The sequence below is a fragment of the Rhipicephalus microplus genome, chromosome 3 (assembly GCF_043290135.1).
Source record: "Rhipicephalus microplus isolate Deutch F79 chromosome 3, USDA_Rmic, whole genome shotgun sequence".
Classification (NCBI taxonomy): Eukaryota; Metazoa; Arthropoda; class Arachnida; order Ixodida; family Ixodidae; genus Rhipicephalus; species Rhipicephalus microplus.
In genome coordinates this window covers 129233714-129305802 of record NC_134702.1, presented here as the reverse complement: position 1 = coordinate 129305802, position 72089 = coordinate 129233714, and the positions used below count along the sequence as shown (strand labels likewise).

Here is a 72089-nt window from a genome sequence, read left to right as displayed (position 1 = left end):
TCTCAGAAACCTTGACGACATCCAAGAGCTCTTACACGAACACTCACCAAAAGTGCTGTGTGTACAAGAAACACACCTTAATTCAAAACACACAAACTTTCTTCGTAAATACGGTATTTTCTGAAAGGACCGTGTTGATGCTATGACATCATCCGGAGGTGTTGCCATCATAGTGAATCAAGGAATTGCATGCACACACTTACAACTCCAAACATCCCTTGAGGCAGTGGCTGTTCGAGCAGTTCTTTTTGATAAACTGATCACAATCTGCACTATCTACATTCCTCCTAGCTATCAGCTGCAAAAACGTGATTTACACTCTTTAATTGATGAACTTCCAGAGCCCTATGTTCTCCTTGGAGACTTTAATGCGCATAGCAGGCTATGGGGTGACTCTCGGTATGACGCGCGAGGTCGACTGATTGAACAGTTCCTTCTCTCCTTGAGCGCGTCTCCTAAATCGAAAAGAACCAACCTATTATAATCTCGCCAATAACACCTACTCCTCCATAGACCTAAGCATAGTATCTCCATCTCTTGTGCCTCTACTCTAGTGGAAAGTCGTCAGTAATCTGTACGGAAGTGACCACTTCCCCATAGTTTTGAGCACAAATACAGTAACTGAGTGTCCATCACGTGTTCCCAAGTGGCTCATAAACAGAGCCGACTGGGAACACTTTTATACCATCGCTCGTCTAGGTTGGAATGACATAAGTACTTTGAACATTGATGTTGCTGTCAACTACTTCACAGCATTTTTGATTGATGCTGCAACAAAATGCATCCCACAAACAAATGGACACCCTGGAAAACGGCGTGTGCCATGGTGGAACTCTGAATGCCGAAATGCGCGCAAACAGCAAAACAGAGCTTGGAGGCTGCTTCGGAACTCACCGACAGCCGAAAATCTTGACACATTCAAGAAAATAAAGTCTCAAGGCAGGAGAACGCGTCGGCAGGCCAGAAGAGAAAGCCGGCAGAAGTTTTTGTCAGGGATAAATTCATACACACAGGAAGCTAAAGTCTGGAACATGGTCGGTAGGATAGCAGGAAAACAAGTACTCACACTTCCACTCGTAAACACTCAGGGTGACACCTTGGAAGATCAGGCAAACATCCTCGGTGCACACTTCGAACAGGTGTCCAGCTCATCCCACTATACTGACACTTTCCAAAAATACAGAACAAGAATAGAAAAGCAGAAACTCGAACACAAATGCACTAGATACGAGGCATATAATCAAGCGTTCAGTCTAGCTGAGCTGCGAATGTCTCTAAACTCCTGCAGTACTTCTGCCCCAGGTTCTGACCGTGTCGTATATGAAATGTTAAAAAACCTACCGATTGAAACACGAAAAACCTTACTTTGTTTGTACAATGCTATCTGGTTTTCTGGCACTATCCCTAACTCCTGGAAAGAGGCTATTATAATTCCCATTTTGAAAGAGGGCAAGGACCCTTCTTTACCTTCGAGTTATAGGCCTATTGCACTCACATGCTGCTTGTGCAAAATCTTCGAAAAAATGATAAACTGCAGACTTGTACATTTCCTTGAAACAAACAATTTGCTCGACCCTTTTCAGTGCGGGTTTCGAGAAAGTAGATCCACCACAGACCACCTTGTTCGTATTGAGGCACAGATCAGGGACGCCTTCGTCCATAAACAATATTTTCTCTCTGTATTCCTCGATATCGAAAAGGCTTATGATACTACATGGCGTTTCGGAATTCTAAGAGACCTGTCCCACCTTGGCGTGCGCGGAGGAATGTTTCAGATAATCGAAAGTTACCTGTCAAACCGGACATTCCGTGTCCGAGTGGGCACGGTTCTTTCCCAAACATTCGTCCAGGAAACAGGCGTGCCACAAGGTGGTGTACTTAGCTGCACACTTTTTCTCATCAAGATGAATTCCTTGCACTTGTCCATCCCTCGCAATATGTTTTATTGTACATATGTCGACGACGTCCAGCTTGGCTTTAGATCTTGCAACCTAGTAATGTGTGAGCGACAGGTTCAGTTAGGTTTAAACAAGGTCTCCAAATGGGCAGAGGAAAACGGATTCCGACTGAACCCACAAAAGAGCACGTGTGTCTTGCTCTCCCGAAAGAGAGGCATGCACTCAGAACTTGACATTGAATTGAACGGTCAACGTCTGTCTGTCAATGCGGAGCATAAATTCTCAGGATTAATCTTGGACAACAAGTTGACCTTCGTACCGCACATCAAGTATCTAAAAACAAAATGTTTAAAAGCCACGAATGTTTTAAAAGTGTTGTCATGTACTACGTGGGGTAGTGACAGGCAATGTCTCATGAATCTGTATCGAAGCCTCATTCGCACCCGCTTAGATTATGGGGCCATTGTTTATCAGTCTGCAACACAAAGTGCTTTGAAGATGCTGGACCCCGTGCACCATTTGGGCATCCGCCTTTCTACGGGTGCTTTTCGCACCAGCCCCGTAGAAAGCCTTTATGTTGAGTCAAATGAGTGGTCGCTTCATCTGCAGAGAACTTACATGTCCTTTGTTTATTTCCTTAAGGTGAAAGCAGATAAGAAGCACCCCTCATACTCTACTAATAATGATTTGTCGAGCTCCATTCTGTTTCAAAACAGGCCTTCTCAGTTCGCCTGAAAAGTCTAGCTGAGGAAACTGGAGTCTCACTTGAACATAGTTTAATGGCTCCTGTAGCATATCTGCCACCGTGGCAATGGCAGACTATAGACTGTGATGTGTCCTTTCTTGAAGTTACGAAACATGCGCCTATTGCCCATATCCGAACATACTTCCTGGAACTTCAACACAAATACACACGTCCTGAGTTCTTTACAGATGCCTCCAAGTCCAACTCCTCTGTGTCCTACACTGTTGTCGGCCCATCCTTCTCGGATGCTGGCCCTCTACATCCAGGCACAAGGATCTTTACAGCGGAAGCTTACGCGATACTTGTGGCAGCTAAACACATCAAACAATTACACATACAAAAAGCAGTAATTTATACAGACTCCCTCAGTGTGGTAACGGCTCTGCACAGTCTTAAAAAACAAAAAAACCCGGTCCTCATCTCACTTTACTCCATTTTGTGCACACTCTACACACTCAAACAACATGTTGTAGTGTGCTGGGTGCCAGGGCACAGTGAGATTCAAGGCAACGTGAGGGCGGATCAGCTCGCTGCATCCGCCCACAAAAGCACTGCCCCTACGACCATATCAATCCTGGCCCTCGATCTTAAGCCGACTCTCAAACGAAACCTCAGGGACTACTGGCAGAGCAAGTGGAATACACACACACAAAACAAACTACACATTATTAAGCCACACCTTGGTCATTGGCTGCCCGTATCGAAATCGCGTCATACAGAGGTAACACTAACGAGACTCAGGATAGGACACACATACACGACACACACACATCTGTTGTCTGGTGGCGATCCACCATTATGTGACAGATGTGGTGAACCCTTAACCGTCCTTCACATGTTAATTCAGTGTAAACACTTAAAAACTCTGAGAAAACAACATTTTCTTTTACTCTACCGACAACATATACCTTTACACCCTGCAATGTTTGTCGGTAGGGAACCGCTTTTTAGTCATAAATCATTGTTAGCGTTTTTAAAAGAAATTTATAGCTTTCATGTCATATACCCGGGCATACCGTAGCACGACCTCTCCAGAGAGGTTTTTGCTGCGGTGGCTACACAAGAAAGCACTTGCCTCACGGCCCTTGGACGCAAGGGTATGAACGAGTGAGGCACTTGTGCTAATGCCATACATATCCATCATCGTTCTTATTATCACCAACTTTTGTTATCTACTCACACCACACACACCTTTCACGGCATGGTCATGATTTTAATACTTGTATGTTCTTACCCGCCTTACGGCGAGGAATTTTATGGCCCTTATACAGCCGCTTATCACAATCATTGTCTATATTTTTAGTAAGATGAACTGGCGCTCTTTGGCCGTGAAATGGCCCTTGCGCCACAAAAAATCAAACATCATCATCATTGCTGCGAATCCGTGAAGATGTGAATAGCTTTTGGCGATGATTCTGTTTGATTGTAATGGGCTAGAGCTTCAAAAATACCATACCCTTCAGCTGCTTCGGGCAGTAAGCAGGGTTGAGTCATAAAGAATGAGAATGCTTTCCCTGTTCTCAGGTTGAGAAATTCCCCTGTGTTGGAGCCTTCTAGAGTGCATGATGCATCTGTGTAGATTATAACTTGTTCGTTAAGTATATTTTTAAGGTGTTCATTATGCCCCAGAGCGTAGTATGCCCTTCACTGATTGTCCGAGGCTTGGCTCATATGTTTTGGAAGCGGCCGATTTATCTTCCCATGGCGGAATGGTGGGTATAATTAGAGGCAGGTCTTGGTTGCTTAGACCTAGCTCATTTCGGATTCCTCTTCCAGGACAGATTAGCTGGACGCGCTCATTTTGAGCTCGCAGTGCAGGCTCTACATAGTCACGTAATTGAAGAAGTAGACCTGTTTCGTACAGGTCTTCGACTTTGGGTATTTCGGTAGCCTTGTGGCGATGCGAATGCATGTTTTGTTGATGCATTCAAGTTTTCAAGCTGGGTCGGCATCATTGGCAGGAAGGGTAGTCCATATAGCAGCCGTGAGTGGACGAGCGTTTGTGCAAGCCTTTTCATTTGACCTTCGGATAGGCTCCAGGCGCAATTTGTCAACTTTCGCAGCACTCTTGTTGTCTGTTTCGTAGTGCAAAGCGCTTTTTCTACCTATTGAATGGACTTTGCGTTTTGTTGATATATTATGCCTAGTACCTTAATGTGCTCTGTGCTCTGTATGCTTGTGTTGCATACAGTAAGTTGGATTTTAGCTCAAATAAATTGCTTCTTGCTGTGGTTTGTAGGTTTCAGAACAACGATAAATTCTGTCTTTTCCGGTGAAATCTGGAGAATTTGCCTGTCCAAAAAAGTGGTGATGACATCAATTGCCTTCTGCAGTTGCTGCTGTTGCGTAGAGATGTTTCGCGCGTTACACCAAATTGTAACGTCATCGGCATAGATTCCCGCCGAGATGGACTGCACTTCACTTAAAAGAAAGGCAAGTGGGCGCATTGTTATGTTAAACAGTGTTGGAGAGATAACGGCTCCCTGCAGAACTCTGATTTTGTTGGAGTATGATTGACTGGTGAAAGAGCCTATTTTTATAGAAAAAGTCCTGTCCACGACAAAATTCCAGACATAATTATACAGCCTTCTATCAACAGGCCGTTCTGACAGCTCCCGTAGTATAGTATCATGAGGCATCGAATTGAAAGCGTTCTTTACGTCAATACCTACAATACTGCTCGGCCAATAAGGTGAGGGGTTCTTTAGTACGTCCTCGTATAGGCGCCGGAGTGTGTCTTGATTAAGCAGGTGGGGTCTAAAGCTAGTTTCTGTCCAGTGATAGTGCTCCCCATTTCCTAGCATCTATGTGAGGCGCTTGTTTACTATTCACTCCATCACTTTTCCGATTACTGAAGGTAACGAAATTGGTTGAAGGTTACTTGCAGTCGTCGGAGGTTTGTTTGGATTAGGCATTGGTATAACATTTGAATGTTTCCACTCTTTAGGGAGATTGCCATCTTCCCATACTTGATTGATGATGCAAAGAAGAGAGGTTAGTTGGTTCTCTGTCAGTTGCTGCAATTGTTTGTAGGTAATCATATCAGGGCCCGAAGCTGTTTTACAATTTTACTCCTTTAGTGCTAATATAAGTTTTTTAATTGTGAAGGGAGCGTCCATTATGTCGTTGTTTTGTTTTTCCTCTGGCCACTTTGGATACTCTGGATGCCTTGCCGGTTGTAGAAAAAACATGTTGGCGCATGCATCAGCGGTTGCTGGTGCTGATGAATGGGAAGCCAAACAGTTTCTCAGCAGCTGTTCAGGTTTCGCCCAGGCCTTCCAACAATTTGACAATGTTCCATATAGCCTTTGATTATTTATCCGACCATGTAGCTGGTTGCAGCAATCCTGCCACTGTTGCCTACGTAGCTTGCGTGTATACTTTGATGCTTGCCTCGTAAGAAGCTTAAGCTTCAGACGATTGCGAGCAGATTTTTTGGTTTTGTATGCATGTAAAGCAGCTATGCGTGCCTCCCACAAGTTAAAGAGGTGCCCATCGAGCGCAGGCTTTTGAGGAATCTTTTTGTAGGTTTTGCTTGCCTTCCTTGTCGCTTCTCATATATGTTTTGTAAATTCGTCATGGATGACTGTTTCAGGGCATTCATTCATATAAGACCGATACTTGTCCCAGTAAATTAAGGAACACTTTTTTGACATAGTAAGAATTTTGCCCCAGGTGATCACAGTTGGTAAGTGGTCGCTGCCAATATTTTCGGGCCATAAGTCCCAGTGCGTACCTTTTGGTAGGTGCCTAACCCACGTGAGGTCTGGCGATGTATTATCCTGATTCACGCCACCAATCCTTGGGAACTGGCCTAGCGTGTTGAGGAGGGTAAAACTGGCGTCTTCCAAAGCTTTTTTAAGTTGCTTCTCTCTGGGAGAATCTTGTGAGTATCCCCAGAAGTCGCGTTGTGCGTTAAGTACTCCCAGAATTGAGGTTGGACCTTTAGGGTCAATTTTACTGAGGGGTAGCACCACATTACTTGATTTGGGAGGGCTGTAGCAGTTCAATATATCGTATGTCTTGCCCTCTATTTCTGTACGAGTCTGAATGCTTGAGAAGGAAATTGAAGAAAGGAGGTCGTGGACCGCCGGAAGGTTCTTCTTTGTTCACGTAACACATCGACCAGATGAAACACCAGCATAGCCTGGAATGGGGCTGTGCAAACGTCAGCTCTGTGTCCTATGCCTAAGCAGTTGAAGCATGACGTTATCTTGGGTCTGTATTTCTGCACAGGGAAACGTACAGATTCAAAAGCCACGTATTCTGGCAGGTATGAACCATTGAACATGATTAGTGCTGTGTTAGACGACCCGAAAGGCCGTACTGACACGATTTCGTGAGTTGAACTTGTCAGGCCTTTCATTAACTGCTCTTTAGTTAATCCCTTCATTCTGTGAATAACACCTCTTATGCACCCTTCACGGAGTGCAACATATGTACTAAACGGCACGATTTGATTGTCAATGATCAGGTGCTCCAGGTTTAGCAGTAGATGCGCTGCTTGCTCGGTGTAGCAATCAACTACTACTAGGTTATACTTGGTGAGGAGTCTGCAGTGAATGTCTGACCCCTTTATTTGAGGAAGATTTAGACGGAGTCTATACGCAAACTGGAACGGCGGAATCTGGTTGATGTTAAATGCTTTAGGCCTCAGCATTATGGTCTCAGATAGGGTCTGTGGCTGTGGGGAGGTTGGTGGCTTGGGTCGCGAAGTTTATGGTTCTGTACTACAGTCCAGCTTCTCTGGTCGTCCATAGCTGTATGCTCGAATGCCGCATAATGCTCAGCAAAATGATGCGGGCTTACTTGGTTTCCTGTAGTGGTGGGGCTGTTTGGTGGTATGTCGCTCGGAAGCCCTGACCGGGATGATCCTTGGATGGTGGGGTCCACAGACTGGCTGTTCGAAGCATCAGCCAGTTGGCTGAGGGGCTGGAACCTTGACGGTGCGCTCATCTCCTCTCTTAGGTGGGCTCCCCTACAAGGGGAGCCGCCTCGGTGATGAGCGGAACAAGACAACCATTGACAGATGCCAGAAGCGTTCGTTGCAGCAGCGCGCCGCGACAACCTTCCCGTTCTTCGGTCGAGAAGCGTCTCTTTTCCACGAGTGCTGTGATGTTTGTGTTGGCGGCTGGTTCTTTTGTCGTCCGCTGCAATCGCACCGTTTTATAGCTTGAACAAGCTCCTGGTACTCTCCGATAAGCTTTCAGAGCTACTTTTGCTGAACAATGAGCAATATTTTGTACCCTTAAATGGGTTGAACGATCAGTTTGGCTTGTCATGACTGGCAATGCGTTGCTTCAGCCTGCAAGAGACTCTCATTGGTATGCCCTCTCGACGCGCTCCATGTCCTGCAAGAACGCAAGAGGTGTCTGTGTGCGCTGCAAGAAACGCGCATCAGCGTCGCTTGAATATGCAGCCTGCATCGTCTGCTTCGGTGCCTTCACAATTGCGGCAGACTGTAATTCGCGTCCGCGGCGCTAAGGGTGCTCTTTTTAGGGGCGTAGCTCCTTATAGCGGCACCCGTTCATCTCTCGTAGCCGTTGTAGTATGTAACAAGTATAACATTTTGACCTCTAAGGTGGTGCCAGTGAGAGATTTCTTCTGTAAATAGTTGAACAATAAAAAATAGTGCTCAATGTACATGTCAATGGCTGCTAATGGGGAATGAAAGACAGGAGCATTTGGCTTTTAGTTAATGCTCACGCTGCGATCCCCGTAGATATGCTGCCATTTTTTCTTTATTTTCTCCGTTCAAGAATCCCTATGAGATGAAAACCTTATGGCCCATCGATAGATACGTCGGGCCCTGGGAGTTACCATGGATGGCAGTGTGCATGAACGTGTAAGTGAAAAAGCTTTTTCCAGGTGTGGGCGCTTATGCAGAGGCATTGAATGCCGCATCGTTTGCAGCAAGCTTACGCATGTTTGGCACATGTGATCGGGTAAGAAATACAGCCCCATCGTGGGACAGAGCCATTAGAGAGGTTTCCATCGAACCGGGGCATGTATCCTATTGGAAAAAAAACGAATGGTGGGCATGGTGTAAACCGCCACCCACCATTATAGCGGATTATTGTAGTGGGTGAATGCTGGATAACGTCCACCATGGCGCATGGTGGGATATGGTGGGTGTGCAGTGCCGACAACGCTTGAGCGCGAAATGGCATCAGAATCACCGTCACGAGCTGCCACAAAAAAATGTATAAAAAAGGATGTAAAAAACACCGTTCCATAAAAAAAAAAGCTACCGTGGAGGATCGAACGTGCAACTTGTGGGTTCCCATTCTGAAACTCTAACTACTGCGCCGTACCAACTCTTTTCTTTATTACAGCATGTAACATTCAAACAATAGCCAACACACTCGGACTGAGCTTCTAGCTCAATTCTATGGCTTCAAAGCAGATGAGCCTTTTGCCACACATATTTAAAATGGTTTCAAATGACATAGTTCATCCATAACATTTAGCGGCTCATCTTTGTAGCAAAGTTTTGCAAAAACTTCTCGCAACTTGAAGATATGTTCAATGAAAGAAATACGTACTGGCCGCGTGTCTAAATCACAATGTCTGACTGCCATGCGGCTTAGTCATATGCTGTGTAAGCCAAGGAGAAAGAACATAACATAATTTAGTAGGCCAGGTTCTATTGCTAAAAATCGAATCCCATGTGAAGTGAGCGGTAAATATTTCTTGAGTGTTCTCTGTAGAACATCCCAAAACAAAAATGCGTCCCAGCAATCTATAAAAACATGCTCTACTGACTCAGGCTTTCGCACAATAAGCAGTCAGATCCCCACGGTAAAAAAATCGCCTTTTTGTTCTAGCCACGTGTTATCAGCCTATAACCAGACACATATTTCTGTTTTACAGGGTCTTTACTTTTCGGGATCAGAACAGTGTGTGCTTTCTTGAATGAAGGTGGTAGGCCACCCTAGTTAAAGGATTCAGCAAAAACCCTCTTTAAAACAGTGGCTAACTCTGCCTTCAAAGGCTCGTAGAATACTGACGTTATCTTGTCTTGCCCAGGAGATTTCCCGCTATGCAATTGGTCTATAACTATTTCTGTCTGTCCCACAAGTATATCAACCGATATACCTTCTGTATCTTGGCAATCTAGCGTTGGCAAAAAGCTTAGAAAATCTTTTTCAAAAGTGGCTTCTTTAGTTATACGGTTGGAAAATAATTCACGATAATAATCTGTAATTGCATTCTTTATATCTTTGGGTTTAGTCATTAACTTACCATTATATTCAATTTCTGTGATGTCTTTAGCACGCGCATACTTTTTTTTCAATTGTGAGAAATCGCTGATAAGGCCTTTCATCTGCAAGTAACCTGTCTGCTCGAGCCCTTACAACCACACCTTGGAATTTAGCGACATCGCGATGGCCTCAAGTTTGTTTTTAATATCTCTAATAACTTCGTCATAAAATCCAGGGTTTTCTGTTTCTGCCTTGCTGTTTTCCACAAGTAACTTCTTTAAACTATTCTCTTCCACTCGTTCCTTGTACCGTATTTCTGGAGCCCTTTCCCTGGCGCACATTTTCACAGTAGATTTAAAGGATTCTCAATTTTCCGACCAGTTCCTAATTGCCAGGGTTTTAAGTTGGGTGATTCTTTTTTTGATACAATTGAAAAACTTATCATCACTAAGTAGTTTGGCATTTCACTTCAATAGTTCCCATATAAATGCACGTTTAGGCGCTTCTTTTTGACCAAAGAAAACATAACAAGTGAGGGACCGCTGAATGAGACTTGTTCAACACCATAACCATCACAAACTTTTGTCAGCTCTAATACCACTAAGCTCGGTCCAATCTTGCGTGGCTAGATCCCTGAATGTGGGTATAATGACGCTGCAATCCGCCTTTAGCAAAGAAAGCAATATCCTGAAGGGCATACTTTTCAATACTCTCTTCTAGGTAATAAGCACTGTCATCTTTTCTATCAAAGCTTATAGATCGATCATCTGCACTGAACACCCAGTTAAAATCGCCAAGAATAACAAGTAGCCTATTCACTTCAAAATAAGGACACAGTTCTTGAAAAAAAGATAAGCGATTACGATGGTCTGTTGGTGCGTACACGCAAATTATTCTGAATTTGCCCTCTTCGTAGGTAAAATAGCACAAAACAAACCTTCCAAACAAAGATGTAACCACTGTTTCTTCAACGATGCCTAAGCATTTCTTAAGAAATATTGCACACCCTGCAAAAGTACCTATTGCATGGCTAACACACTCGTTATAACGCCTGCTGAATGGAGCAAATATATGTTCGGTTCCACTCTTGCTTTCGTCCTTTGTTTCGTGGGCAGCAAGTATGTCCAAGTCTTTTTCTTCAGTGAGACGCCCAACCTAACACTGTTTACGCCTTGCAGACAATCTACGCACGTTAAGTGTATCTATGCGAATCGGTGCAGTCAGACGCATCATTTTCAACAAGTGTGAACAGACTTACATGGTTAGCTCAATGCTACCAGCGCGCGTCCAGGCTCAAGGCCAGAACGCTCACTGTCTGCGCCGTTAGCCGCGCGCAGATGAGGAGGACGCCGATCGAGACATTGCAGATGTATTGCCCTTTAGACTACCTGCCTTGGTCGACGGACGCTCGCCGCGTTGCTGCTGGCAGTCAAACGCCTTCTCGCTTGGCAAGGTAGCGTCCATCTTCTGGCGCTCTGTCAGCGCTGCGCTATCCTTCGACAGGTCACAGCCGCAACGGTCTCCGCATGTCTGTTGCTCCACTGTGTTCTGGTCTTCAGTCGTCTCCTCGTCGATGATCTCAAGCTCTGTCAGCGAACTTTCAGAGCACTCAGGTTGTCCGCTTGGTCCGCGTTGCAGAGAACAGTCTTCCGTCATTGGTGCCGCAGTCTCTGCCTCTTCGGCGTGCATAATGTTCTCGTGGCTGTCGTCAACAGTAGGAGACGCGCCAATAACGCTGGCATACATTCTAGCACAGTCCTCCCTGACATGCCCAAAAGCACGACACCCCGTGCAGCGTGGCGTCTGACAATCACGTCTGATATGCCCACGCCTTCGGCACCTCAGGCAAACTGGTGCTCGTCCAGGCACAACGACAAGTACAGAACCGTTGTAGAACTTGAACAGATGTGGTAGTTCCTCGACTGACACGCCTTCATTGAGGACCATCCGTACAGCTCGCGTTGTCGATTCTGCGCACTCAAATGCAGGAACACGCCACTCGTCAAGACGCACGTCCTTGACTTCACCAAACTCACTCAGAGCCTTTCGCAGAACCTCTTTTGGAATGTAGAAAGGCGTTCAGTGAATTTTTAGCGTAATTTCCTGCTTACAGGGATCAATAATTGCAGAATGTCCACCTTACACACGTAAGCCACCTTTGCCAACCGCAGTGTCCTTTTCCTGTTGGGTGCGAAACTTGACAAGCCAGACATGGCTAATCTGGAACGCACCTATACCACTGGTAGTCTTGAGCACGCCGGCTTCTTCAAGGGGTTCCCGGAAATCTTCGATTCGATTGGGCCTCTTGGAAGGGTCTTCGTGGAGAAAAACACAAAGTTCCATTCCTTCACCAGTCGGCAAAGTCGGCAGTAAAAAGCAGTAGCCCGGTGAAGGGCACTAAAGACCTTCATCCTGGCCAAGGTTGGCCGTTTGTTCACCTCACAAGGAGCGAGCCATCCTGCGTCTGGTCTAGTCGAGCGCAAGATGTGGAAATGACTGCACCATAGCAACACGACGTATGTCGCACGTTAAATAGCTAGTTGACATACAAGCTTACGGTTCAAGTTCAGTTCTGTTTGTCGTGTACTCGACATAGACGAGATCTGCACCTGCTACTTAAATTTGCACATTTATTAAACACAAGCAACTGCTGCCTGTAACGGTTGCCACGACGATAATGGCACCAGCGATGGTTTTTTATTACAATTCACAACCGCAAGAAAAAAAAAACCATGTGAACTGGGGAGCAGCTACAGTTTACCGGCGGGGTCTGCCAAGTTTAATATCCTTTTCGCGCTCATTACATAGGGCGACATCTGCTGACGCTTTATGACGCCTCTACACTGTAAGCAAAAACTATCCGAGTTTAGGGTTTTTGCGGCTCATGACCTCTGAAAACTACCTTGGGTTTAAAATTACTACCTCACATGAGAGTAAAAGGCGGTCATGACATATTTTTACTACCATCTCTCAGAGATGTAGTAAAACGATGTCACTATCCAATATTACCCCTTAGGGAGTTTTGTGTCAGGTGATAAAAAACCTATTGTGGAGAGTTTAAAGACACATGATCAAGAAAACCTACAACATCACGTAATTAAAAACTCCCCATGCAGACTAACATGGCGGATGACCGGAGGTCCGACGCCCGTCATCAGACCATTGGTTTGCGCGAGTATGCAAGCACATGGCTGTATATATATGTGTGTTCTGTGGATACGCCTCGAGGAGCCAGGGCTAGAATTTGTGCCGACACGCATGCGCTCGCTTGCGCTGGCGTACACATCAACCAGGCGCATCGCTGGAGGCCGCGGCATCTCCGGCGGCTATGCCTAATGGCCTAATGGAGCACGGAAACTACGCTTTGCAAACGTTCCTGAGTGACCGCTTCGTCAACCGGTGCGAGAACGACCAATACCACATAGAACCCGTGGTGTTGAAACGACACAGCAAACGACTACGTCTGATACCAGTGAGACGTGGGTTCGACGTCTCAAGTGGTGCGACAAATCCAGCGAATATTTCCGATATCATCCGGTGTGACTGTATATTCGGCCGAGTCAAAACGTCGCACGTACGACTATTGCTGCTCTTGTGCTAGTGCTGTTAGGTTGTGCTCTAAACGAGTAGAAACGTGCTTCTAAAGTTTGGAGAATAAGCTACCGCGAAATGAAGTACCGTCTGTGTAAACCGTAAGCCTAACGCTGCTATCGAGTTCGTGCAAGAGGGAGTGAGCGAGCGAGCATGTGAGAAACACTTGACAGAAAGAAGTCGGCATTAGGTGTTTTCGTCGCAGTGTAAGCTCTATCTATATAACGCATCACTTGGTGTGCTGCAGATATTGAACCGCAGAGTGTCGGTTTTCGACATCAACTAACGCTATCATTGTTGCCAAAGACGGGCAGGATTCGCGAGCATGTTTTGGCGATCTGTGAACACATATTGTGACTGTGACTTGCACAGTTCATGACATTTACACATTGGTTTGACTCTAGCAAGTTCTTCGCATGTAGTGTTAGCCATCCAGTGTTCTTAAACATTGCCCAGCTGTCTTCGGTGTCAGTGGCTTTAGAGTATCAAATACTCTCTGAAACTTGTCTGAGTTTGCTAAATAAATGCGGCTTTTTCTGCCGACTGTTTCACTTCTTGTTTCCTATGTGTCTCTATGCATTTAACAGTGGCTCATTCGCAGTTGCACATGCCTTGATTCCCTGGTTGTCTCTTATGACACATGTCCTAGCTGTTACACAGGACAACTAGAAAGGGCATGGGTAATGGGAGGAGGGCACAAAGAACAGTGTTTCTTGAGCATTTTTTAGTTTACTCAATTAGAGCACACTTTTTACGAGACGTCTTCTCAGAAGCCTGTATATGAGAAATGCCTCTTCTGAAATAGGTGCATAAGGACAAGGTTCTAAATTGAGCAGAGCATGTTACCACATGTATGTACAGAATGAATGAAACTGAGGTATGACCATACTTCATATTGTTTAGAAGGAACATTAACTGCCACATCGACCACCACCGACTCTTGTTATACTGTTCAGAACTGTCCTTATTTTTATCATTCCCTTTGGACTGACTTAAGCTGAAATGATCATTTGAGAATTTCAAACAGCACATACTTGCATTATTTTGCAAATATTTTATATCAAGATGGAGAGAAGATGCCAATTTATCAGATATTTTTGACAGTGAATCAGCAGATGATGACATGCAACATCTTTGGAAATAACTGCACTGTATCGCACCATAGCATCATCTCCCTCAGTGTAAGCGCCGTCTCGGTACTTACCATAGCTGCGAGGCACCAGCAAAGCAGTAAGTTTTCAATATAAAGATGTGCACAACATCTGTCTGGAGTGAGGAGGTAAAAAAAGGCAGTGTCCAGGGCTGTGATCTCAACTCTCATTGTTGAGTTGGGAAAATACTTTTATCAGAGCTGTTATAATGAGAGAGAAGCTTTTCCAATAATTCGATAGTGGCATGGTGAGCAAAGCAGTTCCAGAGGTCCTGGCATAATGTGAATGTTTCGATGCCAACTATCGTAACAATCTTTTTGGTGTTCTTTCAAAACCTATAGCCGGGCACAGGAAAGCTGACAATCTACGTGCAGTCAAGCAATGAGGTTATGGCATGTTCAGTACACAAGGGTGCAGCCAAAGGAAGGAGCATGTCAAATGGTAACACTGGATGTCAGCAAAATAACAAATAAAACAGTGAATAACCAGTGGTTTCATGTGTATATTTGCACTTGAGTGTGACAAATGAGAGTGCGCTGTCCCAGTCACAGCAATTTGATGAAATGTACATTGGGAGCATCTGAGTAAGCATTCAGTTCACATGCTCGGTCAATCTGTAGATGGTGAGCTTCGATATGCCTTTGCTCAGTGAAGCAGGTGGGAAGGACGTAATTCATGACATGTGACAGAAAGTACCTGCCTCAATAAGTAAGCAACTGCTGAGGGATGCCGTGATAAAAGACAACAATTTATAGGAGAAAGTCAGTGAAGTCGGTGGAGCAGAAAAAACATGTTATCATTGCTTGAGCGGTTACAATGCATATGGCATATCTCCAGGAGCTGCAATTTGTTGATTGCCCTAAATTGATGTAGGAAAAGGGCCTAGAAGGTCAAGGCCAACATAGAGGAATGGTTGTGTAGGTATGTCGATGGGATGCAGGTCACAAACAGTGATGTAGCTGGCCAGAGAACGATACATACCATTCTAGAAAAAGTGATGTCCTACGTGATAGGTTCGCTATGTGATAGGTGTAGAAAAGACACCAAGATTAGTAGCTGGTGCTTAGTTGTTGTGGAACACTGGTGCAAAGATGGTAGTAGCAGCACAAGAAGTTCCTAGCTATTGGCATTCAGGCTATGATGGTACAGAATGTCGTCATGCAAATTGAACAGGCAAGCAGAAGGGCCTGGTGATGGGGAGGTTAGACGGTCGACTATGGGCATAATGATGCATATTGTCACTTTTCGGTGGAGATGCAAACCAATGTACAGATAGAGAGCATGCAGGAGCACACAGGGATCAATTAGGTCTGGAGCATCAACTGAATGACCTGACAGTCTGCACCTTTGTGCGGTTGTCTTGACTTGAAATGAAGCACAAATGAGTACTTTTGCATACATAGCCAGCACCTCTACCAAATGTGACGAAGATGATGTCGATTTAATAGATATTTCCAAGAGTGATTCAGCAGCCAAAAAAAAAAAATAATGACTGATGAGCCCCCCATGTAAGCGCTTCATGCTCACTCGCTGTCTTTATCTACAGAAAGCAGCACATTAGTGCATGTCCATGTCACACTTTAACAGTATATTCACTTGCATGCTTACATCATACACGTGTACCAAAACATAGCCAAATAGCAAGACTTCCAGTTTCACTCTGTTCAGCAGTTTATTATGAAAAAGTGCAGGGTCACAATTTTTATAATTTAGTTTTGTCTCTTCATGTAGTCCCTTGTTTTTTTGTGGTATTGGGAGACGTTTGATCCACAAAAACTCACAGAAGCCGGCTAAACATTTTTTGGGTGAAAGTTTGTGATAGATATTACATGCATGCATTTATAGATATGATTCATATATTGGGACACTTGCATCCAAACAGCTTTCAAAAGCATTTTAAAGCAAATAGTCATTGTTAATATGAGTGTTATTTGTTATGGGCATGTTTCATATTACAAAGCACACCAACCTAAAGCAAGTCATAGGAACCTTCTAAACCATGCTTAGCTTGCTTCAGGATTTCAACTTCTCTATGTGTTCACCCACGTAAAAAAACTGAAGTTTGGTGGCTTACCATGGCGACACCCATAGTATGAAGAAAATTAGTCTTGTCACTGATGTGAAAACTCTCAGTTGTTATGCATGTACCATGTAAGGAGCCATCATTCAGATTTATTGCAACAAACTTCTAATCCCCCACTCCTTTTTTCTTCTTTGACTGCATGTCAACTGAGCATGCTGAGCTGAACACCATAGGTGCCACCTTTCACGTCGCACCTAATTCTTTTTCTCAGCAGAAACAGGAGCAGAACTATTTTTATAAACAGGCACCAACAAAGTAAATGCACAAGTATTATCACAAACATAATTGATTGTGTTTCATGATGTAAAAGTTCACTTGTTTATATTGATATAAAAGACATGTAGGAATATTCAATGTGTAAAACACCCAGTTGTTTTGAATATTTCACTAATTCTTGTTACTTTGATCACAACATTGAAAGTAACAAGAATAAGTTATGCACAAGTAAGCAATATTGGTACAACAATTTTAGTGTGCACATGCCTATAACCTATATTCAAAGCTTATAAATTTAGGGGAAGATGAAGGCATAACTATGAGAAGCTATTGAACAAGGAATGTTGCTGCAGCCAGCAGCCTTTCTTGTTCAGGAGTCACTCATTGCTTAGTACCAGCATACTGTGAATATAGAAAACCTATTCGGTAGATTACATCATAAGAGCTTCCACACAACTTTGTACACATTCACTCTATAAGATTCCAGCTGGCAGATAATACATAAATTTTTGATCACCGTGTTTCTTTTTGTGTATCACAATTCCTTAACACAGAAGCCTTGGGCACAGTATTCATATCACTTTGTTACCCCAGTATGTGCAATGAAGCATAATAAGAAAACTTGGCGAATATTTTTTACGCCACTTTCTTTTGCTATAGACATGTAGTTATCATCACCAACTTTTATATTTTAACATCACACATGGATAATAAAGCACGTACCCTTGTATTGGTTCGAGCCTGCAGTAGAGTTCCGCACTTCTGTTGCTCGTGAAACTTTTCACTTTTGATTTTAATCTTTAGTGCTTTAGATAGCTGGTTTTCTTTCAATTATGGCTATTCAATGTGATTTTATTTCAGACTTCTATTTAACATTTACCCTTTTCTCTGCTCTTACGACACATCTATCAGCATCATGTTGTTTTCAGTAGTTTGCGCATTCCTTACAATGTCAACCAGCTTAGCAATTTTGGGGCAGTCAGTCAATGTTGATGTCTTAGAAGTGTTGTGCAAAATTGGTTTTAAAAAGTAGACAGCAAAGACACCGGCTGTGTTCAGAGTTACTTTGTCTATTCTCCACATACTGTAATACTTTGCTCTCTTTTATTGTCATTTAGGTAACGATCCTGAAAAGTTGTTATTTTTATTTTCTTTCCTGCATCTACTTGTGAGAATGAGTTTTGTACCAAATACAAATTATCTTTCACATCTACGTCATCATTCTTTAATGCACTTGGTGTAGTTTTTATGCTTTACAAGTGGAAGAAGTCAATGAAATTGGGTGATTTAATTATTTTTGATGGGCCGAGCATTATTTCCTGCATCTACTTGTGAGAATGAGTTTGGTACCAAATACAAATTACCTTTCACATCTACGTCATCATTCTTTAAATGCACTTGGTGCAGTTTTTATGCTTTACAAGTGGAAGAAGTCAATGAAATTGTGTGATTTAATTATTTTTGATGGGCCGAACGTTATTGGCTGTAAACGACACGTGTCCTCTGTAAAGCCTCAAGGTATAACAAATAAAAAATGAAAACTGTCTCTTTCTCTTAAGGTTTCAAAGTGGAGATGGATAAAGGCACTATGCACTTCCTCACTTTGAAGTTCAACTGTTAATCACGAATGGTAGAGCTCACCATAGTTTTCACAAAGGTCAAACTAATAAACAGCATACATTGAGATGTTGTTCTTGTTATTCATGATTTATTTGTTCAACTATTGTTTACATGCATTGTGGTCACTTGTTGCATAAAACTAAGACAGATTTATGTATTAATGAGCCTACAGTTACTTTATACTATGAGCACATTAAACCAGGTTCACTTAAATGCAGTGTACTGCTGTCATGATGATAATATGATGATCCCCTGTGATATACATTTTGTATTTTTATTATATATAGCACCTTCAAATGCATACCTTGTACCATAAACTGCAGTTTCAACAGCATTTACAAATGCATAGAAATGAAAACAATTTGCTAGTTCATCATAAAATTTTTTTAGACTTTGTTTTTCTAGAACTTGAAGCTATTGAGAATAAACAGATAGGAAGATACGTGGAAGTGCTAAGTAAAACATATATAGCACCTTCAAATGCATACCTTGTACCATAAACTGCAGTTTCAACAGCATTTACAAATGCATAGAAATGAAAACAATTTGCTAGTTCATCATAAAATTTTTTTAGACTTTGTTTTTCTAGAACTTGAAGCTATTGAGAATAAACAGATAGGAAGATACGTGGAAGTGTTAAGTAAAACATACTCTAATTTATGATTCATTTCCAAAAAGATTGCATTGTGCCATTTTCATACACAGGAGGCAAAAATTGCATATTACGCAGTGCGACTGTGTTATTATTATGAAATCCTCCTGGACTGCTGCCTAATGACATTATGATAATCTCTATGAACAGGATGGCTGGAGGCCACACTGTGAATAATACATTTTTTCGTATTTTTTTATCTCTGCTGTGTGTGCTATGAGCTTGACGTGATTTCACCAGCCTGATTATGAAAACAGAGCAAGTTATTTGGACTGCTTCATCTTTTGAACTCCTTACAAAGGTTGGGCCGTGATAAATTGAAACTGCACTAACAAACCCAAAGAGGTGCAATCTAGCAACACTCATGATAGAGTGACACTTGAATGCACCCAGAGAATTTGCTTTTCGACTGGTTTAGTATGGCATGCAAGGTGAACTTATCGTAAACTCTCGAGCAAGCACCCTCTTGCGGTGAAGGATTATTTGAAAAGATTTGGAGCAGGGTCCTTTGCTCGGCCATGGTACGATATTGAAGATTGTGGTGATAGAGCTGCGAAGAATAAGGAATGCACACCAGTGCTTCTAATTAAATGCTTTATTGAATTTGCATGCATTCACTGTTTTCGTACACCCTCATTGCGCAAACAAAAACTGTGAATGAAACAGTGAAAATGATTGGAGGGTAGAAGAAACCACATATTTGAAATCTCTCCTAGAAGGGAGAATGGCACTTGCTCAGGATTTTACGGCAATCTAAAGCTACACCATGAAGTATGAAGGACAGTTTCAAAACCAAGATGTTTCTGTCATGGCCCTCTCATCAATGGTGATATTGAATAGGCTTCTTCACTTTACCAGCTTCTGTGTGGCGCATACTGACTTGTGAGTCGACTCACTCATTCCGAGACAGAACTGTTTGAGCCTTACCAAGTAGTGTTTTTGTGAGTTTGAGTAAGAGTTAATCTAGTTGAGAAAAAAATTTGAGTCATGAGTTCAAAAGAGTATGAAGAAAAATTTGGTGAATCTAAGTGAGCTCAACTTTTTTTCTAAAGATGATATGTCCTAACTACTCCTTTTCAGAATAGCTATCAGCTTTGTGTCTGCTCATGTTCACATCCATGTCTCCTAACACATACTTCAATGCACTACAGTTCATGTTGATCAGAATTATCTCAACACCTAGTTCACTCAACACCAAGTTACGTAGAGTGCTGGTGAGAGACGCCTTGATTTTCCCACCTACCTCCCACAAACTGCGAATTAAACAAGAATTTCTCAATAAAAATATCATATCAGTCAAGTCATTCATTCAAAATGTTGTTACTAGTTTGCAACTTCTGATAACTTGTATTTTAAAGCATAAAATGAAAAGGTGTTATGCAAAGCACCAAATTTGTCAGATATTGGTGTTTCAGAGCATTGACACTATGGTTGAAAAGTTGAATATATGCCCATGTACCAATGAGTTTTAAGCTGTGAGTAATATATTGCGGAGTTTGAGGCACAGTGACCCCAGCTGAGGACACACTTAGTGAGCTTGAGTACGAGCGAGTTCGGTTGAAAAAAGTTTGACAGTCTGTGTCAAGTGCAAAATACATTTCTTGAGCAAGTCTGAGTGAGTTTAATGATTGGCCAGGGGGGTGGAGATTTGAAACTGAAGTTAGTAGATGTGAAATCTTCCAGGCACACACTATTTGACACACGTGCTTCGCATCAGCAGTCTGTTTTTAATCCAACCCAGCAGGAGCTGATTCAGTGCTGCCCAAGTAACTAAAATGCAGAAGTTTCAGGCAGTGTGTATATGGTTGGTGCAGCAAGATTGCTGTAAAGTTTCGTCAGCTTTATCTGACAAGATCACTATAGCTGTTACATTGGCGGGGGGGGGGGGAGAGAGAGAGAGAGAGAGAGGGAAGCAAAGTTTACCCCATGACTTAATGGGGAGGAGGGCGGCAATAAACCTCTGGCCCCTCTGAAGGAGAACCCTGCACATGTCCCTCGTTATCGTAGCACTGGTGACACACACTTTATTTGCAAGGCCAGCAGGTAGAGGTCGATTGCCTGGCAGCAAACCTTATACACATGGTGTGACATTTCATGTCAGTTACCCCACAACTATATTCAAGTTTTTAAATACTTGATAAAACCTCTGTAGCGCGCTCGAATGTGTGACGTATGAACGTGAGGTAATGATATGGCCAATGCAACTTCCCTGTCGCACATGCCATGAAATCCTTTCAACCAGTGATGTGCGGCAGGTACATACCCGCATACAGCGGCTCAAGTGCGAAAATCGTAACCCCATGTCACAGAAAATGCGGTGCCGCGCTTGGCGGTGTTGTCGATCGTTAAAAATACATCGCAGTTAGCCACAATCGAACCCAGGCAGTCTGTATGACAGTCAGGTATACCGCACGTACAGGGTCGGCTAGCTGTTATATCAAAATATATATATATATATATATATATATGTATATATATATATATATAGAACTTGAAGGGAAGGCACGACAGGTCCGGGTATTTTCTATATTGAAATAACTTGCAGATAGCACATAAGAAAAGTAAAGTTAAAAGTAAAGGATAGTAAATACTATCCTTTTCTTATGTGCTATCTGCAAGTTATTTCAATATATATATATATATATATATAGTCAAGCGTGCCGTGAACGCGCTTACGACCAGTATACACATGTCGATGAAGGTGGAATAAGAGGCCCGTGTACTGTGCGATGTCCGTTCATGCACCATATATGGCCTGAACATTTGGTTTTAATTTCCAGAGCCTTTCACTGCGGCGAGCCTGGTTTTGGCACGTAAAACCCTAGATATAGCGACCACTACGCATCATACAGACACCACCCCGTAGCGTGCACTTTGCGACAATGAGACTTGCATTTCTGCTCTAACGTGTTAGCGCTAGCACTAACTCAAATGTGACCCGTACGGGCCGCATTTCAGAGCTGGACGCTGGCAGCGAGCCCGCACGGCCCGACGTATGTACAAGGCGGCGTTGGCATAGCTGCGGAATGTAGCATTTCATTCAACGTCTTGCATTTCTGCTCTAACGTGTTAACGCTAGCACTCACTCAAATGCGACCCTTACGGGCCGCATTTTAGAGCTCGACGCTGGCTGCGAGCCCATGCGGCCCAACGTATGTACAAGGTGGTGTTGGCCTAGCTGCGGAATGTAGCATTTCATTCAATGTCTTGCATTTCTGCTCTAACGTGTTAGCGCTAGCACTCACTCAAATGCGACCCGTACGGGCCACATTTCAGAGCTCGACGCTGGCTGCGAGCCCGCGCGGCCCGACGTATGTACAAGGCGGCGTTGGCCTAGCTACGGAATGTAGCATTTCATTCAACGTATCAGAGTGGTACATAAACAATGACACGCGGATTGCAAGAAATTGTGTCTAAATAAGCTGTCTAATGGTTTAGACTTCAGTGAAGTACGACTGCAGGAATTTCTGTTCATTGCTTGCACTGGTGGAACTGCCAAAACTGCCATTATTTTTTGCTTGGGCATAGCAATAGCTTGTTTATATTTAGACTGCTTATCCTTCGAGAAGTTTAGTGCCTCAGATGCAGGACAGGGGGACAATTCACAAAGGTTATCCCGCATGCTCATCGCTACGCATTGGGAAAATTCCTGCAGAGCATCTATATTTTAGGTTCGATATGGACTTTGCACCTGGCACGGCCTGCGCGATAAGCACTTCATTGTCGCGCCCAGCCCGATGTGAGACGATATCGGCCTATTCGAGCCTGCGGGCCGTGCTCGGGCTTTTGGGCTACCCGAAGTTCGCACACACCTCTACTAAAGTAACGTTGGACCATGAGCTACTTTTCTAACACCAGTAGTGGGCGCGCCTGGTTAAGGCCACGATATGCACATAACTGACAATCTCGATCCACTTTGTAACACTTAGTGCAAAGCAAAAATACAACTGCTTCATGCGAAATTGATGTAGACATATACAACCTAAAATTTTGACTTTGATCAAACCTGTGCTGTGCACAAGGCTCTGTTCACCTAGGTATAGTAAATTTTAAGGTGTTATATGTCATCCAATGACGCGTAACAGTGTTTCCAGAGATCGCTTACTTAAGGCAGAAAACCAACAGAAGATCAGAAAATGTTCTATTGTTTCATCTGCCCTACCATAAGAACAAAGCAGGGAAGTGTCAAACCATCTCTAAAATAAAAATTAAATAAGGGTATATGACAGCACAACCTAGTAATTATAACTTCGAGTCCTCTAGCTTGATGTTATGTGTTTTTTATGGGCGCCCAAGAAATTTTTCAGAGACGGCACAGAAAATTCCTGCATCCTTTGCCTTCAAAAGCCCACAATGTGTGCAATTTTCCAGATTAGGTTTCTCCTTACCCCTTGTTTACTGCTTTATTTAGCACTTTCAAACCAGTAACAAGCTTATAATATTATCACAAAAAACTAATAGCAAAAATGAGATGTCATCTGAAACTAACCTCAGTGCAAGTGACTTTAAGAAAACATACACATCCACAACTGCAGGTTTTGTACTAATTGCTCATTGGAAGCAGTATTCCTCTTCAAGTCCTTCACAAGGACAGCAACTCAGAACAATGAAAAGCTGAGCTGGCTGGTAAAAATACATGTTAGCAGAAGTACCCGAGCAAACACAGACAAATAAAACTTGAGAACAAGACAACATTGTGCCCTCAGTGGGAGATAAGAAAGAAGACTCATGCAAAGTTCAGAGTTTTTACTGCCAAGTGCACCTTCAAATTATAGAAGTCTTTGTTGTCTTGATTGCTTTTCTTATATCAGTGTTTGCTTGACTAAACCTTCCTTTTCAAACAGATGAAAACTGTGTCTGCTTTCATGTGCAGCTTATGCTAAATGGTATACAAGCTCACCAGCCAATCAAAATGTAACCTGAGCTTTGATGTGCCATATCACAAAATGATTATTAGTCACGTGCATGACAATGGCTCTTATTCTAAGCAAACCTTCTTTTTAACGTGCTATGAAATCTTAGTACTTATCTTGAAGGCAAAGCTCAAGTGTCCTCAGAGTTTTTGTCTTTGAATTGAGCATCCTGTGAAAGGGCAGTAAGGTACCCCTATTGGAGACTAGCTGGTACCGCTCGTAGAAACATTTGTGCGTTCATCCACCTAAAAATGTGACTAATGCATTCACAGTCTGGGTGACTACAGGCTCCAAATGATTGTTAAAGAACAAGTTGATTATGGTTATTGAACCCTTTGTTGGATGGCAGGAACCTATGTATGCATCAGAGCAGAACTTGCTTTTGTTTTTTTCTGTTATTTTACATTCACAAAAAAGGCACAAAAAAGGTGTTGAAGTATAATCTTTATTTCATAAAATACAGAATGTCCGCTACAGGGAACAACATGCACAAGAAGTTCATTTTTCACCAATCGAGCTGTTTTGCTCGAACGAATTGTAGCGAAAAATTTGCTGCAGTACCACCAGAAAAGTTGCCAGAAATTTCTTTCTAGTAGAGGGGGCTAAGGGGGTGAGGGGACACTGGGGGTTCAACTATTTAAAAAATTATGTTGACTTCGCTAAGCCACAATATTTACTGTTCTTGGCTAGAATGGCATTGATTAAAACATACCAAATCACGATTTCATCTGTGTTTTAAGAGAAAGAAGTGAATTTCAAAAAGCCGCCAAAGCAAGAGTCTGCTTATTTGAACAAAAGTGCAGAAAAAAGGGCCGAAACCTGCTGCGATTCACCGTGGTGAATTAAAACCATTTTTCTTCACTTTAGTTACCATTTCCCACATGCACTATCAGAGGCACCACAGCTGGGTTTACACCATGCATGGTGTTCACTAGAGTGGACACAGTATGAAACTTAATGTTTAAAAAAATACCTTCATTTCGCTAAGCCGCAATATATACAGCTTGTAATTACAAACGCTTCTTCTATCGTGTCCATGCAATAAAATAAAATATACCAAATGGTAGTTTCGTATGTGTTATAAGAAAAAAAAAGTAGACGAGAACTTGACTTATCCACCAATGTAGGTGTCTGCCTTCTTGAACAAGAGTGCAGGGAAAAGCATTCAACCATAGTGCAATCTAATACAGTGAATGAAAACCTCTTTTGTCCACTTCAGTTACCGATATGCACATGCACCTCTCAGAGTCACCGCAGCTGACTCGCAAATTTTCCAAATTTTTCCACTAAACTGGACAGCATGCAACAAAGGGTTAATGACACATTGGAGAGTTTCCTTCAAATTATTCAGAAAAGTTTAGACGTGGAAGGCAAAACATTAGCTTACCACAGTTTTATCATTAGACAGATCAGTGAAACTACAAACAGCAAACCACAATTGAGAATATTTCAGAGCAAAACATAGTGACAGTGCAGTCACCTACATGTCACAATTTATTAGACAACAGTACATACAGCTACATCTTTCACAACGGCAGACAAATGCATAAAATAGCACAAAAGTGCTACTGCACAAAATAGACTTGGCAGGACTAGCATCTAAAAAAAGAATCACTTCAAACGGGTGCATAGCCAGAAATTTTTCCAGTGAGGGGCACCCCCTTGAAATGGTAATTTTTTGCTCTCTACATGCCATGGCGAAAAAAATTTCGGGTGGAGGGGTGGCATGGTGTACCAACTTCTGGCTATTCTCCGACTTGAATAATGTTGCAGCAGCAAAAAACATGACCGCCTAGCACAAAGAGGAGTGTTACTGCAAAGATGTAAAGACAAAGAACGACACAGATGCGTCAACATTAAAAGGTGCAAAAATAATCAGCCTTAAGAAATGACAGTACGTTCGGCATCACAATTCCCATATTACTCTAAACGTATATTTACATTGGCACACAATAATATTCTAGTGACAAAAAGATTCAAGATTGAGTAGGAGCAGGAGGAGAGTACTAAGACGGAGACAGTGCAAGACAGAGATCTTAATTGCATCTGATGCAGAGCATAGTATGCTTAATGAAACAAGCCAAGCTTTGAACATAGCCGAAAATGCCCTATTATGCCTTCTCCCAAAGCAGGGAAGTCTATAAATTGTGCATCTTCGCTGCAAGCAAAAAGAGCCTCTGAGTGAGCATCAAAGTTGACAGAATTCATTGGAGATCGTGCAATGCTATGAAACAAAATGCTTGAAATGAAACACAGCTGTTCTGTGCATAGGGTACTGCATATCTCCATTTGGCAGTGGAAAGACTCATCAAAAAGCCTGTCCCCATGCCGATTAACTCCATACACATTTCTGCTGCTGACGCAGACTTTAGCCAATTCTGTACACAGGTGTGTTGGCACAATCTCCCATAGTTCTTTGTGTATGAGGGCTTGTGCTTATGATGTAGAGATGTGAATGCACTAGCTAAAAGGTTAAGGAGCATCGTTTCTCTTTCCTCTGCACATATCACTGTGACTACAGTGCAGTAATGAAGTTGTGTGCAAAAAGTCTTAGTAGGGGCCCCAGCTAAGAAAGCGCTGCATCACTTGAACTCATATCAGGTCACCTGAACTCATATCATCATGGCCCTAAGAAAGAAACAATGTGAGCAACATGGCATCTGAGCAGGAGAGTTAAGTTACCTCAGAAGAACATGGCACTACACTGCTGTTGCAGTGCAAAGGAGGCACATGATGTGGAACAAAAAAAACAACATAACTACAACCATGTGAGAGCGTCACCATGTGAGAAAATTCGGTTAGCTTCATCATCTCCATTTTTTGTCTGCATAGGGTTAAACAGTTTCACTGTAAGAAGGAGTTATGCAGCAGCAATTGAAGTAGTGCACTTTTGTCAGTATAATAGAAGCAATACGGCAAATATTGCCGAACCTAAAAGAGCCCCTGCAGCACCTTTTGAACACTATCAGAAAATGATGCCGATAGGCAGCCCAGGCTCCGAAGAACATGGCACACAGCATGAAATTTGCACCGAATTTCAGGGTGAATTAAAAAAGCACAATTTTTCTAGCTATGTCACAAACACATGCGACACAGCCTCTGGCTACTTTGAGCATTGTGACCTGCATAGCTGCTGTGGAAACTGCCTGATCCTGTGATGCACCCACATTGGGCTCTATCACGCTAGAACTACACGCAGTATAGAATCAAATCAGCACGCACAGTAAAAGTGAGTTGCATGTTTAAAGATACAAAATATAACGGGCCGAAGGTCATTAACCTCACCCTTGTGTACCTTTTCGTGCTTTCGCCGGGGAAAAAAAGCGCTAAGGACGTGCAGCAAATCCATGTAACTCTGCTTGTATTTCATGAAGTATGGAACTTCTAGCAGTGAAGTCAGAACCAATAAACTGTAATAACGAATTCATTTTAAGATGACATGAAAAAATTTCACAGCACATTCTAAAGAGGCGTCAATGTTTACCACGGAACTTCTGGTAGCACTGTGAGAAAACAGCGAACTGTAAACAGCGAACTCAAAATGCCTAGACTGCCCATAGGGGGGACAGGATTGCACATGAAGTGCAGAAGTGTTACTCATCTGATTCTGTAAAAAAAGCATAATGAGGGCTTACATACTTATTGCCTCCAATTTCATATAAGTGCAACAGGTTATGAAACTCTCCACAGTGACCAGAATTTTCAATAATTACATTGTGAGTTGAGCTCTCAACAACAAAAGCATGAAAATGTTCATCGAAATATTTTGTCTCGAGAATGGAGGCAAATACAAACATTTTAAGTGAATGTACAACAATGAGTGTAATTTTGGCAAATTCTGGCAGACAGTCATCAGGTACAAGCAAAGGTACCACAGCACCCACAGATAGTGTCTTTCCAGAGACAGTAATTGAATCCACACACTGCATATCTGTCATATTCAAAGAAAGTTCCTGTAGTCTGTCTTTCAAAAAGGTCCGGCAACATGTTTAAATCCATTGCTTTGCTGCCTTTAACAATCAGTGGTTCATGAGGTTGTGTCAAAGCATACATAAGATGCATTTGGTGTCGGCGACTTAGTGTTGCAGAAATACTTTTGAAGTTTTGCATTTTCCTGCTGAGAGACTTAAAAAATTGATGTTTTGCTTCAAACCACATACAGGACAGTCTACTAAGAGGGCCATATGAAAGGAGAAGGCTAGGATAGTGAATAATATAGTGCATCTTCGGTATAATGTTGACATTTGGAAAAGTTTTCTTGAATGCTACATGAAAGTCCTCAATGCACACCTTCAGATATGCAGCAGAACCTTTGGACACCTGCGGAGCAAGAATGATGTCCACGATAGCACGCAGTTGAAGGTATACTTTATATGCAGGATTGTCTATTGGCACTTTGTCCCCCACAAGAAAAGAGAAGAAACAAAAAAAAACAAAGCTTTTCAGCAGCTGACCCTTTTATGGGGGTTTTTCCAAAAACTGCTGCATGTGACAAGGGGGGCAACTTAGACTTTTTGTCCCCCGCTTGAAATGAAAATTTGGCAAGTCGCTCGTTTAATTGCTCCAAAGTCAAAAATCCACTTTATACTATGGCCCCGACTACATGTTTCAGGATGAAAGGGATCACGCTTTCGTGAAGGTCGTGCATTATGTCTGGTGGCAAGCCTTGCGTAACATCAAACGAACTCGGAGAGCTCAGGCAGCTCTCACCAGTAACGCCATATGAAGTACTTAAAGTTTGATCCTGCTTGTCAAGCTCAACGTGACGACTGTGCGATTGCTTTGTCCTCGCAACAAACTTTTCTTCATGCCATTTATCATTGATCTCATTTCTGTCTGCCATGCAGTAGCGGCACATAAGGCCAAATGAAAAACATTCTCGAAAACCACCAAGTTGGTGGCTTGACAGGTTGTCGCCACTAACATATAAAAGTGACCCCTTCATTACTGTTCCATTTATGTTAATTCCATTAGATTCCAGTTGCTACAAGTCGTTCAGCAGTGGTTTGAGAATTTACTGATAACTGAATTTCGTTACAAGGCATCTTTTTGCAAGGAGAATCAGATATTTATCATCAAGCTTTGAACGCGACTGTGGCATATAATTCAACAATGACAAGTATCCAGCAATAAGTTTGTGTTTGCCACGTTTGCTTCCCAGAGGGTTACACACTTCAAACTCGTCAAAATATACCTGAAGGGCCAACGACTTCTCAGAGCCAGCTTATTTAAATATGTTGTGCTCCTTAAAGTAGTCTCCATCACATACATCCTTCAAGAGGGTTGCAGACTGCTTGAATTCCCCTAAAAGCTCACGGACCCCAGCAATAGCTTGCATGGTCTCTAGAAGACGTACATATTCAAATTGATCATCTGGGTGATTTGAAAGATGCACAGTTTGTGGAGACACAAAAGTGAATACACTTTTCCAATATTGTTCTCGTCCAGATTTTGTCCCAAGGTGCTGGAGTCTTCCCATTTCAGCTGTGTTCAGTTTAGCTTGAAAATCTGTAATGAAGTTGAGCGAGTCATTGGCAATTTCATTCACAGTACACTCTGGCAATCGTCTCCCTTCTTGCCACTTTAAGAGAAGAGAGGACAGATGTATGGCACATTGATCAGTAACATCACAAGTGCTCCTGTTGTGTCTGCATCCCTGTGGGGGCTCCTCATCACTGGGTTCACAGAGTTCACTGGGCTCATCAGTTGCATCAATTTCACTGGGTTCATCAGTTGCACCAACAACAGTGCTACAACGACAGTGCAACAACAACAGGTCTCACTGGCAGGTGGTTGAAGCAAATGGTCGTGGTGTCTCCTCATGTGCTTCCGGAATGAACTGTACAGTCTAAACGTCCGCACACAGTTTTCAAAATTGCAAGTCCAGTTACTTTCTGTGCCATGCCAAGTGCAAAAGTGCCGGAAAAGTGCAGACAATGAACTGGTCCTCTGGTGGCACCGGGCACATGCATATGCTTTTGTAGAATCCATCTGAAATGAAGAAGCTGAGATTGAAATATCACAAATTAATGCACAAATGTAAAACCTAGATAGAAAAAAAAAATAGACTGCATCACACAGGTCAAGCGGGGTAGCACCGAGCCCTATTCTGTAACCCTTCCTCACATAGGTGTGCGCACGAGGGGGACAGATGGGGCGGCCGCTCCCCCAAGTCATCTAAGAGGGAGGCACAAGTTCTGCTCCTTACATTGAATCTGGCAACGGCCCTAGGGGGCAAGGCACTCTACTAGCCACATGAAAGGGGGGGGTGGGGGCGTAAACTCGGCCCCATACATTGACGTAACCGGGGGGCGAAGCGAAGGTTTGATATTTTTTCTCGAATTAAAACTATTAGCTGGCAGATAACTGGTATATACCTGTAACGAATGCATAGCGATAAGCTCCCGACGTAGCCCTCTTGTTAGCTGAGCTGATAAGATGCTCAAGTAGTAATTCAAGGCAACAGCTGAAACGCTGGAACACCTAAGGGGCACGAGCTTTCCGCGGGAAGATACCGCTACTGCTTTATTGTAATTTTATAGAAATGCAGCCACTGGTTTTCGCCATTACAGTATGAAGAAAGCGGAGATCCGCTGTAACTTATCGTTGCGGCGGCTCAGATTAACAGTAATCTGGAAGGGCGCCCACTGAGGGTGCTGCAGATCACAGGTCCGTTCGATTCACCTGCACCGGTCGGAACCGGTTCACGGCTGTGCACGCGAAGTTCAGAAATTGTGCAGCGTGAGTTCAGCGGTGCAGGCACAGCACGACACCCGAAACAAATGACGATGTGCCGACAAGGTGTTGGCCTTATTTCTTTTCGGTTATTTTGCACCATTCAGCAAACACCGACCTATGGCGAAACGCAGATGCGGACAGTTTATGAGGCGTAAACATCTTGGCAAAACACACCGCATTTGTAGAGGCGGGTATGGCGCCTAAGCCATATACGTCTAAGTGCTGCGTCGTCTGCTCAGCTGCACGCGCGCCTGCACCAAGCCGGCACCGTCAGCGAAGGAGGTGCAGGAAAATTGTGAACCGGTGCTGCACCTCTTCTGCACCTTTCAAAATGAATGGCAGGATTCAGCGGTCGTCAATGCTGCACCGCTGAAACGAATGATAAGGTGCAGCACCTCGTGAACTGGTTCACGTGGTGCAGGCGAATCGAACGGACCTCACATGCATGCGTTATGATGCACTCGTGCGCAGTGGATGCAGTGGTGAATGTTGGCAACGCTATGACGTGATGAATTCGTGTCAAAGTTAACAGTACAACACTGTCAAGTACCATGGCTGAGAATAACTAAATATACGTCAGAGAAATTATTTTTAATATTATTTTGAGTTCGTAAAGTTTTTGTTTTCAAGCAAGTGCTTTCTTACACCTTAGAGGTGAGATGATTCTAGCGTGGCAAGGCTGGGTCACGACGTAACGACATCTTTGTTTAGCACGTAAATCACTCGTGGCACAAATTCTCATTCCGCGGCGGCGTTTGTTTGTGCTCCTGTACTTGTACTCTGACAACGTTTTTGTGCGTGTGCTAAGTTTTAGAAGCATGGCGGCCATAGTATGCGTTGTGCGTTTAGAGACAGGCGAGCAAAAGAAAGTTGTGCTGCCTACGGGTTCGTATGACGAGCTAGTCCACGCTTTGTCTACACACACTGCTGTGGACGAGCAAACCTTGGTGAGTACCAATTGAGTACTTCGAAACTTCTTGTCATTGATGGAAGAAAAGTGCTGTTCACCCATTTTCATCACATTGATATTTACGTCTGTGTCACGTAGTGCACCTTTTTGAAGCAATAGAACCAGATCATGTTCAAATTATAAGTTCAAAAAGACTACTAGGAAGGTCCGAATTGGTTCTATTAGTGGATTAGTAAGCTGTTCGTGTTATGTTATTGGATTCATATGGTGGGTTTCGCACATAACCAATTACGCATAACTAATTACGCATAACCAAACAGTATCTGTACGAATATACCGAACTGGCGCATATCTAGTGAAGTGAAATATGTAACACAAAACAGGATGAACAGCACAGAAAACAGCATATTATTTCTGTGTATGTGATGCCAAGAAGAGCTCGTGAAATAACATGCTATTCACTGTGCTATTGCTCGCATTTTTTCAAATCGAATAACAAAGTTGAAGAAACTTAGCGATTCTCACCCTCAGAAATGCTAATTAGTTTAGTTAGCACGAGTGACATAAGAGATCAGCAAAAAACGGAAAGCGATTTATGAAAAACGCTGTTTACTTGTCTGTTAACATGCGTGCCACAACATGTTTCACCCAACTTTATAAATGAAATGTTTCATTCAGCTCCAGGTTTTCGACACCGAGGTCGATGAATACATTGACCTAGAAAAAGATTGCACAATCCTCTCAAAATTTAAAATCAAGGTGGGGAGGAAAGTGCTGCCGCCCACTACAGATGTGAGTATCTCTTTCAAAAATGAGTTATGTAACCTCCAGATACAGCTATTCAGGTCATAGTGCCTGTTTGAGCTGAATCATCTTTCATATAGCATTAGCTATTTACTGGCATAATTACCATGTTATGGAAATGTACATGAGTCTTAATGGAAGCGAGTTTGTGCCGTGTAACTGAGTAGTACAGCCGCAGCTACATCTATGTATAGCCCGCAAGCCACTTGCTTTGCTCTGTGGCGCGACACATTGCGGGTTATGACGTCATGTGCACAAGAGCATGCGCTGCCTTACAGACATGCAGGCGTGCTCTGCACGGTTGACAACAGTGGAAGGTGTGCTTGTTTAGCCAAAGATCCGTGCTACTTCATGACACTTTCGTCACATCTATTTTAAAGTACGAAGTCCGTTTAGATTGATAAAACACACCTGCATCAATGATGCAAGCTTTATGGCTGTTTTGAGGCATGCGATTATATCAATGTGCCAATAGCTGCACAAAAAAAAAAATTTAGGCTGTCACAAAGAGTGCATCGTTTATGCAGGTGTGTGTTAATAATCAAAATGTGCTTCATCTTAAGAAATAGATGGGGCGAAAGTGTCCTAAGGGAGCGCGCATCTTCAGCTAAACAAGCACACTTTTCGCTGTTGCCACCCGTACAGAGCATGGCTGCATGTCTATAAGGTGTCGCGTGCAGAGCAAGGCCAGTCATTCGCCCTATACACAGACAGGGCCGCGGCACCACCAATAATGAATGCATTGTGGTGGACAGTACCTTTGGCCTTTCCATAATATCCGGCTGTGACTTTTGTCTAGGTCATTATAATTTATCAGATGCTTAGTTTGCCAGTTCACCTACTGTACAAAAGGTAAATGGAAGAAGCTAAGCGCAGGAATGTGCCTCTCACCTGTATACGATGGCTCAGTTTAATTACACGAATGTGTCCTGCATGCAAAGAGGCGCTTGGATTATGCAGATCAACTGGAAGATTTCAAAACAAACAGCTAGCTTTTCTGTCCGTGTACAGAAGATCGTAATGCACCAGTTATGCTAACGTCACTATCAAGGCAGCTATCACAGGGGTGCAACAGCTGCACGAATAATGTCAATTTACTATGATTTCTTATTTTTACTTTGACCTGCCTAACCTGGCTAAAATTTTTTTAAGTTGCTCTAACTTTAGCCAGGCTGATGATGATAATACAAGGAATAGTCTCTTTCTCTTTTTTACATAGACTTTAAAATTTGTAATACTGTTTGCTATCAGAGGCTTTCACACACATTGCAGTTTGCTGCCTGATGGTTTTAATGTTCTACTTTAATTCAAGTGAGCTGTGATTGTTTATACCAGTTTTCTAAATGCCATTCCTGAAATGTGCTTGTACTTCATGATGCTTTAAGCACTAATTCACAAAATTCCACAGATATTTACAATTTTTGTGGTGTTATGAATTAAAGAGCTATAGCTTGAAAGTTTTTTCGTTGTGCAGCCAAACAGCAGTGAATGCATCGAGGCCGGCCCGAGCTCCAGGGCACATGATCCTTCGCGGGAACATCTCAATCAGAGGTAAGACCTAGAACTTTACTCATTTCTGCACATCACAGAACAGCAAAGAATAATTGTTGAGCAAGTTATTTCCACTGTGTCATCATATAAAAGGTCCTGCATGTTTGTTACCTGAAAAACAGTTGCTTTATATTCTGTGAGCTTGAAAATTGACACTAACATTCTGTTTCAGTGCTGACTCCATCTGCACCACTGAGTTGGTGGAAATACATGTGCCACTAAGAAAGCAGTACGACTCCCTTGAGTTCAGACTTCCTGCTTTCGGGCCGTATGAGGAAGTTCTCCAGAGGGGCGAACCAGTTGAGGGACCTGTGAGGCGAGCCATCATCAACAGAATTTTTCAAGCTTGCTTCAAAATAGTATGGTATGTAGTGCTTCTGACTTGATTTAGTGCCAGATCAAGGAAAACTTTAGGGGCTTGTTTTTCTTTGTTAAGCATAATGTTAATTATAACTAACTGACCAGAAAGCCTAGGAAAGTGTAAAGGATGTTTATTGTAATAATAGCAATGTAAATTTGAAGAAAACAAGGAAGGTGAAAAGGTAACTTGCAAGTTACCCTGCCAGTGGCTAGTTATCTTTTTGTCCTTTTCACTTTTTTCGCAAGCATCATAACTACTACAACTGACATCTCCTATATTTTCCCTGGCTTTTGTAATTAGGTTCTTCCATCATTTCTAAATATCATAATGCCAAGCCGAGTTGTAGCACTGACCTCACCTCAGACTTCACACGTCGTAGATTAGTTATGGCTTGCAGCTTGGCTGTAACGTTGGTTCTCAGTCCCATGCCGCTGGTTCGAATCGTTTCTTGTGCGAATAATTACTGCGATTTTCTGTGTGACTTTCTTGTTTTGTCATTATATGCCGGGTGCTTCCATGTCGTAAACAGTAAGCTGCTATCAACGTTACTAGGGCTCTTCGATAGGCTCATAGTGAGCACCGAGTCTTCAGAATGAAAAGAAACATGACTGAGCCAACCGAGAATCATTGTTGCAAGGCACATAAATGCCCCCTTACTTCTAATACTCCTTTTTAATGATGCAAGTGTGAGCTAAGCAGTTACCTAAAAGTGGTTGTAGAATATTTTTTCAAGTTTTCTTTTGATAAACATGTTACGACGAGCTTGTCCTCCTGAATATTTTTATAAACAGTGCTTATGTAGTCTTTAGATATCGTCACACAGAGGCTGAAATTTATAAAAAATTGGAGCTCCTGCATCCTGCATTTTTCTTAGGGCCTAATGTAATGTTTTCAACTGTGCTAATCACAGCTTAGTGGCTTGCATTCATACATGTACTTTGCATGGTCTTTCTCTGTGACCTTCAGGTTTATGTGAACATACTTTTAGTTTGGACATGAGGTGAGTTGCATATTACTTGAAGCCAGCATTTTACCAAGTGTACTTGTTGTGGCATCAGGGCAGCATAAATGTGTGGAAATGTTGCCCCCAGCAAACCTCCCTATTCGAACGAATTTCGTTATTTTAAGCATCCATATTCTGTTCAACTTCTCTCGTGTTTAGGTTTGGCTGTTTGCTCTTGGAGAAATAATGGCTAGTTACCATTGCTTGTAACCATAGAGATATTATCAAACTTTTGTCATTCAGTTCTGTCTGTAGTTATTTTTTTCACTCCTTCTATTTTCATGCTGTACCATTAGCATGAATACATTGGTACATGTCTCTCCCCTAGGTTTCCTTCGAAGGAGCTTTACAACACAGCAGTGGAACAGCTTATTCAGAAGTACCCGCACCTACGGGACAACATCAAAAAAGGGACCGGCATGGTGAGCATGGAACCTTTGCTATATTTTCATGCTACTTCCAGCCGCATAAGTTAAAGGTTAAAGGGCCAGTAAACAACCCCAAGGTCTAAAATGTATAATGAAGAGAAATATGCACATTTTTGCTATGTGAACATGCAGACACAAAAATTTTGCGAATTTGTGCTATAATAATGAAGTTCAAAACATCCATTTCAGCCTGCTTCAAATTTAGTGCAGCCTTGCTATCCTTCTCTGCCATAAGGAGTGAAACACTCGTAGGGTGAGGCCCAGCTGATCTAACAGCGGCGTGCATGCGGCAGTCTCGTAGGCTTCCATTATACACTTCAGCCTGCGACGCCTGAAGGGCCTGCAAGTGCGGGGTTGCACGTGTGGCGATGTTTGTGTCTGACATACTCATATAGCAGACACAGACATTTGATTAAACACAAACAGGCATTTAATTAACACAAGGGCAAAGGCAAGATCCGTCTCAATACGTTGCGTGGGACACTCCATGCTCGCTGCTTACGCGAGACTCTCGACACTGGTGACCGCCCTTCTCGCTGGGTCATTGTCAACTGTCAAAGCAGTCAAAATCTCTCTGAAGTGTACGCACCCCCCTTGCGGCCATTTTCCCAAACAACTACAAGCTCCATTTTGGTACGGCCCCGCTGTGGTGGTCTAGTGGCTAAGGTACTCGGCTGCTGACAGGCAGGTCACGGGATCGCATCCCGGCTGCCGCCGCTGCATTTTCGATGGAGGCGGAAATGCTGTGGCCTGTGTGTTCAGATTTGTGTGCACGTTAAAGAACCTTAGGTGGTCTAAATTTTGGGAGCCCTCCGCTACGATAGTTTTGGGATGTTAAACCCCACATATCAGTCAATCAAATCTTTTTTGGTACAAATGCAGGGAAGACCCGCTGGCACCGTTTACGAGTAGTTAGTTGCCGGAAGTCCTCGCAATACAATGGGGAAAGGGCATGCGGAAAAGAATGCATGACGTTTCTGACTGAGAGGAAAATGTATATAGCTCATCATTGTGAGTGTGTCCAGTTCAGCATTGTGCTTGTATTTTGCACCATATTACATATCATCTCGCATTGATCACCAACACAAAGTTGGCATTCCATCTTGTAAGGCATCTTCTTTACTTTCACTCATTTGTGCCACACACTAGTGATGATTGGAATCACCTTCCTCCAGATGTTGTCACCATCAAGGATACTAACCAATTTAGAGAAGCTGTACGTAATATATTTCTCTAAGTTTTCTTTTTCTTTTAAACTAGGCACCACCATTTATACTTATATCATGTGCCTCTCTCTGCTGATATACCGAATTTCGACATTTCTTTATAATTAAGGTAGTATTATGTATTTTGTTTTCTTTTTTTGTATTACTATAACTAGAGTAACTACTTGTAAACTTTTGAAACGTAGTTATGAATGGTAGTGAGTTCTATTTCTGCATTTTTTTGTCTTGTGACCTGTTTCTGAACTACTACCAATTTTCTGTATTTTTGCCCCACCCCTTCTGTGATGCCATTGGCCCTGAGCGTATTCTAAATAAAGAAATAATGTTCCAATGCTGAATGTGGCTGTAAGAAATTGAGCAAATATTTCACGATACGCCACACATTTCTACTCATAAAATGAAAAAACTTGGCGCCTCCTGAAGGAATATTGACAAAAAATTTCATTGCTGAGATAGCCTGCAAGGTTGATTCCCGTAAACATTTGTATATCATCTGCGAAATGTCAACAATGATTAGGTATAGTTTGGAAGGTGTTTTAAACTAATTTTGAAGCTTGGGTGAGCCTTCAACTCCATCGTGCCATTTGAAACCCTAGAGGAGGACGTTTTGGGGACCCCGAACTTCCCTGCCATCATCACGCTGCAGTCAATAAAATAAGTTATTATGACATCATAGCCACCATTTTTCCTTTTTTGCGTTTATTCCCGCAGTCTATACTTCTTAATTGATGGTTGGTTGCCGTGGGGCATGCTTTAAAAGTTTTCTGTTTGACGACACTGCAGTTTCGTTTTCTATTCAAAACTGATTCTTGATGTGGACCGTGCGAAAGTGTGTCACATTTCTTTGTGCTGACATGCACATGCTAGGTGGCAATAGTTGCACCCGGTTTTTGAAGCTGTTTCAAACTGAAACTGAAGCTGGTGGATAATGAGAGGCATGTAATAAATTATCTGTCATGTGCTGCAGCAAATGATATGTCGTGAAATAACTAACAGGCAAGCAGCAACAGATCGCAGCAGAAAAATGCGAGGCCAAAGTTTTTGTGTCGATACCCCTTTAAATGTGCAGATATGGGATTATGCTTCGAAGAAGGAACAGCCAAGGAGACCATGAGCACAGCTGTATTCACTTTCTGGGATTGCACATAATCTCGCCTTGTTTGTAACTCAGCTCTATTGTGTGGTGCTGATGCACAGCAATGTCGCCACTCGAGTGCGATAGTTAAAGATTTGGGCAGCTGTAACTTGACCTTGAATGATATGCATCTGATGAGTAAGCGTCGAAAAGCTTATTCGTGTCTTTATTACCAAAACTGGTACAAACTTTCAAGATAGCTAGAGATCTCTTCGTCCACCTCCTGTCAGTCGTATGCTCGCATAGTCTAGTGACTGCCCTCTACCAGTACATCGTTAGGGAGCCATATGCCATTAAAATCTGAAAAAGCAGAAAGCAGGTTTGCTAAGACGTGCAACACCTGCACTACTCGCACTAACCTGATATCATTCCCAATTTTTCTATTGAGCGCCACCAAAACCACGAAATGTGCCGAAACTGTGTAACGGTGTGCGAAAATGCCCGACCAGCCACAAAATTTTCTCAGTTGCGCTACAATTTCTGCAAATTAAAGCATAATTGTTTGCAAAGCATTCGCCACCAAAGCACTGATATTTGCCACTTAAAACACCGTGTTGTCAATTCTGTGTTCGAGCAACACCACCCAGATTATTGGCTCTCACCTATGTCAGGTCTAATCTGCGGTCAGGCCGGGTAGGTGCATTTTTTCCTCCGGTAAGGGTATGGCCTAGGTCTTGCTTTAAGCCAGCGAGCTGGGCTCTGGCCAGTAAGTTTAAACAAGGTCCAGGCCCTTGCAGTGCTTTAAGGGGGACGCTTCAACGACAAGTTCCCAATGCAGTCCCCTGAAGAAGGGACTGCATTGGTTCCGAAACATCGAATCAGTTTTTAGTTTTCAATTTAGATATTAGTTACTTTGGACTAAAAGTGGCTAAAGAGTTCTTTTTTTTCGTAATAATTTTTAGCCAGCTTGACAGACCGAGTTCTGTCAAAACATTCTCATTTACAAATTTCGCAGTAGAAAGCCATGTAGAAAACATATAAAGTTTTATAACAGTATTTTGTTTTGTAACAAAGGTATTGAGGTCATTAAAATTCATGACAAAAGCTGTGAGAATAATCTTATTCGGGCTTGTGTTTTTGCACAATGCGTAGGAATCGCGGAAACTTGCACTAAAAAACAAGTTTAAAAATAACCGGAAAAAGACCCAGAACATCTCCAAAGAAATGGAGGCCATGAGAGTCATCAACGCACCAAAGAGGCCCAGGGTGCCAGGGCCAGAACAAATTAACAAGAAGCTGTGCCGGCTGTCTGTAAGTGTTTTTTTAAGATATATTTTTGCTGGTGAAACAATAGTTTTTTGTTTTCTGTAAAAAGTGCAGGTGAAATGTTATCACTGCTGCACATATTTTTGGTGCTTATTTTTGTTTTACTTTGCTAGGTGTGCACTAATAAAGTGGCCACTCGATTCACATGTTGCAGGACAACCCAGAACTCATTGTTTATGGTGAGACCGCTGAGGGGCGTCGTTGGCACCACGAGTGGCTCACAGAGAATGCCAGCACAGCAGGTGATGACGAGCTGCGGCCGTGCCTCCTCGCCACCGCCAAAGAAAGGCATGAGCGGCTCGAGCGCATGACCATACAACAGGCGCTGTTGGAGTATCCATTCTTGGCCACCGAACATTCTGTATGCTCTTATCTCCCTCCCCTCTTTTGTGACATCTGTGGTAAACATTGTGATCTTTCTTTTGAGTTGCAGTTGGATTAATTCAACTTGCTGTTTAAAAAAAACATCTTGGACAACACCATGAAGGGGTTCGAGTGCCTTTGTGGCATGATCCTCAGTCATGGCCACCAAAAGGAGGTGACAGATTTTTCAACCTTGGCCTCTGGTAATGTGTTCCTGTAGTCCACACACATACATTGTTGTCATGACAACTATTATTTCTCTGTAACATCAACCATTTTTATAAATGAGTGCTAATGAGAAATGAAAAACGAAACGAGAAGCAAACCTGCAGTGAAAAGTTGAGTTAAATCTAAATACTTCAGTACAAACCATGCTTCTAAGCAGGAGCTTTTTAACTTGCCTCAAAAGAAAGAAGGTATTGAGATTTTGTAAATCAGTCAACTCTGTTTTGTGGCACTGCCGTTTTGTTTACAGTAAGACCAAGTAATGATTGTCTATTATGTGGTTATGCTTGGAACCAGGAAGGCATGCCCGCTGCAGCACTAAACTTTATTTCGCAGCAATGCAAGCTTGTTTTAGGGGTGAAGCTCCCTAAGGTGTGGGTCGATTCCTAGTAGTAGTATGTTGTAGTAGTAACCACTTCAAGTTGGTTTTAAGAATTGCTCATTAGATAGCAGTGTGTATATGTCCTTGGAAATAATATCACTGGATGGCATTAGTGGGTTCGGTATAGTTGACTATTAAAGAGGATAGATGGCGCTGTTATACTAAGAAATTCACAGCATATCCACGGTCTGAATGATGATGAGTGGGGTGGAGCGTCTGTCACGCAAACAAATGGACGGACACTTCGGGCCACTCATCATTCACTCCGTGGATATTCTGCGACATTTTTTTGTTTTGATGGATATTGACGCATTTTGAGATGCTGCGTCGACACTGCCGCTTTCATCGCATGGTGGTGATCATGGTGGTGGCTGACAAGTCGTGCCAGCCGTCATTTAGTGGAGAAAGTGGTGATTACAAGTTACGCTTGAACAGATGTGCCCACTTTGTCATGCCCCTCTGCTTTGAAACTTGATGACATGCACAACTGCACCTAATTTCACGTGCGTGCATATTGCCACAGGCATGGAACGAGGTTTAGCCATGCCAGTGCGAGTATGTGCCATGGTGTGAAAGAAGAAGAGGACGGTTGGTGTGTGCTCGTGCTCTAACGTTCGGTTCGGCTCGATGTCCAGTGCTGCTCCTGTGAACAGACGTTGTGGTCGTTCTGTGATCACGTGACATTTTCTGGTGGAGGTGCTGGGTAGTGTTGTATGCACTGCAATCAGCAGCAAGGTCCCGACACTAGCCGCGACTTGGAAGAACCAGCTGACCTACGGCGTAGCAGGCGACAACTAGGCCTACCTCCTGAATTCGGACCATTTCCTGAACTCGGCAGTACTATGGCTAGTGCGAGAACGCAAACCCAAGAAACATCAACGCTGCCTCCTCCATGGTTCTTCAACGTCCCGCGTACTCCGAAGCCGTTCCACGGTGACCCTTATGAGGACGTCGACGACTGGCTCGACGACAACAACCGTTGCGGCAGCGTCAACGAGTGGAATGAGCAGCAAAAGCTTCGGTACGTCTACTTTTATCTCGAGGACTCTGCGCGCACTTGGTTCGAAAACCATGAAGCCACTATGACAACCTGGCCAGAGTTTTGCAACCAGTTGCGAAATACTTTCCGAAGCTCTGACCGAAAGGAGCAAGCGGAACGGCTCCTCAATTCCCGAAACCAGCGTCCGAACGAGAGTGTTGCCATGTTCGTTGAGGACATGACGCGGCTGTTCAGGCGAGCCGACTCTTCAATGACGGAAGAAAAGAAGGTGCACCTCCTAATGCGGGGAGTGAAGGAGCAGCTGTTCGCGGGACTAGTGCGGAACCCTCCCGGCACTGTAGAGGAGTTCCTTCGCGAAGCCACGGCAATGGAGAGAATGCTAAGGCAGCGTTCGTACCAGTATGAACGTCCTGGCAGTCTTTCGTCAGTGTAGTCGGCCCTACAAACACCTGACGTCACGACTGTAAAAGACCTGACGGAGCTCGTGCGCAGTATTGTGCGCGAGGAGCTGCAAAAGCTGCACGTGGTGTCTTCTCCGCCCCATGTTGCTGCTTTAATGGATGTCGTTCGCGAAGAGGTCCGGCAGCTGGTGCACCCCATGACGACTCTGCGTGCAGCCGAAGTCCAACACATGACGGCCCCACGTCCAGCCGAAGCTCCGCTATTAACGTACGCGGAAGCACTGCGTACTCCTGCACCGGCTGTTGGCTATCCGTCTCGTCCGTCCACCCTGCAGACGGCACCGTCGTTCTACTCGGGACCACCGCAGTACGGCAACCCACCCCTTACACGGAAATCCAGTGTATGGCGTGCTCCCGACAACCGGCCTCTATGTTATCACTGTGGTGAACCAGGACACATCTACCGTGAGTGCGCCTACAGGCACATGGGTCTTCTCGGCTTTCGTCCGGATGCTCGTCGACCCAGAGATGGTGAGCGGCCCCGTGCTATCGCCGAATACTTGACAAGCCAACGATCCTCAAACCTTCTGCGTCGCCAATCCCGCTCACCATCTCCACGGCGTTCCACGTCACCTGGCCAACAATCAACCTTTGCGGACGTCCTTGCAGGAAGATCACCTAGATCCACAAGCCCGCGCCGGAGAAACTAAGAACAGCGACCTCTGGGGGTGAGGCCGCTGTTGATCGACCGTTACAAGACCCTCCCCCGATTTGCCTGCCGACATCCGAGGACATTCTTTCACCGACGTGTGCCATCGACGACAAACAGGTCTCTGCTCGTATCTCTGTTCTTGTCGACAACCACCCGCTGACCGCTCTGGTAGATACGGGTGCCGATTATTCTGTTATAAGCGCTGACCTCGCTGCACAGCTAAGAGAGGTAGACACCTTGGGGACATGGAACCAACCTCCGGACTGCGGGAGGTCACCTATTGACACCGCTAGGAATGTGCACTGCCCGCCTCCGAATTCGTGAGTCGACGTACATTGTTTCCTTCGTTGTATTGCGCGAATGCTCCCAAAACCTGATTCTCGGAATGGATTTTCTCCGCGAGCATGGAGCCATTATTAACCTTCGCGACCTGCTCATAACGTTATCTAACGACCATACAGCCCTACGAAAGGATGCAGTTGCGCCGACCACAACACTTCGAATTGCTGACGACACCATCGCACTGCCGCCGCGAGCCAGTATGTTGGTAACGGTGGAGAGCGACTGTGACAACAAGAGTAGTGGCATCGCGGAAACTAACCTCTCAGTGCTCTTGGCTCGGCAGATTTGTGTCGCGCGTGCTATCGTCAAACTGAAACATCGGAGGACTCAGCTTCTGATCACGAATTTCGGCGGCCAGTACCAACACTTAGCAAAGCGAACAGCAATCGCGAACTTTGAAGCCATCGATGACGCAGAATGTTCCACTATCGCTCCGATTGCCACTGCTGCCGAAGGTAACACTGATATAGCCAGTACGGTTGACGTGAATTGCCAGCTATCCTGTGCGCAGCAACAGCAGATACGCATGATTTTACGTACGTATAGTGATTGCTTTGCGTCCACCTCCAAAATCAAGCAGACCCCAACCGTGAAGCACCGCATTATAACGGACCCTACCGAACGGCCTGTACGACAGCACGCCTACCGCGTGTCGCAAAAAGAACACGAGGCAATACGTTTTCAAATGAAACAGATGCTCGACGACGACGTCATCCAACCCTCGAACAGTCCATGGGCGTCACCCGTCGTACTTGTTAAAAAGAAAGACGGCACTCTTCGATTTTGCGTCGATTACCGGAAGCTCAACAAAGTGACGAAGAGAGACGTCTACCCTCTCCCACGCATAGATGATTCACTGGATCGACTTCGACATGCCCGATATTTTTCCTCAATGGATTTACGCAGCGGCTACTGGCAGATCGAGGTCGATGAACGTGACAGGGAAAAAACAGCATTCATAACTCCCGATGGCCTCTACAAATTCAAAGTGTTACCATTTGAATTGTGCTCTGCACCGGCAACGTTCCAAAGAATGATGGACACCATCTTGTCCGGTCTGAAGTGGGAATCCTGCCTCGTGTATTTAGACGACGTCGTTGTTTTTTCCAAAACATTTGAGCAACATTTACAACGACTTCAGTCCGTCTTCGTAGCTATTCGATCCGCAGGCCTATCTCTAAAACCGGAGAAGTGTCATTTCGGCTACGAAGAACTAAAGTTCCTCGGCCACCTTATCAGTCACGATGGCATTAAACCAGACCCAGAAAAGACCATGGCTGTTGCTGCATTTCCTCCACCTTCGAACAAACGGGATTTGCGCCGGTTTTTGGGTCTCTGCGCCTACTACAGGCGCTTTGTCCAGAACTTTGCCAACATCGCTGAACCCCTTACCCGTTTAACGAAGGAGGATACTCCTTTTGTGTGGGGTCCAGAGCAGAGAGCCGCTTTTTCCCAGCTTCAGCAGTGCCTTCAGAGTGAACCCTTACTAGGGCACTTTGATGAAGATGCCACCACCGAACTTCACACTGACGCAAGCAACATCGGTCTTGGTGCAGTACTCGTCCAGTGGCAAGACGGCGCTGAACGTCCCATCGCTTATGCTAGCCGCATTTTGTCATCTGCGGAAACTAACTACTTGACCACGGAGAAGGAATGTCTTGCTGTTATTTGGGCGATAACAAAGTCCCGACCGTATCTGTATGGCCGTCCATTCAGAGTAGTTACGGACCATCATGCCCTCTGTTGGCTGGCCAATCTCAAGGACCCTTCAGGGCGCCTCGCGAGGTGGAGCTTACGCCTTCAAGAATTTGAGGTTACAGTCGTCTACTAGTCGGGCCGGAGGCACACTGATGCTGATTGCCTTTCGCGCGCACCCCTCGCGACGACATCGAGGGACGATGATACCGATGGCCATTTTCTTTGTGCAGTCAGTGAATCTGACTTGGCCCAACAACAGTGGAATGATTCAGAGATCCAACAACTTATCAAATACCTTCGAGGTCGCAGCTCGAGTCCACCATCGGCATTTGCACGTTCAGGGTCATTTTGTCTCCGCAACGACATCGTCTACAAAAAGAACTTCGAACCTTATGCGACTGAGTACCTCCTCGTCGTTCCACCAGGGCTACGTGCTGACATTTTATCTGCCTGCCATGACGAGCCTTCCTCCGGCCACCTAGGATTCGCACGTACCCTTGCCCGGATTCGGACTCGCTACTACTGGCCAAAGCTCACCCAGGATGTCAAGCATTACGTTAAAACATGCAATTATTGCCAGCGCCGTAAAGCCCCACCTGTGCGCCCTGCTGGTTTATTACAGCCTGTTGCACCTCCGTCACAACCGTTTGAACGAATCGGCATGGACTTGCTTGGGCCCTTCCCGAAGTCACATGATGGCAACCGCTGGATCGTAGTCGCTACTGACTATTTAACGAGGTACTGCGAAACGAAAGCCCTACAACGAGGCACCGCCAATGAGGTTGCGTATTTTTTTATCAACAACATCGTCCTCCGCCATGGAGCGCCAACAGTTCTTATCACTGACCGTGGAACAGCCTTTACAGCCCAATTCATGCAAGACGTCACGAGACTTGGTGGAACAGCTCATCGCAAAACAACCGCATACCATCCACAAACCAACGGTCTGACGGAGAGATTAAACAAGACGCTCGCTGACATGCTATCTATGTACGTCGACCGTAATCACAAGAACTGGGATGCAATTTTGCCATACGTAACGTTCGCTTACAACACTGCGGTTCAAGAGACTACGGGTTTCACTCCATTCCGGTTGCCTCACGGCCGAGAAGCAATTACGATGCTTGATGCCATGCTGTTGCCTGACACGACCGATATTACTACTGATGCGAACGACTTTCTCCGGCTCGCCGACGCGGCCCGCCAGCTTGCACTCAAGTGGATCCGAAAACAACAACGAATCGACTCGCAGAGGTACAACTCCCGTCATCGCCATGTCATTTACCAACCCGGTGATCTGGTCTGGCTGTGGATCCCCGTTCGCAAAAGGGGCCACTCGGAAAAGTTACTTCACCGCTACTTCGGTCCCTATAGAGTACTACGGCGCCTCACAGATGTCAACTACGAAATTCTGCTTGAAGACACAGCTCAGCGATCTCGATGTTCCCAGCAGCCCGACATTGTTCATGTGTCACGGATGAAGCCACACTACCCCCGAGCCACCTGACACTGCTTCTTCACGCGTCCTTGTGCGTGTACGCGACTACTTTAACTTTTAATCGGCATTGGTCATCGGGGTGGTACTTTTTTTTCGAAGGGAGGGTAATGCCACAGGCATGGAACGAGGTTTAGCCATGCCAATGCGAGTATGTGCCATGGTGTGAAAGAAGAAGAGGACGGTTGGTGTGTGCTCGTGCTCTAACCTTCGGTTCGGCTCAACGTCCAGTGCTGCTCCTGTGAACAGACGTTGTGGTCGTTCTGTGATCACGTGACAATATTGTTTGAATGTTAGAAATTATGGCATATGGAAACGCTGACGTAAATTTTTTTCCGTTCTTTGCAGAGGATGCTATTTTAGGTGTTCTCAAGTTCATTGCAAACCGCTGCAATGACTCTTTGGAGACACTTTTGACCGACGTGAGTGCTTGAAAGCTATATAGCGGATTAGATGCAACATAGCCAGGCTTGAACACATGCATGCTTTTCTCTCATTGTATCCTGCATAAGACTGTCCTTGCCACTATGCGTTGATGACAGTGGCTCACTCATTTACTGATGAGCTTTGGCCCACCAGTTTCAGCACTTCGGTCATCATGTTTTTATTAGCTTGCTCCCTATGCATAGCCAAATTTCCATGATCGAATCTTGTTTAGTCCAAGCTATAAAAAGTGACAATCCTTCTTTAGGATTCGAAAAATTTTTATGCCTGGTATTGCGAGTGTGGAGCAGCTTAGTGTAATTTTAATTGGCATGTACAAGTTATCATCAACATTTGCATCTTGTTGAATAAATGTTTAAGTGCTATTGACAGCTGTGAACTTGAAATCGCCTCAAGTAGTCTTTGTGCTGAGTCATAGGAATGCTGTGCTTTCTGACTGTTACAGTACAAAAAATTTAAAAATAAGCAGGCGCTGCATAAAGATAACAAAGCATCATCTTTACAAAAAAACCTGATCCAAATACTTAGGTGTCATCCTAATACTTAGAAAGTCTACAATTCATACTCGTTGAGTGTTCACAAAGACATATTTTTTGTGTAGTTGGCAGAACAACTATAAAATAGGCTCGTACCAGTAGGGAAGCTTTTATTACCAACCCCGCCGCAGTGGTCTAGTGGCTAAAGTACTCGGCTGCTGACCCGCAGGTCGCGGGATCAAATCCCGGCTGTGGCGGCTGCATTTCCGATGGAGGCGAAAATGTTGTAGGCCCGTGTGCTCAGATTTGGGTGCACGCTAAAGAACCCCAGGTGGTCGAAATTTCCGGAGTCCTCCAGAACAGCGTCTCTCATAATCATATGGTGGTTTTGGGATGTTAAACCCCAGAAATCATCATCAAGCTTTTATTACCATGTTTGAATGTGCTTGCTTTTCTGGAAGATCATTTAGAATATAAAATAGAAAGCTAGGACGGTTTGTTTTTATTACTATAAAACATTGAGTGCTTGTTCAAGTTATGTGACTGATTTGTGCTTTGCGCTTTGTTCTGCAGAAAGCAGACACGCCACTGACGCCGTGCATTCAAAGAGCCACCGACGGCACCCTGGTGCTTCACGCGGATAATCAACGCCTGTTCGTGGCATCATTGCTACTTTCTGCCGTAGCTTTTCTGTTCTCCCTTTTTTGGGTATTTCACATTAAATATCCAAAAAAGGCAGACAGGGTGCTGACGTTCATTGAGCTCGCCTTTGTTGACCTTAGTCAAACTAAAGCCAAAAGTAAAGGCCCTTGAGCTCATGAACTTCTACAAGAACTTTTCTAGGAAAAGTTCTTGTAGAAGTTTATTACATATTACAGAAGAATGTATTAAAGGGCCACTCACCAGGTTTGACGATTTTGAGCTGACAAGCGCATTACGTAGACGAGGCGTTCATGATCATGTCTGGCAAAATTCGCAACTCTACGCACCGCGGAAATGGGTCAAATTTCAAGATCAAAGCTGCTCCCCCTCCCCTCTGCCGGCTCATGCGTAGAGAATGAGGGCGTGACGTGGGCGTAGGGATGGCCCTACGTACACGGCAGTGCAATGACGCTGGTCCTATACGTAGACGAGTCTGCTCTGACGTTGTCAACAGTATACCACGTGACATGGCAAAAATTTTTTAACACAACATGCGTAGTTCATGTATTTGTTGCTTCAAGAGATTAATAAAACTTAATATAACTAATGAGACGCAATAAAAAATTGTGCCCGTTTTTCTTTCCGTGAAATGCTACGAGATGCGGGGCTAATGTGTCAGCGTTTTCCATGCGTTCGTGTCCCCGCGGTCAGTGCATTGAGTAGACGACCACTGTAGAACGCTCCTAAGCGTTCGCGCACTCATTGTACTCATCTACTCTACCGCGTCTAAGCCATCGTTTTCAAACAATCCCGCAGAAACAGGCAGAAGACCACAAAATAACTCTGGTCAACAAAGCAATGCTGCTGGCGTGCCCGGGGGTTGGACTTGTTTGGGCACGTGATGCGCACATCATCTCATGGTGGGATGCTGGAGAGGGTGAGGAAGAGATTTGGCTTGCGAAGGCTACGCGGAGGAGCGGCAAGGGTTTCGAGCTCGCCTTCTCTCATCCTCGTTTCACGCCGCTTCAAAAAACCTGTTTTCTCCGCTCGTGATGAACCGATTCGAAAAATTTTTGTGGCAAAATGTTCCTCATCGGACACCCAACAACTTCCATTGTTTAACTAAAATTCGGTATAGGGCCTGGTGAGTGGCCCTTTAAAGCAGCCCTGAAACACTTTTCAAGGTCACTCATGACCTTGAACACTTTCTTTTTTCTTTGAATGTTAAGCTTTTTCAGTGTAATTGCACTCGCATGTGTGGACAAATCGCAGCCTGCTGTGGCGATCTCTGAAACGACTGAGCGAGCCATGTTCAAATCAGCCAATGGCTAATAGGTGGGTTTGCTACGAGTGATTTTTGAGCGTGTTCCGTCATTTGTCGAGAGAAGGGAAAGCAATTTTTAGCTGACTTAGATAATTTATTGTGAAATCCAGGTCACGTGCTGCGCTATATAATTGGGCTCGTGTGTTGTCGGGAACCTCTATCTACTACCGATCGGCAGCATTTCCTGACCATGCTCAAAAAGTGTTGCAGGGCCCCTTGAGGGAATGTTTAAATTTAAGGGCTCCATTTTTTTAGGCGCAATATAATGAGAACTCGCACACAATAATGCCAAGGAAAGTATAGGGGATGTTATTAGGAGTAATTGTAATGTAAATGTGACAAGTGGACCAAAATTCAACTTCCCACTAGCAGGGACCAAACCTGTGACCTTCTGTGATATGTTCTGTAGTTTTGCCTGTGAAGGCAGTTTCTGCACAGTACTCATGATTGAAAGGCAGAAATTTAGGGCTAACTTATTGACACACTTTTACGGTCTTTAGTACAAGTCATATCAGTGCAATTTTAGTTCCTGTAGTTTTTTAATTATTATCTCGAATACTCCAGCTTTTACATGAGGTATAGGCTGTTGTCTTGTGACAATGACTTGTTCAACAACTTGAAGGCTTGCGGGCTGGATTGGAGCATAATGTCTCTGGGTAGTTAGCTTTAGTCTCTTGATGTGTTCACAAAACAACAAAAAACAAAGGAGCATAGATGCGCAGCGGTCTGTTCCAATTGTGGGTAGACCACTTTGGGGCTATTTGTGCGGCAGGACAGATGATAATCAGGCTAGATTAATGAACTGCGAGAGGAGAAATGCTAAAATTTCTGAAAAAGGCACAACCTAGACCTAAGGTATCTCAGTTTTACGTTATAAATAAGTGTTTTTGATTTTAATTTTGTAGCACTTCTAATCGTTTAGGTGTAACGAAGTGTGCGGTTTTCTACTGCTTCATGCACTATAGTTTGCCATGCAAAAGCTGACCACAATTCTTCATGCTGCCTTTTTTTTGTTTCGTTTTTTCCTCCTAACTTCAGTTCTGCCTGTGAAGAAATGTGTGGAAAGTAAATGACCTCACTCACAACATCTGAAATCTGCTTGCGGTGCTCGCCGCATTGTGTGGTATCTCGCAGTTAAACAGCACCAGTCTGCACGCAAGCGCACCTATCACGTGTTTCAGAATGCCTGTTTTAACTTTTTTTTGCACTTCGTATGCGCTAAATTTTTGCCGCGATCGTGTGGGAAGGGTTCTTTGTAAAAGTAGACCTTCAAAAATATTCGGTGTATGTAGATTCAGTTTCATAGGGTAGTGTAGGAAAATCGTAAGTGCACCGATATATGGTCGTTGTATCTGGGATCTTTCTAAGTGGGTCGGACTGTATATTTGATTGTGTATTTGTAAAAAAAATACGAAAAAGTCGTTGCAGTCTGTTTCCTGCGATCGATAAATCGTATTTGTTTGATGCGCTTTGTGTGCTCCTCAATCTCGCGTCGTCACACTGGTGGAGGCGCTGGGTACGTCTTTATGCTTGGCACCCCTTCCCGGACTCGACATTCGAACCCGGAATCACTACCACCCGTCGAGACACCAGTCCACCGTTCCAGCCGCCGTCTGCAAGGCGTAGCTCCCGAGCTGAATTCCTTTCCAGAAACTGCCAGCAATCGCTTGCCTCCTTCAACCATCATGGCCACTGCAGCTACATCGCACATGACACTTCAGAATCCCATGATTCCTGACTGCTTTCATGGTGAGACCCATGAAGATGCACAAGACTGGCTGGACCAGTTCGAACGTTGCGCGAAGTACAACCAGTGGACCACCCCAGAAGACAAGCTCACGAATGTGTACTACCTGAAAGACAACGCCCAGACGTGGTACATCAACAGGGAAAGAAGCATGGCTACGTGGGACGGCTTCCGCAACCAGCTGATCGACACTTTTAGTAGTCTTGACAGAAAAGAGAATGCGCAACGTCTCTTGGAAGCTCGAATTCGAAAACCAAATGAGAGCGTCGCTATGTTCGCCGAGGACATGACCCGTCTTTTTGGCAGGGCGGATCCCGAGATGCCAGAAGACAGGAAGCTGCGGTATCTAATGCGAGGCATGAAGGAGCAACTGTTTGCTGGGCTTGTGAGAAATCCGCCAACAACAGTAGCTGAGTTCACGAAAGAAGGCACAGCTATTGAACGGGCCCTACAGCAACGGTACCGCCAGCAGAGCCCGGTCAACGTTCGAGCGAGTAGCCCTGTTACGACTGCGGCGAGCCTCTGTGACAACGACAGGCCTCTGTGGGAAGTCATCCGGGAGATTTCGAGGGAGGAGCTTCGACAGCTTGGTTTAATTCCAGCAACTGAACCGACGCCGGCATTGTCTTTTGTCACTGATGTTGTCCGGGATGAGGTCCGCCAGGCTCTCTCTTCATCCGGCTATAATGGTGTGCAACGACATTTTACTTATGCTGATGCAGTCCGACGCCCCGTCGTCGCGCCTTCAGCACAACAGACTCCAATGACTGGACCACCACCAACCCTGCAAACACAGCCGCTGCTACCGCTGAAGACTTTCCCAACCACACCAATCTCGCCGACAAGACGAATGCCATTTAGCCAAAATGTGAAGCCCACAACGTGGTTCAATAGTGAGTCCCCATTTACCTACCAGCGTCGGAAAACCGATTTGTGGTGTACTGCTGATCGTAGACCGGTATGCTTTCATTGTGGGGAAGCCGGGCACGTTTACAGAGTTTGTCGTTATCGCGACGCTCAGTACTCAGTATTTTCTCGCTACCATGATTACGCTACGTACGACGGTCGACGCACGAACAATGACACTCCTATGAACACACCGCCGAATAATCCAATGAGGCCCGGGTCATGTTCTCCATCTCCTGCGCAGGGCACTTCACCTAATCATCGAAGTTTTGCTGACGTCACCAGGAGCAGGTCCCCTAGCCCGCGACAGGGAAACTAGACGCAGCGACCTCGGGGGGTGGGGTTGCTATTAATTGAACTTCCAAATAGCCCCCATTGCCGACATATAAAAGCTCGAAGCCACCGATGCCGAAGACAACGAGAGCAACGACTAATCTGACGAATGGAACAACTGCCGACGTAACTGACGTTATCAGCGCTGACCTCGTCGTTCACATTGACGGCCACCAAGTGACGGCTCTTGTGGACACCGGCTCCCACTTTTCTATAATAAGCCTGCAGCTAGCCGACAGACTAAGGAAGGTCAAGATGCCATAGCAGGGACCCAATATAAGAACTGCAGGAGGTCAGTTGATGACAACAGTTGGAAAGTGCACGGCCCGACTCTTCATCGCTGGTTCCACCTTTGTCGCCACCCTCGTCATTCTTCACGAGTGCTGTAAACAACTCATATTGAGAATGGATTTCTTGCGCGAATACGGGGCTGTGATTGACATCCGTGACAGAAGCGTAACGTTTACTGTAAGCTCGGAGACTGCTACAGATGAGGAACACCAGGCACCTAGCTTCCGTATTGCCGATGACGACGTCATACTGCCGCCAAGAAGCTGTTCTCTCGTATCCGTGCACTGTGACAAGTTACAAAACGGTACTGGCATCGCTGAACACATCAAGGATCTCGCATTCACTAGCGGCATCTCTGTTGCCAGGGCTGTCATCACTGTTATTGACGGATGCGCTGAACTACTATTGACAAATTTCTGCAGAGAACGCAGACACATAGTTAAAGGCACGGCTATTGCCTATTTTGACGAACTCTCGCAAACAGAAGATTGTCATTCAGTGGAGGAAGCAGCAGCGTCTACTATCACTACACCGACACCTGTCGACGTTGGTCCAATGTTATCTCCCTTTGAGCGAGACCGCCTTCTCACGCTGATCAACAAGTTCCATGGCTGCTTCTCATCTACATCAAGAGTTGGTCAAACGTAGTAGTACTCGTCAAAAAGAAGGACGGTAGCTTGCGTTTCTGCGTCGACTACCGTAAGCTTAATAAGATCACAAAGAAGGACGTCTACCCTCTGCCGCGTATTGATGATTCATTGGATAGACTACAAAACGCACGCTACTTTTCGTCTATGGACTTAAAAAGCGGCAACTGGCAAATTGAAGTGGATGAGAGAGATTGTGAGAAGACCACCTTTGTTACGCCTGATGGACTTTATGAGTTTCAGGTTGTTCCTTTTGGTTTCTGTTCGGTGCCAGCAACATTACAGCGTCTCATGGACACGGTTCTATCGAGACTTAAGTGGCAAACCTGCTTGGTGTACCTCGACGGCGTGATTGTCTTTTCGGCGACTTTCGAGGAACACTTACAAAGGCTCGAAGCAGTTTTTGAAGCAAGACGCTTGGCCGGTCTTACTCTAAAACCAGAAAAGTGCCACTTCGGCTTCCACGAACTTCAATTCCTCGGTCACATCATGAGCAGCCAAGGGATCCGACCAGACCCGGATAAAATTGCCACCGTGGCAAACTTCCCGACGCCATCAGACAAAAAATCAGTGCGACGTTTTTTAGGACTCTGTGCCTATTACCGGTGGTTTATTGCTAATTTTTCAGGCATTGCATGGCCATTGACACAGCTTACTCGGGAAGATACCCCCTTCAGATGGGGCGAAGACCAACAGCAGGCATTTCACGAGCTTCATCAGCGCATGCAAACACCTCTGTGCTGGCCCACTTCGATGAAGACGCGCCGACAATACTTCATACAGACGCTAGTAATGTGGGTCTTGGAGCAGTGCTCGTACAGTCGAAGGACAGCAACGAAAACGTGATCGCCTACGCCAGCAGGACGCTGTCCCGAGCTGAAGCTAATTACACTACGACAGAAAAAGAATGTCTTGCAATGGTATGGGCAGTCCTGAAGTTTCGTCCTTATTTGTACGGCTGCCCATTCACCGTTATCAGTGATCACCACTCTCTCTGTTGGTTAGTCAACTTGAAAGATCCGTCTGCCGCCTTGAACGATGGAGTCTTTGGCTCCAAGAATTTGACTTCACTGTTGCCTACAAGTCGGAAAAACGACACACCGATGTTGACTGTCTTTCTCGGTCTCCTGTTGAGACAGCATCCCCGGACAACGACAATGACGACACGGCCTTTCTCGAAATTGTGGACACTGCCGCCTTTTCTCAACAGCAGCGTGCCGATGCTGAGCTGCTACCACTTATAGATTACCTACAAGGGCGAACGAATAGCGTTCCGAAGTTATTTGCGAGAGGGCTGCGGTCGTACTGCTTGCGAAATGACATTCTTTATAAGAGACTCTTTTCACCCACCGGCAGCAGCTACTTGCTTGTCGTTCCTTCTTCGCTACGCCGTGAGGTACTGCAAGCCTGTCACGACGAACCTACCGCTGGTCACTTGGTTTACGCAAGAACATTGGCGAGGATAAGGCAGAACTATTACTGGCCAAGACTTGCCGAAGTTGTCAAAACATACGTGCAGGCATGTCTAGATTGCCAGTGCCGCAAGCCACCATCCATCAAACCAGCTGGCCTGCTGCAGCCTGTCCGAGGGCTGGGGACACCGTTTGCACAAACTGGCATGGATTTTCTTGGCCCCTTCCCAAAGTCTGCCACTGGAAACAGGTGGATAATCGTCGCCACGGATTACCTGACCCGATACGCGGAGACAGGCGCTCTGCCACAAGCAACGACAGCTGAAGCGGTGCAATTTTTCATCGAAGCCATCGTCTTAAGACACGGTGCTCCCGCAATAGTCATCACCAACAGAGGTACTGCATTCATGGCCGAGCTCTTGGACACCATTTTCCAACTAAGCGGTACAGCTCAAGATGTAGAGCAAGATGTAGAGACTAAGATATAGAGCACAAGAACTGGGACATCATTTTGCCCTACGTCACGTTCGCGTAGAACATGGCTCGTCAGGAAACCACTCGGAAGACACCCTTTAACCTCATTTACGGACACGAGGTTACGACAACGTTAGACGCAATGCTCCCCCATGAAAATGGTGGCAATGAGACGGACGCCAAAGAGTTTACCCAGCTAGCAGAAGAAGCCAGACAACTTGCCAAGTTGGGAATCACCAAACAGCAAGACGAAGATGCCAAGTATTACAACCTCCGGCACAGACCCGTCATATACAACGTGGACGACAAACTATGGGTCTGGACACCTATTCGTCAGCGTGGGCTCTTCGAAAAGCTGTTGCGAAGATACTTCAAACCCTACAAGGTTCTGCGACGTATCAGTGATATCAACTACGAGGTTGTTCCGGACGGCGTGCAGTGTTCAAAGTGGCGCAGACATTCACCAGAAATTGTCCACGTGCTTCGGATGAAGCGTTACTTTCAGTGACTAACTGTGCAGTTTTTGTTTCGCCTTGCTTCTCAAACGTTGAACATCGGACGATGTTTTTTTTAGGAGGGAATAATGCCGCGTGTATGTGCCAGTGGTGAGGATAATGAAGCAGCGCGACTGTCCTTGGCTGGGGGCAAAAGACGAAGAAGTCTTTCCAGTCTGTTTCCTGCGATCGATAAATTGTATTTGTTTGAGGCGCTTTGTGTGCTCGTCAATCTCTCGTCGTCACAATATGTTTTTTAACACGTGTGATAACATTTTAATCGTGAGTGAGCACTTCAGGTGTGCATATTTTTTTTCTGGTCCTACTTAATTGTTTTTGCCCTGTAGGCTTCATTCTAATCTGAAGTTACAGTGCCAAGAAACAGGCCGTCGCATTTAAACACTGAAGTTTGTGAGTGAATTACGCGGTAATATATCTCACCTTGCCAAGTTCACTTGATCTGTAAAGTGCTGGCCTACAAGTTTTTCTCATAAGCGCTTGCACGCTCGTCATTGGTGCTAGTGTTCTTGAAAAAAAGCCTATTGGTGACTTGGAAACCGTGTGCATAAATGCACGAGCAAGTCCAAAAGGTGCTCGACAAAAGGTGCTCAAGCTAGTACAAAGAGTATACATTTTTTTCAATTCTCTATCGATGCCCCTCTTATGTTTAAAATCTTTGCTCCTGCTACGCATGACCTGTGTATGTTTTCTCTTGTAAAGTCTAGTCGGGAGTAGCAGCGCTATTGGAATTGTACAAATGTTATTGTTCTGTTAATACAAATGTTCCAATGGTTGTCACATAATTCATTGTACTTGTGTATTATTTATGTGCAATATTATTGTAATACTGACTGCCTAGTCACAATGCTTTGTACATTAAGTGTAATGAAGCTCTATTGTGCAACGACGGGCAAAATCGTTTTTCATTTCTTCAGCAATCAAGCAACTGCTGCCCTCATTGAACAAATGTGTGTTACGCTTTGTATGTTGACTTGCAGTCCTGCAAGGAGCAAGGCTACGGCGAAAAACTACTCAATGATCTGGCATCACGTGCCTATCTCTTTATTTGCTGTGTTCTTCTCCTGCTTTGAGTGTATCAGTAAAGATTATTTGATTTTTCATGAATTTTTGCCTGAAGCCTTTTGAAATTCTTTATTTGTTTTGTAGAATGGCCACGAAGTTATAGGAGACATGTTCATTTGAAGTTTATTTTGTCTCAATAAACTTTCAGACTGAAGCAAGGCCGGCTTTCAAGGGGTCTTAAAATGTTACTCATGGCCCTCGATGCCCTCACGTCCCTGGATGGCATTAAAACGATGCAAAAAATGGATGCGAAAAGTGTAATACGGGTGTAAATAAATACCACTTCATCAATTTCCAAAAAGGCTCACGTTTGCTGCATTAGAGGCATCATACGAGTTGCCAGAAAAAAAAATTTTACCTCTTATCAAAGGAGGTAAAAAAATTCTTTTCTGGCAGCTGGAATAATATCTGTAATCAGCGTTTTAATAACCCGCAAAGTTAACCGCAAAAACCACAATACAGGTTTGAATAAATACCTCTACATTAGCCCCAAGAAAACCTTAAATGAGAATTAAAAATACCTCTCAACAGTCGCCGCAAAAAACTGGTAAGTGTATTAAAAAGTAACCTCTAAAGAACTCGAATAGAGCCACAAATAGGCTTAAAAAAAAACCCTTCAATACAGCCTCAGAAACTCGGTAGCAGTAGTAAACCAATACTACCACAGCGGCCACCTTGAACCATTGAATGAGCTTTAAAATTTAAAAATAACTCTCGCCAATCGCCGCAAAAAAATGGTAAGTGTAGTAAAAAACAACCTCGCAGGAACTCTATAATAAAGCCACAAATAGGCTTAAAAAAAAAAAAAACCCAAGACAGCCGCAGAAACTCGGTAACAGCAGTAAATAAATACTACCGTGGCGGCCACCATAAACCCTTGAATGAGCTTTAAAAATAACTCTTAGAAAGCACCGGGAAAACTTTGTTTAGGCAGTAAAAATTTACTCTCTCTATACTCGCTGAAAACCTCACTGGGGTAAATAATTACTACTCTCCCTACGTTCAAAAACCCAGTTAGCACGAGAGTAAATTTTTACCTCGGTAGTAGGTGGTAAAAAAAAAACCCAGGAACGGTAGTGCGCTAGAGGACAAATGATTTACCCAGATTTTGGGGTTATTTCAGGTCATTTTTGTTTAGTGTGTAGGCTCATTCCATAAATACCCCCACCTGATTGATTGAGTAGTGGAATGCTTTTCGGGCAACGTAGAGGGCAGTCGTGCCAGCGCACTGCTGTAGCTCTTTCGCTATAGCAACAACTACATAACGGCTTGGCCAAAAGGAATGCAGTGTGCCAGAAACATTACGCTATCATATTGGTTCCCCAAGCATACAAATTGCCAAGTCTGTGTTCTCACATAAAAGCTAGAGAAGTGCCGGCGAGTGCGACCGGTGGCTGTCGGTGATGGGAGACGTACGTTCTCTGTGAGTGCTGAAATCGCGTCGCATCGATGTTGGTTCTTGCGCGGACACCATACACAATAACAAATGCTTCATTTAGGTTAATTAATGCCAATAATGTGCTGTATTGTCATTCTTAATCGTCTAAATCCTGTATTATGAATCCCAGAAGCAAGGATAACACAATTGTACGGGCTCGGTTGGTGGACCTAACCTTTGGTGGAAATCATGGTGGTAGAACATGTAGTGTACAGATTCCAACTAGGTACACTATCCCCTTCAGTCAAGGCGTACACAACTGTGTACGCGAAATTTGAAAGCATATCACACTGTGAATATTTCTTTAAATAACCAGAAACTTAGTGTGCACATTTCTGCACACGTTCTGAGGTGACAATGAGTGGTCGTTTATTTTGTTGTGCAGCGTATTAATGCAGAGGATCACTTTGCTTGAGACACTACTATGTTCAACGATTGTTCGGCGTGAGTTGTTCCAGGACAAACGTAAAAAAGCATTTTTTTCTAGAAAAAAATACAGCCCAAAACAAGGTTTGAGTGAATATTGAGCGTAATAGTTGGTTCGTCTATGCAAGTGCTGAAGCTGACAGGTGGCAGAACATTAGAATATTTAGTTACACACTTTTTAACCTTAATACTGAAACATACACAAAACAACACTTTCCTTCATTTTCTGACTTGTAATGTATCACTGAGAGCCTCAGACTTAGATTTATGTCGGGCGAATTTGATGCGTTTCTGACAGTGCACAACAATTCGTGACCGAAGGTGATATAAATTGCCCGCCATTATAGGCCCACCGTATCTGCTTACTGCTTCCCAGCATAATCGCAATGGAAGGCAGAGCTTCTCAGCTTGGTACACCATGTGGCCCGCCATAACAAGCAGCACCCATCATCTGCTTAGTGCTTCCCAGCATCATCGCAATGGTGGGAAGAGCTTTTCAGCTTCGTACACCATGTGGCCCACCATAATAAGCACCACCCACCATCTGCTTAGTGCTTCCCAGCATTATGGCAAAGGTGGGCAGAGCGTCCCATGATTGCCCACTATCTAGCCTGTACTTTCCACCATCGTTTCCACTTTACTCACCTTCTGTACACCATACCACCCAATATGTCCCGTCATATCCACCATAATTTCCACTACGTCCCACCATATTCATCATAATTTCCACCATACCCACTATTATTTCCACTACGCCCACCGTGTTTTTCAGTATCCAACATGGCAGTTTTTCCAATAGGGTATTTATTCGAACTAAGGGCGCACGTGTAACAGAGAGCTACTGCATCCTATATCCGAAGTCCAGTGCCTAAGTGCCTGGCACTTGGACGGAGTAGTTGGAATCAGGTCACCCAAACTGAGGCACTCGTACGCTGGTATCGGGTAGTGCGGTTGTGACAGCATCGGACATTGCTCTCGACCGTGCTGTTCACTACGTATACTGTGTGGCCGCTTCACCCTTTGTTGTGGTCCGAGGTGTGAAATCACGAGATCACCCTTGCTTCCTCAGTGCGTATGGCATAAACTGTCAAATGCCGTAGTCAGCAGCTTCACGTGTTCATGGTATGAGCGCGACGCGTCAGTGCCGCTTCCAAGGTGGCCGTAGCTACAATTTGGATTAGCGCTTCTAAGAACCCTCAAGCGCAGTGTCCGTGTGGCATATTCGGTGAGCTTGTACGCGGATAAAAGTCTTCGGTGCAGCGCGTGAGCGCTGAAGTGATATATCTCTTCGCATGTATACACGATTCAATGCCCCTTGTGGAGCATTCTTTAGACGTCATCACGAACAGAAGAGTGAAGTTATTCCAAAGTGCTGTCCTGCCCAATCATTCTTGCAATGTTTGCAGGCGAACGTCCTGCAGTCAAAACGCGAAATGTATCATGGGAATGTGTTTCTAAAGCATATTGCAACTGTTTTTTTTTCAACACAGACGACTTATCTCGTCGAGTGGCTGGTTTCACTGGACCTCGACCTTCTCAACGAGCAAGATTGGCGAAAGTGAATTCGGTCACAACCATGGTGCGGGGCTCTGTTGACCTCGGAGTGCATGCCGTGATTTCCATTCTGTTGAGGCAGAAACTTTTTGTGAACAAGAAAGTGATACAGGTACATAGAAATTACAGCTTCAATATACTGAGGGCATCATTGCATGTGGCTATACGGACGGGCCGTAGTTTATATGAACGCATATAACAGCTTGAAAGAGTCGAATTCTCATTTCAGCTTAAGCATTATCGAATATCTGCTTTTAAAACTAAGTTATGCTGATCGCGGAATCGGAATCTTTCGTGCTTGCTCACCCAATAAACTGCCAATAAGGCAGTTTACAAGTGCAATTTCGCGCAGCTGGGATGGTACTGGTCAAGAGGGTGCTCGAACATTCATGAAGCGACTGCGAACACATTTAGTTTGTACCGCTGTGTGTGCACTTGCTAAAACAAGTGAAATAGATCATTAACAAAAGGCAGGGAACTTAATTGCTACCCTGACAAATAAATTGCCGGAAAGACGACTTCTACAACGTGTAGTTCTGAAAATAGAAACTCGTAACTGGGGCTTCTTTCTAATACTCCAGTATTGCTGTTTGTACATGCGCAACCGTTTTCAAAATAAATTGCTAATTGAGGGAAGATAGCAATTAAAAAAGTCATATTTAGGTCAAGTACCCTCCTGTCTTTCTATAAAATTGCTTTCCTGAATGTTAAAGCCCATTTCAAACTATGCTAGTGCCCACTTGTGAATCGTATTAATTTCTGTGCCACGCTCAGAGAAAATGTGCTCGTACATCCGTCCATCTTTCTCCAGAAAGGGGATCCTCGCCTTAAAGAAATAACAGACTCAATCTAAAATAACGAATTCGTGCAACAACAAGTTTTTCACGAAAACGAAATAATTTCCAATTTCCTCTCCCTTGCAAACGTCCACCACATTTATTATGCACATCGCATGTCAAGACAACTGAGTGCGACGAAACAGCAATCCCGCAACTGAACCAACCAAACGCACGTTCCACTCACAATATATGCTCGTCAATGACCAGCATTCTCCGAAAAGCGCTTAGCTGTATTCGCTCCTCACTTGACCTGCGCAAAGTGCCTTCGATCGCACTTGCGTAAGCTCCATTTTTTTGTACCCAAGACTGGCCCTGCGCCGGCAACAGTTGCACGTGCCGAGCGTTGTAATTCAAGCGTGTATTGCTTGTTGAGGCTGCTTGTTCTTATGCACACCGGCGTCCTCGTTCACGACTGTGGTGCGGAGGCTCACTGTTTTCCGTTTTCGTGCAGAGCCGGTTTTTCGGTTTCTCTTGTGGCTTAACAAATGAGTTTGTAGTCTATTTCAGCGCTGTGTGGCAGCTGCACAACAACGGAGCAGAAACGGCTTCCTTGGCTACATCGGTGCGCTGCGTCCTCTGCTTACTTGCGTCCATTGTTCTGAGTTCGCTCCGCGCTGTCTCGCTGTGTTATGTAAATTTAACACTAGTAAATCTTACGAAGCACTTCCGACGAATCTCGCGAGGTTGAGGATGTATGGCACTAGACATAGGTGCGCTGTTATGTGATTTAAATGGAAGGAGTAGGGAGAAGTCACAGCATATCCTCGGAGTGAATCATCAGTGCGGGCAAGTTTCGGAGGGTTTAATCCGTATATCGCAAATACGTCCGCTCGTCTATACAGCCGAGTTTGTCTGTCTGTCTGTTTATCGAAACACTCGAACTATGTGAACACCATCTGTTTAATTTTTCGTTCTGGGTGTGGTTACGACAGACAGCTTGGGCAGACAAGTCTCCGCCTTTAAGGAATAAGAAAATTCGCCCTTAAAATATTTCTGCCCAAGCACTACAGCAAAAGCTGATAAGGGCGGCCCCGATGCTTAGCAGTGGATTGAACCATGGCACTGCAGCGTTTCAGAATTACTGGTTACAAGTTCGTGCTTTTAATGAGATTAGGCATAGCTTTTGTTCGGGTTTACGACAGTGTTTGTGCGAAGCTACATGGTGTCGAGCTCAATCCGGTGAGCAGCGGGGGCCACTTTTACTGCACATGCGCGTCTCCCCTCTCCTATCTGCATTCTTCCTGCGGCAATTTCATTCCACTTCTAATAGGCATTCCTTCCTTCTCTCTCTCTCCTCTCCTACGCTCTTTCTCTTGCCTCACAATGTTGTTAAACGCAGCATCTGTCAAAGGCGAGTCTCTTGATTTAAAACATCGACTGCTCGTGCTGTACAACTGCTGACTGGGGCACTCGTGTATATAGGCACTGGATCTTGACCGCACCTCAATGCCGGGGGGTGATTTCCCTTGTGCGTTGCTGAACAATCAAAATTCGAAGCGTGCGCGTTAACTGAAGGCGGACTGCATTTCCTCACGTTTGCTTAGGGGGTGGGGAAATTTTTTTTTCACATGCCGCAAATTGTGTCTGGTATGGTCATGGTCAAGGAAGAATGTAAAAGCGGTTAATTGCGTTTCACAATGCCTTAATCACAATGGTCATTGTCGAAGGACAGACGCTCAAAGACGTCGCAGACGAAGCAAATGCGCTGCTGAAGAAACTCACATCTAAAGCAGCATTCGTCTCGGCGAACGCGCTCTCACAATCATCACATTGACACCGTAATGCTGCCCTTGTTACAAGCGCCTGACATCGTGAGCCAGCTAGGCGTGGAAGTCTTAGGAGAAACTGTAACGTACGGGATCGGCGCTACGGCTGCGACGACGTCGCTCACAACGCAGCCAATAGTTCGCATGCTTGGAAACGACGTCACTGATAACACAGCCAGTGGAGACCACTCAAGACACCACTGCGGAAGAAATTTCGGTTTCTCCTAGCCATATACAGCGTTCTCTGTAAAAAATGACACGATCTCCCGCTAAAGCGAAAAATGTGTAGATGCGACACAGCCCCTTCTTGTACACTGCAACGCAGCGGGCGCTGACCCTCACACTGGTGGCAACATTGATGCTGGCGCTCGTCGTGGCATCGCGCAGATGAGAAACCTAGAAAGACACGAAGCACGCAGTGATGGACCGGTGTTTGTTACCGGAACATTTCAATCACTGTTAATGGGCTATAAGAGACAGAAGGTTTTGATTGGACTCGGATACATGCAGTCCACCCTCAGTTAATGTGCATGCTGCAATTTTTATACTGTAGATACCAAAATTGAAAACCTTTGCTGAATTGAAATTCATTTTCATACCGTCAATACTTTCTACACAATAAAATATAGGCATGTACCAGGACTGAAAACGAAGTTCTACCAATCACCCATCACTAATGTGGTCGGCCATACGAAGTACTGCGTAACTCTACAGAACCACAACTTTCTGTTCGATTGTAAGAACAAAAGCAGGAACAAACGGGGTTCAATAAATCTAGTTTAAGAGCGCCTTTTACTTTAGCTGGCAGCTATACCTTTAGTAAGATGATGGTGGGAAAATTGACTTTATTCCTCACCATGTTTGCTTGAGGAGCACCGCAAACGTTTGTGTGCTCTCGTTTACTTGCAGCTTGATTACGTTGACGACAGCCATTTATGGAAATCCTATGAGCGCAATGTGGACAATTATGCAAAGTTCATGTTGCTGTACGGTGCGAAGCCTCCTCAAGACAAGAAACTCGCCGAGAAAATAAGGCAATACGATGACATACATGAGGCGCATGCTTTTTTTTTTCAGTGTATATTATCGCGAACAGTGTGCTTGCTTCTCAAAAGATGCTGCTACACATTGCCTGGTAACTCATTGCTATGTTTGCTTATGAGCTAGGCCTTGTGTTGTGCATACACTGCTCTCTTGGTTCACATTTACGAGCGATTTTTTTTCTATAGGAGTACAGTGAAGGAAGCTTTTGTGGTAATATATATGTCAGCATATGATATACGCTGCACCCCAAACGTCACTCCAAAGGTACAAAGATATTCGTCTACCAGCACATATGGCCTGTCACATCAATGAGTTTCCCAAATATACACTAGAGGGGACTCTGGCGCTAGTGTCTATGGAAGCTGCAATGCACGGCACTTCAGCGAGCATGGGAATGATGGGTAGTACACAGATTTGTCTATTCTTCGTACCTCTGGCCTAATTTGTGTTTGCGTGGCTTTGAGCTCCTTTGTTACGAAACAAAAATCAGCAAATGTTCAGCGGTTGCGCTTCATCACCATGATCTTTTAGGCTTATCATTTCAAATCGGCTGACGAAGTTCAAAAGAGTTCACTTTTTACTTCGAAACAAAACAAAAACACAACAATAAACGAAGCCACAAGTGCGATTCGCAATTTACAAGTACGGAAACTAGGCAAATCCATGTGCCACTCATTATTCCCACGGTCACTGAACGATCGCAGTGCCAGAGCTCTCTCTAGGTAATATTAGGATACTATATGTGTTAAATAAGCCAAATGTAATGATGACCTAGTGTTTTTTGTTTTTTTTCCTAAACGTGGAACCTAATTAGGTCGAAAGCGCAGTTTCACATTGAAAAGAGGAGAACCATGCGTTCATTTTACTGGGAAAGGTTTCTCTACCAGAGGACTCCCTATATTATGAATTTATGTAGTAGAAAGAACATTCAATAGTTATTGTTGCTTCGAGGTCGAAATGTCTCGCACGGACTTATCCTTGTGTATGAATGTGTAGCCATGTGTTGTTGAAGTCTGGCAATTCAAGCTGACGCTTTGTGGTGAGTGATGCAAAAACACCATTGCTCTCGCACATTGTTTCTCGCCCTTCTCCACTTTCCAAATATGAAACATTCTTGAAACTGAATTACCATTTCATCCAACCTATTAGGCTAACTGTATATTAATTTATTATCATGTATATCTGACTCCCGGCTGTCTACATCTATATCTTATAATGTAGTATAATATACTACTCCAAAATGACAACAAAATAGGATGCAGCCTTAAAGGCAGCGCGTGCATATTCTTTAGCACTCAGAAAATTTTCGCGTTTGAGTTTCATTCAGTGTAACGGCTCGCGCCGTGTACGCTCAACGTCAAATTCCTATAGAAGTAGCCGATCAGTTTGCAAAACAAGCACGCGGTACTCCTAAATTCGACAAAAAACTGCAAACTTGGAGTTCGATCACTCGACATAAACGAAACTCCAAGATTACAGACAATTTGAAGCCAACATTGTCAAAAATAAGCGAGGCAGGAAGAAGTTAAGAGAGAACAAACGCGTTAGAAGGTAGACCATCTAGGGCGCTAAGCTGGCCTAGGTTTGCAAGGTCAGAGGTTCGAAAGCATGCCCGTTTTTAATGGACTTTTAAACAGCTGAACAGCTAGGCTACCTACGAGTCAGGTGACGTTGAGCACTGATATGTGGTTAGGTGGTATTCTACATTGCCAAGAAAGTGCAACAGGACTACATACTTAGAGATAGTGGAGCAACCTATCATTTCATGATAAAATTCAATTCGAATGCAGACACCGGACCTACACCAATCGCATATTTACTCAAAACCCACCATGACGGAATCGTCAAAAAAATACAAAGAACAAGATTATCCGTAGTGTGGCCTCACTGGCGACCAGCTGCCAGTAATGCACTCCCTCACCATAGCAGCATTGGGCACTGTGGTGCAGTATCTGGCCACAAACTCCCATGAAAACAGGAATAAACCCTTGGCTCTCAGTCCCAAGCGGCTGCGAAGGAACTGCCCAAGACAGTGGTCAGATCTGCGACGCAGCGGAGAAAGCTAAGAATCTCTAGGCCACGAACGCCATTGTACTCTTGGCTTGTCTACTTTCAACGCTAGAGTGCTATCTAGTGAGGCTAGTCTATCTGTGCTATCGGGGGTATCAGAGGTAGTTAAATGGGATATAATAGGGTTCAGCGAAGCTAGGATGACATGTGAGGTTTTTACAGTGCTGAAGAACGAACTTGTTCTATGATGAGAGAGAGAAAAAAACTAGGAGTGGGGTTTTTTATACATAAGATAGCTGGCGACATGGTGGAATATTGCATCATCAGTGAGAGGGCGGAAAGTGTCACAATTAAATTTAAAGAAAGGTACTTATGAACGTGGTACAGGCCTACGTGCGTGCATTAAGTTATAATGAGCATTTGGTTGAACGCTTCTATGAAGACGTAGAGACAGTCATTGATAACGTAAAATTACAGTATACTATACTGATGGGCAAGTTTGATGCCAAGGTAGGCAAGAAAGAGGCTAGAGACCATGCAGTGGGGGAATAGGGAACCGGGTCTAGAAATGCGAGAGGAAAGTTATGAGTAGAGTTTGCAGAACGTGTTAATTAAGGGATATTAAATACCTTCATCAGAAAGAGGGCTAACCGTAAGTGGACGTGGTGAAGTCCTGATGGTGAAACTAAAAATCAGAAAGACTACATTCTGTGCGCACACCCAGGCTTCGTACAGGGTGTAGAAGTAGATGGCGAGATCCGATGCAGTGACCATAGAATGGTAAGAGCTCGTATTTACCTAGATGTAAAAAGGCAGGGAAAATCTCGTATGCTAAAACTAATATAAAACTAGTGATGAGAGGGAAAGTACAGAAATTCAGAGCTTCTTACAGCATAAATTCCAGGCGCCAAACGAGGTCACCGACTTACCTTAACACAACGAGCGATTATCTTACTACTATCATCAAAGAGTGTGAATTGTAAGTCGGAGACAGAGTCACTAGACAAGATACTGGCAAACAATTTCGGTAGACGGAAATTCTTATTGAGAGAGGACAAACCATGATAGCCTCAAATGCAACCGACAAAATAGAGCTAGTGGAGTTTTCGAAGTTATTTACCAGGCGTATTGTAGCCGACATCTCGAAGTATAACATGGAGAGATATAAGTAGGCTTTAAAAAGTGGCAGAAGCCTCAAATCTGCGAAGACTAGCTTGTGCATTTTGAAAAAATCATCTGTTTGCGATTAGGAACAAGTAAAGCAATGCCTACACCAACGTGGGTATGATAGTCGAGGTGGCAGAGAAGTTCTGCAGTGAGCTTCACAGAAGCCAGAACAACCTGGATATCGTGAGAAACAATAATACTCCATAGAAATTCGAAATACTACCAGTAACTACATGAGAAGTAAAAAAAAGCCTCATAAGGAATGCAAAGAGACAAAGCAACTGGTGAGAATAAGGTAACAATGGGCCTCCTGAAAGAGGGCGGAGAATTTGTGTTAGAAAAACTGCCTACCTTATATACGAAGTGTCTCTCGACGGGAAGGGTACCTGAATTTGGGAATAACGCAAACATGATCCTAATCCATAATGAAGAAGACGTACGTCACAGATTTGAAAAATTACAGGCTGTTCTGCTTACTGTTCGTTCTCGAAAACTATTTACGAGAATAGAAGCTAAGAAAATTAAGGCGACATTAAAGTTCAATCAACAAAAGGACCAAGCAGGATTTCATACAGGCTCCTTCACAATATACCATATTCATTCTAATAATCACGTAATAGAGAAGTGCACGGAATACAGTCAACTATACACATAGCCTTCATAGATTACTTGAAGGCGTGTGACTCAGTCAAGATATCAGTAGTAATGCAGGCACTACGGAGTTAGGTGTTTGAAGAACCTTACAGGAATATACTAGAAGAAATCTAGAGTGGAACCGCAGCCACCATAGATCACTGTAATGAAAGCCACAGAATATGATAAAAAACCCATGTAAGGCAGGGATCGATACAGGATCTCTCCAATGCTAATAACCGCGTGATTACAGAATGTTTTCAGGACCCTAGATTTAGAAAAGTTAGCAATAAAAGGTAATGGAGATTGTCTTAACCTGCGATTCGCTCATGACATTGCCTTGATGAGTATTTCTGGAGACAAAAACGGCTCGTGATTACTTATCTAAATACAAAATCCAGGAAAGTAGGTCCAAAAATATTATGCACCGAATTGAAGTAATTTGGAAGAATCTCGGCAGAAAACAGTGATTTAGAATAGGTGGAAAGACGATGAATGTTTGAAAGGAATATGTCGACTTGGGACAGGTAGTAGCCGCGGAGCCGAACCATGAGAGTGAAATAACTAGGAGAATAAGGGTGTGGTGAATCACAATCGGCAAGCATTCTCAAATAATGAAAGGTAGTTTGGCACTTACCCTCAAGAGAAATGTATACAACAGCTGCATCTTGCCAGTACTCACCTGCAGAAGAGAAACCTGGAGGCTTACGAACTGGGTTCAGCTTAAATTGAGAAGGACGCAGCGAGTGATGAAAAGGAAAATGATAGTTTTAACCTTAAGAGACAAGAAGAGGGCAGAGTTGGCCAGGAAGCAACCCGCGGTTAAGGATATACTAATAAAAATTAAAAAGAAAAAGTGAAAAAAAGCCGGGCACGTAGCACGTAGGCAGGATAACCACTGGTCATTAATGGTAACTGACTGCATTCCCAGAGCGGGAAAACGCACTAAGGGGAGACAGGAAGTTAGGTTGGCCGATGAGAATTAAAAATTCGCAGGCATAACATGGCAACAGAAAGCACAAGATCGGGTTGACTGGCGGATCATGGAAGAGGCCTTTTCCCTACAGTGAGCGTAGTCAAGGTGATGATGATGATGATGATGCTTCGTGGTCAGTACGTTGCGTACCCTGATTATTTATTTTACAGCGAAAGCTGTTATGACATCACAACATGGGTCGCGTGTGCGCCGTATTTGTCCGCTGCCGCTTGTGTTCATAACCACTATTGCAAAAAACAAAACAAAAAGTGTGTAAACAAAAATATCAAGGAAGAAATGTGATTTGAACTCGGCTCCCCGGCGCGCCATCCCAGTATTGGCCACCGTGGTGCCTGAGGCATGCTGATGCTTGGAACTTCATAGCAAACTGACCTCAGGCAGGCTTGATGTCAGGAAAGGAATGACGTTATACGAGTAATAAAGCGTTTTAGAACAGCAAAAGAACGAGGGGTCACATAATTAGAATTGCGCAATGAGTAGATCGTCGTATGCTCCAACCTTTTGCAAAACCTTCATCCTGTTCACTTGAATACTTGCTGGGTACTTCTATCTTATATTATGCTTCACTCCATAGCTATTTCGTTACTTCGCAGATAAACTACAAGGAAGTGTACTGAATCTCCACTGTTTTCCAGTGCTCTCTAATGTGAGATGATCCACTCTGACATCATTTTTTTTTAGTTCTCCTTTTCAAATTCACCGTGTGGCGACCCTGCTTCTTGATCACAGGATTGTTACAGTCTATTCACTTGTGCTGAAAAACCTGGAAGCAATTTTTATATTCATCGTAGGCGTTTTCTTGGCTTTCTTCGTGTAAATTTTAGTTGTATACTTGGATTATTCACTCTTAAAAAAAGCTTCGTAGCGCTCTTTATGTCCTCTGTACAATAGTCGAAACATTCTAGTTTAAGTTTCCGGTATTCTATCTAATGTCCTTTTTTACTTCTTGTGTAGTTGGACTGTACGCAGCAAACACAGTTAATGACGGATTGTTTCGCACCGTTGCTATTGGTGATCTCGGAAACCTCACAGCACCGTTCGTTACTTCAGGTAGGAAAAAGTTTTAGTATTTGTTGCTTGGCCAATTTGAGTAACTTCTAATTTTACCTAGTGCAAATATGTAAGTGGCACGTAAAGGTAGTTTACGAAAAAATAATTTGCTTACTAAGTATTTAGTTTTACATCAGGAAGATGAGAGAGGCTAAGAGAGAAAAATTTAAAAGCACTTTGACTAGTTGCAGCCTCAAATGTGCACACTTTGGCAAGCCAACAGCAGTCCGGTGCACACTTAGAGCCGAATCAACATCCGAACAAACATTTAAGGAATGAAGAAGCTGACTTATGAGCGTCACTGCAAGGTAATTTCTTGTGAAATATCAATGAAATAATGGCATTACTATTTAAAACTGCACATATTAAAACAAAAAGCTCGAGTAAATACAGACGCCAGTGTTGCCCATAGCACAGGTGAAAACAACGCAACCTACGCAACATGGGTTGTGAAGAAACAGTGAAATGAGGCTTGAAGGGCATCACAAACTGCAGCAAAACAAGTATGAGTACATTATTGGAGGCTGACTGTGAGGCTAACACAGAAATAACAACATTTAATATTTTCAAAAAAAGTATGCATTATTTTTGTTTAAGGTATTTTCCTCCATGGTCAGACAATAGCTAGGTTCAGTAACTCTCAATAATATTGTGTCTTAACATTTTTACACCATAATTCGTTCGAGAAAAGGTTGTTTTGCAGGTCTCTGAATGACGAACTGAATACTGCTGAAATCTCTTTTTTTATAGCTGCGTATTAGAAAAAGCAAATGCGCTATATTCGTAGTTTACAATTTGTATGACGTCGAGAGGGTATGAGAAACAGATAATTTGCAAAATAGAATTGTTATAAAATGTGATACTGAGGAATGTGCGAAAGCCACGTTACATGTGAGTTTGATATTTTTTGTGACTCTATCATTCATAGGTTTTTGAAGTAGTAGATCTCATTAGGATAACAGCAGATTACAGCGTAGCAAAAAAAAAAAGAGTCATCTCAAACCTATATCGTAAACGGAGAAATGACCGTCACCGTAGCTCAGTAGTAGAGCATTGGACGCGTTATACGAAAGTCGGAGGCTTGCATCCTGCCAGTGCCAAGTACCTTTTAGTCCACTATATTTTCCTCAAGTGTAGATTATTTTGAGTTGTCTGGTAGTTTCTCATTTATAGTTTGTGCAAGCAAGAAAGCGAGTTTATGAGTTTACACCTTATTTGCTTGAACCCTACATAATCATATTAGCATACTTGGGTACGTTTTGGATCTCAAAGTAAGTCATCCCTACGATGCTCGATAAATTATATGCAATGTAACTAACATGGTCATGTGAAGATATCGTTTCTGAAAACATTACGAGAATGTTCATAAATGCTCTGCGTTTGTTATTGCTACGTTATACACTAAACCTCGATCAGTGACGATATATCTGTTTATTTACCACAAACTATCTCTTTTGTTTTCGTAGTAATATTATTTACTACACTCTGATATATATATATATATATATATATATATATATATATATATATATATATATATATATATATATATATATATAAGGGAAAGAAGTGTATATCTAAGGGCTTGTTGTGCCATGTTTTTTGACACAAGATAGGGAACTTCTCCCTTTCCGTGTTAGTCACAAAAAGACACCTACGACAAGAACTCTGCATATCAACATATTCCAGGAGCCCGCGACAAGAACACTGCATATCAACTTACTCCAGGAGCCCCGCATCCACTTAACATAACAGACTAGTTCTCGACGATCGGCGAAAGTGTGACTCCCGCGAGCCACAAGTGCCCCCTCACAATAATCAACAGCGCACCACTACTAGGGGGGGGGGGAGAGTCTGCTGACACGCGTCCCCCCATCGGGGATGTCGAGACCAAAAGCACCACACGACTGCACCATTACACCACTCCTCAAAGGGAAGCCTGCCAAACTACGAAGCCGCGTCCCTCTATTGCGAACCCCGGCCCTGGAACTCTCAACCAACACGTTCGCCGGGAGCCCAACGCCGAAATCCTCCCTACAGCGACGAAGGCCTGCCGGACATAACTACAATCTGCGGAATTCATCAGTGGCATCCCCACACCCAAAAGAAGATTGACCTCTGCAATGTAAGGCCAGCTCATCGCTTCCCAATTGCAGTGCCACCTTCCTTAAAGTACGATGACTTGCTGACAAACGAATTAGACATGAAATGCATAAACAACATTGCAAAATTAGAACAGAATAAATACCAAGTTATCATGACCAGAAAAAATTCATAAACTCAAAAGAGACCATGTGCCCAACCCCATGTTTCCTGAGATAGTTCCTTATCACTACAACACAACCACCCAGGAAACCACTAACGGTACAAACGAGCACCCTTCTATGAACACACCCTGTGACACTAAGATTGTAAACCTATCGGCCACAAGTTTGTCACCTGACGAAGAAAAACTGCTATCTAAAGAAGTAAGCTTCTGGACGACCACAAAACTTTTTGATGAATTCCACTCGCTCCGAGGCCTCGACAACTTCGCTAAAAGCTTAAAGTTGCGCGAGTATTTTTTGGAGAGGCCTTCTAACCACGAAACAACTCTCCGCCATATTACAAATGATCAGACACTGAACAGTAATCAAGACAAGTGCCTGGAATTTTATATCACCGCAGTACAGAAAGATATAGTACTCCGCTATAGAAAGATATAGTAACGTTCTAACAGAAAGTTATAGTAACTCCGCTACATGCCCTGTAAAACAAAGTCTGCTGCGGAATATTCAC

At 44.0% G+C, this 72089-nt stretch overlaps 1 protein-coding gene and 1 long non-coding RNA gene across 9 annotated transcripts; one reads left to right on the top strand and one right to left on the bottom strand.

Annotated features, from left to right (window-relative positions):
• Positions 1–24497: 24497 nt before the first annotated feature.
• Positions 24498–30909, bottom strand: LOC142803921 (uncharacterized). The gene is made up of 2 exons (XR_012894368.1): positions 30452–30909; positions 24498–30065 (listed from the first exon to the last, which is right to left on the bottom strand). It is a non-coding gene; the product is annotated as an uncharacterized LOC142803921 (long non-coding RNA).
• A 12-nt stretch (positions 30910–30921) lies between these two features.
• Positions 30922–56688, top strand: LOC142803920 (uncharacterized). 8 transcript variants are annotated; one of them, XM_075890218.1, is made up of 9 exons: positions 30922–31759; positions 32401–32514; positions 34001–34077; positions 34250–34441; positions 35770–35863; positions 39323–39481; positions 39651–39857; positions 39930–46536; positions 47608–56688. In XM_075890218.1, exons 1-8 carry the CDS (start codon positions 31631–31633, stop codon positions 39936–39938), a joined length of 981 nt encoding a protein of 326 aa, XP_075746333.1. In that variant the 5' UTR covers positions 30922–31630; the 3' UTR covers positions 39939–46536; positions 47608–56688. The 8 variants fall into 8 exon arrangements, with proteins under 8 accessions (XP_075746333.1, XP_075746332.1, XP_075746331.1 ...); XM_075890217.1 differs by having other exon boundaries at positions 39924–46536; XM_075890216.1 differs by having other exon boundaries at positions 39651–40034; positions 46463–46536.
• The last annotated feature ends 15401 nt before the right edge of the window (positions 56689–72089 follow it).

Bases quoted from the DNA above. Each gene is read 5' to 3' on its own strand.
- LOC142803920 (XM_075890212.1), top strand. From the start codon at position 50,464: ATGCGCTTTGTGTGCTCCTCAATCTCGCGTCGTCACACTGGTGGAGGC.